The sequence below is a fragment of the Grampus griseus genome (assembly GCF_964374135.1).
Source record: "Grampus griseus genome assembly, chromosome: 19".
NCBI classification, from domain to species: Eukaryota; Metazoa; Chordata; class Mammalia; order Artiodactyla; family Delphinidae; genus Grampus; species Grampus griseus.
The window spans coordinates 281765-350380 of record NC_139013.1 but is presented as its reverse complement, the minus strand read 5'-3'; the positions used below and the strand labels follow the sequence as shown (position 1 = coordinate 350380).

Here is a 68616-nt window from a genome sequence, read left to right as displayed (position 1 = left end):
ATGGCCCCACACTAGGTCACCCTGCCAGGAACTGGTCAAGCTCAGTGGGATCCTTTAGGCAGACCAGAATGCCTGATCCCCAACCTCTTCTCCCACAAGGCCTCTGTGGGACCTAACAGCTATTAGGATTGCTCATCAGGCTGCTCAGGGAGAAACAGGGCGAGTGCATACAGCTCAGTCCCAGCACTCACAGCACCTACAACAGGAAACCTGGGAAGGAAGCAGTGTCCATGGTCCAGCTTTGGGATGAACAGAGCTTTCTGTGGGAGAAGGCAGAAGGCAGATGCTGGCCACCAGGCTGGGCAGGGCATAAGGGCCTTACCAAGTGAGGTCATGAGCTCCAAGTTCTCCAGCATCACACTGTGGTACAGCTGCCTTTGGGCTGCATCAAGGAGCCCCCACTCCTCCTTGGAAAAGTGCACGGCCACATCCTCAAAGGTCACCAGACTCTGCAATGATGAGACAGCTAAGCCAGGGGGCCAATAGGTGGGGTGAATAACAAACAAATAGTCAAATGGGCACATCCAGGCCCTTGACCTGTGACTCAGAGTTCTGCCACATCTACCACTGTCATCTCCTCTTCTCATGACCCCCTCAGTCCATCCTCCCCTCACCTACCTGCAGCTCACCCCCCTCTCCTCAGAGAAGACCCTCACCTCAGAGAAGACAACAGGTGCTGGCACCACTGGTGTCCTTCTCTCCTCGTACTCCCACTGGCCACTGTATCCAGACCAAACCAAACAAGAGGAACAAATGGAAGGTGGATAGATGGATGCTGTTTTAGCTCTAGGTTGGCACACAGCCCACTTCCCCCATTGGACAATTTCCCTTGTGTCCTCCAGGTCACACCTCCCAAATATAAGAAAATTTGGGCTCTGTTTTCTTCCTTAAGCCTCTAGTACCAGGGCTCATTCCCTTACCTTGTACACATAGGACCATACCTTCCTCATATCTCCACTCGCCACAGCCCGCAATACCATCGCCCCTCTCCCTGGCCACACCACAAGCATCTCCCTAGTGTACCCATATACCACTATGTACATAGCTTGCCGACAAAGGCAAGCAAAATCCAATACTAACCTTGGACTGCCCTTGATTGCCAGAACTTCCCACTGACAGAGACAGCCCTCACCCCTCTATTTAATGCCTCCCTTCTTTGCTCTGCTGCTTCAACCTTGCCCCCCAGAACCATGAGTAAGATCTCAAACACCCTTATTCTCTTCCAGCTCTAACCTTGTGCATGCTGTCCCTTCACCAGTCATAGCTGTCCTTGCCCTTCCTAATACACGAATCCCAGACCCGCTGGCCCCCACTCTTGGCTTAGGAACTCTTAGCTTGGGCTGACCCTTTATGTCCCTGCTACTCCAATAGCCTGACAAAAACCCCTGGACCCAAGGATGATAGCCACAAAAACCTGGTGAGCTGTAGAGAGGTAAAACAATGTAACCTCGGGCCCCTCTGTTATCCTACCTCAGTTACTTCCATGCTTCATTTTTCATCCCAAGTCTACACTCTACTCAGAGGCTTGGTCATCATCCTGTACCCAGCTCACAGCTGCACACAGTATCTAAGCACAAGCCTCCACCCCTTAGATGTCTCCAGCCTGGACCCAGCAGAAAGCACACTTGGCACCTCAATTTGGCAGTCTCTGGGACATTGGTTTTTAATATTTATTTATTATTTATTTAGGCTGTGCTGGGTCTTAGTTGCGGCATGCGGGATCTTTAGTCGTGGCATTTGGACTCTTAGTTGTGGCATGCGGACTTCTTAGTTGCAGCATGAGGACTCTTAGTTGCGGCACACATGTGGGATCTAGTTTCCCGACCAGGGATCAAACCTGGGCCCCCTGCATTGGGAGCACAGAGTCTTACCCACTGGACTACAAGGGAAGTCCCTCTGGGCCATTTCAAATACAAAAAGGCCAAAACCCAACTCTTTATCTTCCCTCTGAAATCTACTCCTCGCACCAACTTCCACATCCGGAAAACCTATCAGGGTCAACCATGATACCTCATTGCCACACATCGGGAAATCTAGTCCGTCCTACTTAAAAAGCACATCCAGGAGCCAACCACTTCTCCTACCTCACAGGCACCTCTCTGCTCCAGCCACAAAGAGCACACACCTGGACTACTGCAGTCTCCTCCTCAATGGTCTTCCTGCCTGCAACAGCACCCCACCTGCCAGTCTCTTCTCCACCCAGCATCCAGAGGGAGCTTGTTAAGATCTGAGTCAGAACACCTCCCTCCTCTGCTCTACACTTGCCGTGACTCGCATCACACTGCGAACAGAGGCCCAGCACCTCACTCTGCTATTCCAGGCCTGCTTCCAGTTCCCCTGCTTGTTATTTCCACCTGACGAAATGGAGACCTGTGGTTTCCCTGAACACTTCCACCTTATACTCACCTCCAAGCAACTGGCACATGCTGATCCCTGTGCTAGGGGCACCTTTCCAGACCTTATCCCACGTGATCCGCTCCATTTAACCTCTGGCCTAGGCTCCGGATGCTAGGGGAAAGTGACTCTCAGGGCCCCAGACTCATGTGCAGGTGAAGAACTCGGGACACGACCATTCTCTAACGGGCTCCAGGCACAGGAGGGGGGGATCCCAGCGGGTGAGGACTTGTGCACCCGCCACTCACCTGCGCCGGGTCCATCTGCGACGCTGCAAGCCCGGTCACAACCTGTGGGCTGGGCGGGGCCCTGCCAGGCGGCGACGGGGAAGAGCCCAGCGGGCTCATCCGAACCCCCACACCCACTGGGTGGAGTGACCGCAGGCTGACGGTCGCACTCAAGGCCTTTGTCTTCCCCAGTATGATACAGGAGCTGTCTCCCGGGAATGTGGGACGAAGGCGGGGCGCGGAGACTCTCTGCGTCCGTTCCACTTCCGGGAAAACCGAGGCTCAGGAAGGAAGGGCCGTCAGCCGAGGGTAAAAGTGACTGCCAAGGTGCGATGACGGTTCCAGCACGAGCCCCCCGGCCCCCTTCGCCGCACGTCCCAGCAACTGTTTGCGCACAGCCCAACCCGCCGCAAAACGAAGACTGCAATGGCCGTGCCGGAAGTCCCGCCCCACCCCCTGAGGCCCACGCGAAAACGCCCAAATCCTGACCCTTCACTGGTTCAAGACTCGCGGCTGACTATGACGCTTTTCCCGGAGCCAATCGCGGTGCCGCCTAGTCGTTGCCTAGGTGATCAGGAAGGACGCACGTTGCGTCACGTCTCACGAGACACGAACTACATTACCCAGAAACACCCTCGCCGTGCGACAGCGCACAGTGTTGACCAATGAGAGCCCAGGATAGGGACCAATGATCACCTAAGGGAGGGGGCGTTTCCGAAATGGCCGCGCTGGCGGGGGCGGGACTTCCGGGGTCGGACCATTGCTTCTTTGTCCCGCCTTTATGTCGGCACTTCGTGGAGGGACGTAGCTGCTGAGCTGTGGACAGCATCCAGGAGGCTCCCCGGGCCCGCGGAAACGGGATTAGGGTAGGTACGAGAGCCTTGGTGGTCCACCCGCTGTGCCTTGTACGCCCCATGACCGCAGCGAACGTCCCGCCTCCCCGAGCTCGTGTGTCCTCGGCTGTCGGGGGACCGCCTGGTGCCGGGGTGCCCTGCGGATACCTCCGTCAAGGCCCGTCTGTGTCCGTGGCCGCCCCGGAGTCGTCGCCCTGTGCGTTGTGTCCACTTTACGGAGAAGAAGACCCAGGCTCGAAAACCAGCCATTCCGAGGTCTTGACCCATATGTAGCTGGACTGCGGGCGTGATAAGCGAGCCGATCGACTAGGCACGGATGAGGTAGAGTCTCCTGGCCTCCACCTGGCTGGACTCCGAACCCCAGTGCCCCAAGTCCCTGACTCAGCCTCAGGCCTGGGTGTTCAGGACAGTGGAACGTTCACAGGTCGGGGGGGTCTCCCTTTCAGAATCCAGTATGATAAAATGTGGAGGGTGCAGGCGGAGGAATGTGCATGTGCGAAGACTTGGAGGTGAGACTGACCTGAGCATTCAGGAAAGTTTTCCAGTCTCCGTTGCGGGTAACCGAGAGCGTGAGGATAGGAGTCCTAACTCTGTTGACGGGCTGAGGATGCTGGGAGCCACAGAAATTTTTCATTAGAAGATGGATGGCTATGATCTGAGTTAGGATTTTGAAACTATCCCAGTGGATCCCGCGTAAACACACTGAGCAGCCTTGTGGGAGAGGGGTTGTGGTGGGGCTGAAAGCAGGCAGCTTCATGAGGTTGCTGCTGCAGGTATATGTTGAGTGGCCTGCTCAGAATAGAAGCAGGAGAGGTGGGAGAGATACTCAGATTCTGGATGCGTCTTTCAAAGTGGAGTCGATGGGACCTCCAGTTACACGTGGAGAGCGAACGTAGTGGAGGGTAAAGGACCACCGTAAGTGTTCAGATAAAGAATGAGATGGAGATCGGAGGTTGGCAGGAGGAGTACATTTGGGGGAAGATTAGCAGTTGGATTTTGTACGGGTAGAGACTGAGTTGTCTGGAGGCCTCTAGGTGGAGGTGACACATGTGCCCGTGAACAGATAGGGGATTTTGATTTGGCCTCCTGATGTCCAGACTGCAGTGCACTGGTGGCCTGGACCGGGGAAGATGCTGAGAATGGGATTTTGGAAGGAAACTCTTAGGTTGTTACAGATAGGCCTTGAGGTGAGTGTGGGGTGTCCAGACTAAGGACCAATAGCTGAGTAGATGAGGTGGGTGCAGAAAAAGAGAAGCATTGTCCAAACACCAATGGACATGGGGAGAGTGCATACCCAGGAGGACGGCCCATGCTCTCAGATACGAAAGGGTGGGCAGGTGTGTCAGGGGACAGGGTTTGGGAGACATAAGGGGAAGTGTGTGGCAGGACAGAGACTGGCGTGTCAGGTCCAGTGACCGATGCTTAGAACACATTCATGTGCCCCTTGCCTGCTGTTGCAGGACCCAGTGACCTTTGAGGACAAGGTCGTGTGCCTTTCTTTCGGAAGAAGTGGGTCTCCTTAGTGAGGCCCAGTGGGGCTTCTGCTGTGATATGGTGCTGTCTTCACCAGGTCAGGCTGCCAGTTTCCCCGTGAGAGGTGCTGCTGGCCCTAGTGCTGTCCAATGTTCTGCTACCTCTCCTCCCAGACTACAGTATAAACAACCCCCAACACCTTTTGCCTTGGGACCTTGACAACTGTGGTCCAAGGTCAAAAATATCACAACCGGAGTAGCCGGTTATTTTCTTGGTTATTTTCTTGTTATATTTTATATATATATATATTTCTTGGTTATTTTCTGGTCTGATGAACCAGTCAGGGTCTGTGACTTTTCGGTCCCTCTATCACACCTTCTCCAGTGGAAGTTTCCTGCCAGCTGCCCCTTGTCAGCGCCTTTACTGGCTTTATGGGCACTAACATGGTCATTGATTCAGGGGCCACTGAGCTTTTCTAGTGAGGCCTTCCCGGGGTGTTCATTTTGTGAGGTTCAGTTCTCCCAGATGCATAAGTAATCCTCATCCACCTTGGTCTGTCATGGAGTGAATCACCCCTGACCTGGGGCTGGCTAACCTCGCACAAACGCCTTGATCTCCCTTAAGAATTACTGTCTCCACCCACCCCAGTGCGGTCACCCAACTTGAACATCAAAAGGGGTCCTAGCTGGTAGACAGGGTGGCTCGAATCAGTTCATGACCAGAGAGACCCATGGAAGACCAGTCCTGGTGAGTGCAAGACAGGTGTGGAAGGGCCTGTGGCAGTGGGCTGATCTCTTACCTGGTACCTGACCTGTGTCTTCTGTTGCCCTGGCATCAATGTGAGCACCCATGCCTCTTTTCTATCTTTCTGACACCCCATCCTAATTTACCCTGACTTCCTGTCCCCTGGCTAAACCCTCTTGGTCCTTTGCCTCTCAGCCTCTCTCTTTCTCCCCTCTTATGGCCAGGTCCTCCATCATTGGCCTCCTCTTCACATATCCTTAAATAGTTCTTGAAAACCTGTTCTTCCATGAGCCTGACTTGTCCCTCTGAGGAAGGTGGGCACAGTGTCAGGGGTCCCAGGCCTGGACTCCCCTCACTGCACAGCACCTGTCTGTCACCAGACACTGAGGCCCTGCCAGCTCCACATTCTGCAGAATCCACAGAGAACTGACACTGAAAGAGACACCTGATCAATGCACAGCAAATGGAGAGGTGTTCGAGGAAAGGTGTTCCCTTTTCTACCACCAAAAAAAACTTAAGAATGGGGAAAAAACTCCCAAGTGCATTTTGAAGGCCTTCACCTTTGTCTCCATCCTGAGAAAGCAGGAGTACGGTCACACCTTTGAATGTTACATGAGAAAGCCTCCAGCCAGTCCTCTATTTCCATTGAGCACCAAAATATTTGCCCCATAGAAAGCCCTTATGAGGGCAGGGAGTGTGGCCCAAAATTTTGAGCAAAATTTTGCACTTCCCCCTTACCAAATCATTCACACTGATAAAGGACTCACAGATGTGGAGAACGGGCATCTCCATTCAGAGCTCCACTCTTGTTAGCACTAGAAAATTCACACCAGGCAACAGTTGTGCAAATGCAGTAACTACGTGAAAACTTCCAGGAAAATATGAAACCTGTTTCATGCAGTCCCCATCAGAGAAAGGCATGAGTACAGCTAGTGTTGGAAAGCCTCCTCTCAGAGTTAATCCTGTTTTGCAGCAGCAAGTTACCACGTTGTGAGTGAGGTAAGTAGGAGGGCAAAAAGCTGCAGCTCCTGCCTGTTCCGCGTAGAACGCTTCACACTGGAGAAGGATGCTGTGTGTACAACTGACCTGGGAGAGGTGTCAGCCACACTTCCTTCTTCCCAATGCCAGAAACCTCACTCTGGAGAGAAGCCTTCTGAGGGCAGGGAATACAGTAAAGTCTTCAGCTCTCCACCCCCCTTTTTTAACATTTTATTTTAAAAATCAGCCTCTTTTTTTTAACCTTATCAATATAAGAGAATTAACACTCAAGAAGGAGCCTACATGAGTAGCCTTCAGGCAGAAGCTGGACCTTGTATAGAAGGACCGCCACCAGAGGAGACACTCCAGGACTGCCCTGCACATGGGGAAGCCTGAAGGGGCAGTGTTGTACTTTGTGACTTGTTGGGGGACTTTGGGAGAGTTGTTGCACCACTGGCTCTTAGAGAAGAAGCCCTTCTGTGTTTGATGGTCACCTCACAATTGCTCAGCATAAAGCAGCCTCTGTTCCCTGTTTGCAGTGCCCTGGAGAGTGATGGCCCTGCACCCATTGGCATGACGTCATGCTGCTCTCCCATGACTGAGTAGGGCATGGACTTCACTCCTGCTCTGAGCAAGGGGCCTGATGGGATGGCTTCTGGGGGCCTTCTAGGTAAGGTTCCCATTATTCATGGACATTATGAAGTCTGCATTTGATATCAGTGATGCCTTCATAGAGCTGCTTCAAGTACTCATAACATGATGGTTTTGTGCATTCCTGTCATTCAGCCCTGGTACTGTTTGACAGTGACTACATCACTAATTTACCTTTGATAATGGAGTCCTATTTAGTGGATGGAGTGAATTGAGAACATTGAATTGAGAGGTGCTCCCAAATTAGCCATTGGGCTGAAAAAAGGCACAGCAGCAAGGCATGGAGCATGTGTCCAGCTGTGACTCAATTTGCATTTCTTCCCCATGTCCCTGTGAAATGAAAGGATGGAAGCCTCTGTTCTGAAGCTTCTGACCTGGAGTTCTTCTGGGGAAGACAGTGTTTGGTCTGGAGAAGCAAGATGATGGTCTCTGTTCCAGGGAATACCTCCCTCCAACAATACACCCAGTATAAGTATACAATTTAATGATTTTTAATTAATGTAAAGAGTTCTGCAGCCATTATCTTACCCCATTCCCATTGCCCCAAAAAGCTCCTTATATCATGTATCAGTATTTTATTCCATTTTATTGCTGAATGATATTCTCTTGTGCAGATATACCAAAATGTGTCCATCACCAATTGATGGACTTTTAAATTTTTTTCAGTTCTTGGCAATTAGAAATAATGCTTCTAGGAATATTTGCTTACAAATCTTTGTGTAGACATATGTTTTCGTTTCTGTTGGGTAAATGCCTAGGAGTGGAATTGCTGAGTCATATGATACTTTTATGTTTAACTCTTTAGAAACTCCAAAGCCATTTTCCAAAGTGACTGTGCCATTAACTGTACAGTACAGTGGCATTAAATAAATTCACACAGTTGTGCAACTGTCACTCCTACACATCTTCAGAAATTTTTCATTATCCTAAACTGAAACTCTCTACCCATTAAGCAGTCATCTTACTGGTGTTTTAATCTACATTTTTTTTTGTGAGTAATGATGTTGGGCATCTTTTCATGTACTTATTAACCATCTCTTTATCTTTTGTGATGATAATTGGGTTGTCTTCTTATCATTGAATCGTAAAGTTCTTAATAGATTTTATATTCAGAATCCGTATATATATACACAAGCACTTTCTCTCAGTCTGTGGCTCATCTTTTAATTTTCTTTTCTTTTTATTTATTTATTTACTTGGTTGCACCACGTCTTAGTTGCAGAAGGTGGGCTCCTTAGTCGCGGCTCACGAGCTCCTCAGTTACAGCACGGGGGCTCCTTAGTTGCGGCATGCAAACTCATAGTTGTGGCATGCATGTGGGATCTAGTTCCCAGACCAGGGATCGAACCCGAGCCCCCTGCATTGGGAGCGCAGAGTCTTTAACCATTGTGCCACCAGGGAAGTCCCTTAGTTTTCTTAATGGTGTGTCTTGAAGAGCAAAATTTTACATTTGAAGTATAATTTATTAGTTTTTCCTTTTATGTATTGTCATAATGTCATACCTAAAAAATTCTTTGCCTAACCAAAAGTCAAAAATTTTCTCTGTTTTCTTCTGTAAATTTTATAGTTTTAGCTCATATATTTATGGTCTTTTTCGTGGTAATGTTTACATATGGTGTGAGATAAGGATCTAAATTCATCTTTTTGCATGTGAATATCTAATTTTCCCAGAACCACTTGCTGAAAAGGCATCTTTCCACATTGTACCTTTGTTGGAAATCAATTAAGGGCATTTTGGTACTCTCAAATCTATTCTATTGATCTGTATGTTTGGCCTTATGCCAGTACCACATTGTCTTGATTACCTTAGCTTTATAGAAACTTTTTTTTTTTAATTGGCCTTGCTTTGGCTTGTGAGATCTTAGTTCCCTGACCAGGGATCGAATCTGTGACCCCTGCAGTGGAAGTGGGGAGTACTAACCACTGAACTACCAGGGAATTCCCAGCTTTATAGAAACTTTTGAAATTAGGTAAGGTAAATCCAACTTTGATCCTTGTCAAAATTCTTTTGTCTGTTGTCTTTTGCGTATCTATGAGTTTAGGATGCGCATGTTAGTTTCTACCAAAAATGTCAGCTGTGGTTTTGATAAGGATTGCATGGGATCTATGCATCAATTTGGGAGTATTGTCATTTTAACACATTGAGTCTTTTTTTTGTTTTGTTTTTTGGCTGCGTTGGGTCTTAGTTGCCCCATGTGGGCTTTTTTTCCCTCTAGTTGCGGTGAGTGGGGGCTATTCTTCGTTGTGGTGCACGGGCTTCTCATTGCAGTGGCTTCTCTTGTTGTGGATCATGGGCTTCAGTACTTGTGGTGTGTGGGCTGAGTAGTTGTGGCTCACGGGCTTAGTTGCTCTGCGGCATGTGAGATCTTCCTGGACCAGGGCTCAAACCCGTGTGCCCTGCATTGGCAGGCAGATTCTTAACCACTGTGCCACCAGCGAAGTCCCACACATTGAGTCTTCTAATCCATGAACATGGAATGTCTCTCAGCAGTTTCTCTTAGCACTGTTTTATAGTTTTCAGAGTACAAGTATTGCACTTCTTTTGTTAAATTTATTACCATTTTAATCTTTTTTAAGGTACTGTGAATGGAGTTGTTTCATGAATTTCATTTTCAGATTGTTGCTAATATATTTTGGGTTTTATCCTGCCCCTTGCTAAACTTATTTACTATAGAGGTTTTCTTTTTAAAATGGATTCCTTGGGATTTTTTTACATACAGGATCACGTCATCTGCAAATAAAGACACTTTTACTTCTTCCTTTCCAGTGTGTATCCTACTTTGCATATCTGCTCTCCTGGGAAAGGCTGAAAGATTCTATGTTCCAAATCTTTTGATTTGGCTGCTAAGAGCTCACCCAGGGAAGGGAGAGGGCACTCTGAAAACATACCAGTGATCCAGGAGGCGAGGCTGCTGCCTTCTTGTTCTAGAGGATATTTCACATCACACCTCCAGCCACAATGACAGGAAGCTCTTCTCCTGGGCTAGAAGTCATGTCCTCCGGACACCAGACCCTGAAAGGCAGGGTCACCTTCTTGTATTCCTGTAAGAGCCAGGTGGGTATATTAAGTGGTAAAGGAACACTGGGTATGAGGAAATAGAGAGTGGGGGAGACTGGCAGCCTGGAGTGACTCTGCCCTTTCTGTGAAGCAGTCATGAGTCTGTTTTTGTTTTTGTTTTTGTTTTTTTTGTGGTACGCGGGCCTCTCACTGTTGTGGCCTCTCCAGTTGCGGAGCACAGGCTCCGGACGCGCAGGCTCAGCAGCCATGGCTCACGGGCCCAGCCGCTCTGCGGCATGTGGGATCTTCCTGGACCGGGGCACGAACCCATGTCCCCCGCATCGGCAGGCGGACTCCCAACCACTGCGCCACCAGGGAAGCCCATGAGTCTGCTTTGATGACTGAATCCATGTGGGGTGAGAGTATGCAGACTTTCTGAGGATCTGCAGACCTGCACCTCTGCCAAAGCCATCAATTCAATATAGGGGAATCGGGACTTCCCGAGAAAGCCCGTGCACAGCAACAAAGACACAACACAGCCAATAAATAAATAAATAAATAAATAATCTATTACATAGAGGGGGAACTGAGACTTTGTAATATGTCCAGTGGCACACAGCTAATTATCAGCTGTGATGTGTAGCTCCAGATTTTGTGTCCTTTACCGGCTCAGTATCTCTAGAACGCCTATGGGGGTGCCATGAGCTTTAAATAAATAACACATTTTACAGGGAAGCCATGTGCTTATTTGCCATCCAGATATCTTCTTTGGTGAAGTGAGTGTTCAAGTCACTTTTGCCCATTTTTAAAAATTAGGCTGTGGGAGGTCCCTGGTGGTCTAGTGGTTAGGGTTTGTCGCTTTCACTGCCGTGTCCTGGGTTCAGTCCTGGTTGGGGAACTGAGATCCCACAAGTCCTGTGGTGTGGCCAAAAAAAAACAAAAGTTGTAAGAGTTCTTTATATAGTCGAGATTCAAGTCCTTTGTTAGTGTTTTCTTAACAGATAGTTTTCCCAGTATGGCTTACATTTTCATTTTCTTGAGAGTGACTGTTGAAATACAAAAGTTTAAAATTTTGATGAAGTCCAATTGATTTGTATTTTTCTTGTTATGCTTTTTATGATATATTTAAGAAATTCAGCAAATCCAAGGTGACTATGCTTCCTTCTAGAACTTTTATGGTTATAAGTTTTATAGGTATGTCTATGATCAAGTTTGAGTTAACTTTTGCACATGACTTGAGGTATGGGTGGAAGTTTGTTGTTGTAATATATGGCTGTCCAGTTGTTGATTTGGTTGGTTGAAAAAATTACCTTTTCCTCTGTGAATTGCTTTGGTCAGTTTTGGTACATGGAACCCAAAAGTCCACTTGGCATCTGGCTTCAGGCACTAAGTGGATCTGGGGCTCAAGTAACGCTGCCTTCCTCTGTGGCTCATTCACAGATCAGCCTTCCTGTAGAATCAAGACAGATGTCAGTAGCCCCAGTTCATAGATGCTCAGAGCCATAAGGGCTTTATTTTGGATCTTCTGGCACATGCACATGATCATGTACCCACAGACGCATGTGCGTGCACACACAAACACCCCCCCTCACACACACACACACACACCCGCAGGCCGGCTGCCCTGCACAGAGCCCTGTTGGGGAGACCACAAGGCAGGTTCAGGTCAAGGACACTTCACCAAATCAAGGACTCTTCACCAAAAGTCTTCATTTTACAGGATCTACACATCACAGACCATTTGGGGTACAAATGATTCAGCTCTGGTGACAGGTGTCTGCCCTACCTTGCTTGGAGGCCTGAGTTCCACATGTCTCAGCTGGACTTTAATTCTGATCCCAAGCCACTCTCCCATGTTGGTGGGAGGCAACTGATACACCCAGGAGAGTGGGCCTGAGCAGGCCAAGGGTCCCTGGATATCTTGTGATGCTAGGGATGAATTGGTACTCTGGGGAAATCAAATGCTTAGAACCAGCACACCTTTGTTCAGTATGTTGTGGCATCACCAGGGAAATATTAAGGTTCCAGTAAGTTGGCTGGTGTGACAGAGCCCTGGTGGGGAGAGTAGAAGGTAGGTGAAGGGCTTCATCCATGCACTGGGGGCAGTGTTATGAGGCCTGTCTAACTACAGCTGACAACACGGGTTCAAGGACTTGAGCCATTGATGATGTGTCCACCCTTTGCCAGGAAGCCTGAGGCCCCAAGTTTCAACTGAATGTAACTGTGATCCCAAGCCTCCCAAGTTGGTGGAAGACAATCATTACACCCAGAAGGGATGGTCTGAGTTCAGGGATTCCCTGACACCTTGGGATGCTGGGGAGAGCTCAGGCACATCTGCCACGTGCTCGGCTGACCACAAGCCTGCCAGGAATGCCATCCCTCATATGGTCAGTTTCAGGGAACTGGCGGAGGATTAGGGGTGGGGGGTACAGAGAGTCATCCTGAGTGGAGTAGTAGCAGTGCCCTGTCCCTGCTACGTGCTGTGCAGTAAACACTGGGCCAAAAGCCTTCGTGTCTGGAGACCCCCAGGGACTCTTGGGCTCCCTGAAGCCTGGTTTGCTTATTTTCTAAGAGTCACAAGTGTTGGTCCAGGAACACATATGAAACCCATATATATAGTTTGCATTTGTACCTATAAACTTTGAAGTTTGGGGGAAATAGTTTTCAACCTTTATAAAATCTAAAGGCTCCACATAAAAACATGGATCTCTCACTCCTCTTGGAAAACCAGAAAATGGGGCAACCATATGTTGATTCCACCGTCTCTGACCCCTATACCTGGGGACAGCTGTGCCTCAGTGGCAGCAGAAAACAGGAGATGATAAGGCCAATGGCCACCACACTCACCTGGAATACTGACTGGGCCACTAAAATCCTGGACTGCAGGACCTCCCTTCTCAGTCCCAGGGTTCCTGCCTTTGCAGTGTTGGCCTTGAAGTGAGCAGCTCTGGGAGGCTATAGGAATCCAAACCACCTCAAGATTATTGTCTGGCAGTGAGCACCTCACCCCTGGTTACACCCCTCAAGTGGCATTGCACTTGTTCTGGAGAACAAGGCAAGAACATGCAGGACTCCCCTGTACAGCTGAGTCTCTCTTGTGGCCAAGGTCACTGTCAGCAAGTTTAGCAAACACTACAAATCAGGTTTTCTCAGGTGTGTTATTTTTTCTCCGAGAGCTATTGTTTGCTAATTTCTGTGGTATAAATTCCACCATGGCTATTTCAAGCTGCCCACTTGATGTTGAACACACTCAGCTCTTGTGAGTGGGTATGATGTGCATGGCCCAGGCACAGCATCGGCCACATCTCCGTTTGTCACAGTCTTCCTGAGCTCAAACCCAGTGTGTCCACACCCACTTATGCTTCTACCTGGCCCCTGTAGATCTTAAATCCAGAGATACCTACCTACAGATTCTGGACATCAGGGGCCTTACTGGACCCATGGGCAGGTCCCAGGAGACATCCTCCCCTCAACACTTTTGGGGGATGTGGGACATTCCCAGGAATGCTGTGCAGGAATTGCTGGAGATTCCCACACCAGTACTTAATCCCCAAAGCTCTGGGCCCAACAAATAGTCCTGGCACCCAGGATATAAGATTTGGCCCAGAGACCTTCAGTCTGTCCCAGGAGGCCTTGGGCTACAAGGCAAATTAGATTAAACTAGACTGCACGCTATTCCTTGCCATCCTACTATCAAAGTCTGGGCCCCCACAAAAGCCCTTCCCTCTCTTGGCACCATTAGAGCCCAATTCTGTTCTCCATCTCTCCCCATACACAATGGACGGAGTCTCAGGATTAAAGATGGCTTCAGCAATAAGGTCTTTATTATCACACTCTGCAGGCAGGCAGTTCCAAGGCTGGGTGATATGGAGGCTGGACCAGTTCACTGCAGGCATCATCTGTAGACTCAACAATGCCCATGAAGAAGGAAACTTCCTCTGGACATCGTCAGACTCCAGATCCTCCTGGAGAGAACTACGTCAGGGCAACACCTGAGCCACTGGGGACAGGGGAGAGGTGGAAAATGAGGCCACCCCAATGGGCTCCCAAAGTTTATGGCTCCCTCCAGGGAATGAGAACACAAGCCTGCATTCCCTGAGTAGGTTGAGATGACAGGCACATGGTGTGGGGATCTGCCAAGTGGTAGAGGTGAGAGGGCACCTGGCAGTGACATAATCTGGCAAAGCACGTGGACAGGTTAGAAAGTGCTGCATAGCTCCTGCAAGCTTCCCACTTACCACTGGCACTACAGCCAATCTCCCAGTAGGGGTGTGGGATGCGCAAGTTTCAAATTTTGGCTGATGGCTTCCTCACAAAGGTTCCTTTCATAGGAGTTTCTCAAGAGTGAGTCCTTTTATGGAACAAGGAGAAGGTCCCCACTAGTGCTTATCCACTCTTGCCACATTCCTAAGGCCTTTCTTTGGTGTGACCTTTCTGGGCTGAGGGAGGCTGGAGCTCTGGCTGAAGGTGATCCTATGTCCATACACTCAGACGGCTCTTTTCCAGTGTGACCCTTCTGGTGCTTAGAGAGGTTTGAGCTGTAGCGGAAAGCTTTTCCGCATTTGTTACACGCATAAGGCTTTTCTCCAGTGTGAACTCTCTGGTGCTGACTGAGAATGGAGCTTTCGCTGAAGGCCTTCCCACACTGGCTGCACTTATAAGGCCGTTTTCCGGTGTGAACTTTCTGGTGCTTAACAAGGTTAGAGCTGTAGCTGAAGGCTTTCCCGCATTCAGTGCACTCATAAGGCCTTTCTCTGGTGTGAACTTTCTGATGCTGAATGAGGGCAGAGCTTTGACTGAAGGCTTTTCCACATTCGGAGCACTTGTAAGGCTTTTCTCCAGTGTGAATTCGCTGGTGTGGAACGAGGTTGGAGGGGCAACTGAAGGCTTTCCCACATTGGTTGCACTTATAAGGTCTTTCTCCAGTATGACTCCTTTGATGCAGAATAAGTTTGGAGGTTTGCTGGAAGGCTTTTCCACATTCACTGCACTCAAAAGGCCTTTCTGTGTTGTGAACTTTCTGATGCCGGACAAGATGAGAGGTGTTAACGAAGGCTTTTCCGCATTCGCTGCACTCATAAGGCCTTTCTCCGGTATGTATTTTCTGGTGCTCGACAAAGTTGGAGATACAGCTAAAGACTCGCCGACACTGTCTGCACTCATAAGGCCTCTCTGTGTTGTGAACTTTCTGATGCCGAACAACGTGGAAGCTACGAGTGAAGGCTTTCCCACACTGGTCACACTCATAAGGCCTTTCTCCAGTGTGAACTCTCTGGTGCTGAGTGAGTGAGTGTTTGCGGGTGAAGACTTTACCACATTCACTGCAACTGAGATGCGCTTTTCCAATGTGAACTTTCTGATGCGTCCTCAGGCTAAACAGGTGGCTGAACACCTTCCCACATTCCTTACACACATGGGATGTTTCTCCAGTGTGAGTTTTTCGGTGATTAAACAGGTTTGAGCTCTCCATGGGGGCATTTCCACCTGCTGGGCACCTGAAGGGTCTCTCTTTGGCGTGAGTGATCAGGTGGTTGAGGAGTGCAAAGGCCTTCAGGAAGGCTTGTCCGCAGTCGCTGCACTTGAAGGGCTTCTGTGAGGTGTGGCCTCCCTGCTGTTGCTGCCAAATGGAGCTGGGTGGGAAGGCCTCCTTACACTCGGTGCTTCTGTGTGATGTCCCCTCTCCGTAGGTGGCCTGGGGCTGGAGGCCATGGCTGTCCAGGACAGCCTTAGCACACTCCCTGCATGTGAAGGGTTTCTCTTCACTGTGCTCCTTCTGGTGCTTGTGAGAGTTCGCACTGAGCCAGAAACCTCTCCCACATGTCTCACACGTGTACAGTTTCTGCCTGGGTTGTATTCCCTGGTGCTCAGCCAGGTGTAATATGTCTTTTAACACTGGGTCATGCACATCACAGGTGTTGGCCTTCTGGATGGATGGATCTGCCTTGGGGGTCCTGGACTGAAGCACTGCTACATAAACACTCTGCTCATAAGATGCCTCCTCAGCCTCTGCTCCACACCCATAATCTGAAAGCAGAGAAATGCCAGTTAAATGTATGTAGGCTTTGTTGGGAGAGGGCAGCCCCTTCACAGATGTGTGTTTGACACATTCAGGAATGAGTCTGTAGATCAAGTTGGGGTGAGGTAGAGCCAGTGGTGCAGGACTGGGCCCAGGAAGGCCACAGAAAGCGAGGGCCCATCACCTGTGAGAACATGGGTGAGGTTCAGGCTGGGAGGAGAAGCAGAGATTCCAACTCATTCCTCAGCTTTCATCAGGAGAGGAGAGAGCTCTGCCAGGAAAAGAGGACACAGAGCCATGTGCACGAGCTCAGGAAAATGCAAGGAACCTGGTGCTCTGAGTCTACATGAAGATACACACACATGTCATGACACATGGACTGTAGGCTAACCTGGGACAGCCCTGCAAAAGGAGGAAAGGCGGGGAATGGGGGAGAAATGGAGATCAGAGCAGTGAGGCTGTCCGTCATCAGGGCCTAGGTACAAAAGACAAATGGCAAATAGGTGGTCTGTCCTCAATGAAGAAGGAAGGTGGGGGTCGGGTGGGGCTACTGGCTCCAGCAACAAGCTCCAGTGGACACAGGGTAAGTACCCAGTATAATGTGAGCCCATCACAATGTCGCCTCTGCCCCCAGCTCCCATTCACCAGAGCCAGGCCCCTTCCCAGCCTCTCTTGCTGTGGCTGCAGACATGGGCACCCAGGGTCCTTTGCCCTGTTCCTGTGGTTGGGCAACCACACAGGACGTGGAATATGCAAGTCCTGGCAGAAAGAGCGGATGAGGGGGTGGCCTAGCTCAGGGCAACCTATCCGGTGACAGACCAAAGGGAGTTCGTGTCATCTTTGCAACTGGGAAGAAAACCCAGTGTTACAAAATCAGCTCCTGAGGAGCGGCTCCCAGGAACAGCCCAGTCGTCTCCACAAGCAGTGACCACGTCGGTGTCTGCAGTCCACAGCACAGCCAGGCACAGAGGTGCCACCGATCCGGACCAATTTAGGCAGCCGGATTGAGACTCCGAAGCCTGAGCCCTTCCCCAGATGGCTTTGGAATCAGGTGTTGGGGCTCCTCAGAGAAAGGAGCAGGCAAACATGAGGCAGGTGGTCCAGGGGAGGAAGCAGTGCCCATGCTCAGCTGCGGGAAGACAGAGCTGCTTCTGGGAGAAAAGGAAAGGCAGAGCCTAGGAGGCTGGGAGGGCCTTACCCAGTGAGGCCACAAGTGCCAAGTTCTCCAGCATCACATCACAGTACAGGTGCCTCTGAGCCTCGTCAAGGAGCCCCCACTCCTCCTGAGAGAAGTACACGGCAATGTCCTTAAAGGTCCCCCAGCCCTGCCATGATGAAGACAATTAAGTCAGCTAGACCAAAGGATGGTAGAAAAATGAACAAAAAACAGTGCACAGATGAGCCCATTACAGACCTAGATCTTTCACCCTGCATCATACCACCTCTGTGGTGGGCAGTCTCTGACCCCTAAACCATCCTCCCCAAACACTCCAGGTCACCCACTTCCCCCAGATGCAACGTCATGGGTGCCGCTGTCTCATGTCCCATCGGTCACTGTCCTTCAAAGAGCAGGCAGGTGGACAGATAGATGCCATCTAAACCCTTAGCCTGGCATGTAGGGCCCCACTTCCTCCTGCTAGGTAATTCCCCTGGGTCCCCAGATCCTGCCACCCAGAAACACCAAACCGGAGGCCCCCTTTCTCCCACAGGGCCCCCAGTACCAGATTCCAGTCCACTGACTCATCTCTGCATGCACACGTCAGGCTTTGTATTGCACATCTCCAGACCCCACACCATTCCCTGGCCCACACAGTGGGCATCTCCCAGCCATCCCACATGTCACTGTGCAAATGGTGTCCAGAGCCTGGCTACTTGGTGAGGTCAACCAGTACCCCTTCCTGACCCAGACTTCAAAGAATTCCAACTGCCAGGGGTGGCACCCAGAGTTTCCTTCATTGTTTCTGCAACTGGGCCTATTCCTACCTTTGACTCTCAGCCACCAAGGCCAGACGTGGATCTCTGGCATGTCCTGGCCTCTGACTTTCTGCATGCTGTCACCTCCCCTGCCACTGTATTCTTCTCTCCTAATGTATACTCAAAGTCCAGGCCCACCACCTCCCACCCCAGGCCTGCGACACTCCCAGTTGCCTGCCTGCCACTGAGCTAACCTGCTATCCTAACTGAAACTCACAGGCCCCACAGAGGGCGGCAAGAAAGGCTGGTGAGCCATAGAGAGGTGAATAGCCACCAGCCCCGGTCCTGCTGTCATCTACCTCCACCTACAATATGCCTCAGCCTCCAACCCAGCGACCGGGGGCCCCTTCTGGACCCTCCTCTCCCACACACCCCTTCCTTTGTGGCTGCTCCTCCCTTCACCTGAATTTGTGACACCCACCACCCCTGTCCAGGTACCCGAAGAGCCACCCAGTCCTCAGCTGCCCCCATGGGGCATCCATCACCATGCCCTAAAGACGCTTCCTCCTAAATCTGCACCTGCATTCAGAAGTCTCTGGGACATCTCAGTCTCCACATGCAAAATCCACCTCCTGATCTTCCCTGAAACCACTCCACCCACCAACTTGCCAATCTCAGCCGAAGCACTTCCACCTTCTAATCGCTGAGGCCAAAAACCCACGGGGACATCCCCACCTCCTCTCTCTCTCTCTCTCTCTCTCTCTCTCTCTCTCTCTCTCTCTCTCTCCCCACCTAAAATCAGGCTGGCTTAACTTAAAAGACAGATCCAAGCTCCAACCACTTCTCCCAACTCCACTCACCGCTCTTGCCAAGCCACTGCTATATTAAGGTAGCATCCTTGTGTGCCTCCTTTTCTCTTCCCTCACTCTCACTCTCCTGTCTGTTTTCCACTCTGCAGCCCGAGGAAGCCTGTGAACACCTGAGTCAGATCACCTCCCTCTTCTGCTCCAAACCTTCCGTGGCTCCCGCCACCCTCAGGTGACAGGCCAAGCTCTTGTCCACCAGGCAACAGGGAGACCTTCAGTTCCCTGAACACTCCCAACTGAGCTTCACCGCCAAGCATGTGCACATCCTGGTCCCTGTGCCTGAAACTGCTTTGCACGCCTTGTCCCGCTGGATTCCAGAATGAGAACGTTTCCACAAAAAACCTGGCCAGGACTCGGCACCTTGGGCTTTCAGTGACCCCAGGGTCCCAGTAGCGAAGATGGAGGGGCAGAGTCCGGGAGCAACCCCTCCCCTCTGTCGGGGGTCCCGGGCCACATGGGTAGGGGTCCGAGTGAGTGGGGGCTGTGGGGACCCTCCACTCACCCGCAGCGGGCCCCTCAGCGCCACCGCCATCAGACCCAGGCGGGCTCTGCCGCTCCCTACACCCCCAGCCCCAGGCCGGGGGCCTCCCACCGCCCGTTGCACGCGGGACCTCTGTCCCCACGGTGTAAACGCCGCCTCCAGGGACCGTGCGGACGCAGGACACCACGTTACAGGACACTGCGGCTCGTACGGAGCCTGGAGGCCGGTCCCATCCTCCTCACTGTCCACCTCGGCCGGGTCCCGAGGAGGCGCCTGGAAAACGGCCACGACCCAACACTCGGGTCCCCAAGGGCAGTGGAAAACGACCTGTCAAGAGCAGAAGGAATGCCAACAATGGAGACGCAGGAAGTTCCGCCCCCGCCGACCGAGCAGCAGGAAACAGCCCTTGTTCTGGGCTGTGATTGGTCCAGAACCTGCCGCCCCCGATGCCTTGTGGTCAATGTAGTTTCAGTCCTGCATGTCCACCCCCACCCCCACCCCCACCCCCCCGGCGCGGCGCCCACACATTCTCCATTCTCCATGGCAACGCCAAGCTACCTCTAGAGGGGCGCTGGGAAATGGAGAGCTGAGAAAAAAGACGGGCAGGAGTGTGTCTTTGCTTCCTTTTAAAGGGGCCGCTCCCAGGTTTCCTCCCGCAGAGATTGTTGTCCAGCAAGTGACCCGTGTCCTGGGCCTCGGACAACCAGCCGTGAGGAGGCCCCTGGGGAATCACTTGTTGCCTTTGAGGGTGTCAAGTGAAAATACTATCTTCCTCATGGAGACTTTGTTTAGTAACCTTAAATGTCTCTCTAATTCAGTGGTCCCCAAACTGTGGTCCCTGAATCAGCATCACTGGGGAACTGGCTAGAAATGCAAATTCTTGTCCCCGCCCCCCACAGGGATGAGCCTGACAAGCCCTTCTGGAGATTCTGATGCTCTAAATTCAAAGAATCAGGTCTAATTCAAAGTCCTGTGACAAAATTTGGAAAATACCACAACTTTCCTCATGAGAGGTGACATGAAAAGTGCTTAGCTGGGCTTCCCTGGTGGCGCAGTGGTTGAGAGTCCGCCTGCCAGTGCAGGGGACAGGGGTTCGTGCCCCGGTCCGGGAAGATCCCACATGCCGCGGAGCGGCTGGGCCCGTGAGCCATGGCCGCTGAGCCTGCGCTTCCGGAGCCTGTGCTCCGCAACGGAGAGGCCACAACAGTGAGAGGCCCACGTACGGCAAAAAAAAAAAAAAAAAAAAGTGCTTAGCACAGGGCCAGACACGTGGTGCTACATATATGAGAGAGCTAGTATTGTTATTGTCCTTATCGTCACCAGCAGCAGCATCCCAAGGCTCTTACATACACTGCCAGGGAGAGCAAGTAAGAGATGCCAGGGAGAGCAAGTAAGAGATGCCTGTCTACAGAATGCTTGTTGAGCTTGTTGGCACTGTCGCTGGAAGTAATCAATAAACAATCTCTACTAGGGATAGAAGAGTTTTATTTGAGCCAAACTGAGGACTATAGCCCAGAAGACAGCCTCTCAGATCACTCTGAACTGCTCCACTGAATCATGGCACATTTTTATATCTTGTCAGAACAAAGAACATCAGACAGGTCAAGGATGCATTCCTTCAAGGTTTTAAAAAAAAAACAAAAACAGGTCAGCATGCACACAGTCAATATGGCCTTGAGAAGAAGCTAGTCTTATCATTGAAGGAATACCAGCATTGGCATCCCAGGAAGGGAGGCATTTAAACTTTATTTTATTTATTTTATTATTATTTTTTTTTTTGCGGTACGCGGGCCTCTCACTGTTGTGGCCTCTCCTGTTGCAGAGCACAGGCTCCGGAAGCGCAGGCTCAGCGGCTATGGCTCACGGGCCCAGCCGCTCCGCGGCATGTGGGATCTTCCCGGACCGGGGCACGAACCCATGTCCCCTGCATCGGCAGGGGGACTTTTAACCACTGCGCCACCAGGGAAGCCCTAAACTTTATTTTTAACATGGACATTCTTTACCTCTGGTCAATGCACCCTTTTCTTTAATGATTACAGCAGATGTACCATGTGTTTTTGATAGGCCACAAACAGGTTGTTTTAGCATAAAAAAGTCAAATCATGTATAAGCCAGAATGACTTCCCCATCCCTCAATATGTGAATATGAAATGCACTCATTCTTTTTTTTTTTTTTTTTTGCCAGTTCTTATTATTTTTACTCATTCTCGACTTAACGAGTAGCCAGGTAGGCAATGTTTAATGTTTTTTTTTAAGTATGCTCATGGTAGGCAGACTAATGCCTTCCCCTCCCCTCAAGATGTCCAGGACCTAATCTCTGGAGTATGTAAATATGTTATGTTACAGGGCGAGGGGGAGTTAAAATGATAGATGGAATTATGGTTGATCATCAGCTGACCTTGAAATGTGGAGATCATTCTGGATTATCTGAGGTTGGGAGGGTGAGATGAAACAATGTAATCACAAGGGTCCTTAAAAGTGGAAGAGGGAGGCGGTAGAGATGGAGAGAGATTGAGTCAGGGTGATGCAATGTGAGAAAGAAGTTGCCGTTGCTGGCTTTGAAGACAGAAAGACCCACAAACCAAGGAATGCTGGCAGACTGTGGAGTCTGGAAAGGCAAGGGAACACATTCTTCCCCAGAGTCCCCAGAAGCAACACAGTCCTGCTGATGCCTTGATTTTTGTTTTAATATTTAAATATTTATTTGGCTGCACCGGGTCTTAGTTGCGGCACACAGTATTTTCGTTGCTACATGCGGGATCTTTAGTTGTGGCGTGTGAACTCTTAGTTGTGGCATGTGGGATTTAGTTCCCTGACCAGGGGTCGAACCCGGGCCCCCTGCATTGTGAGCGCAGGGTCTTAGCCACTGGACCACCAGGGAAGTCCCGATTCCTTGATTTTAGAGTAGCTGACACAAGTGTCAGACTTATGACATCCAGAAAATTTTAATAATTTGTGTTATGTTTCTCTGCTTTCAAGGGCTCATGTGATTATACTGGACTCACCCAGACAATCCTGGATATTCTTCCCATCTCAAGATCCTTAAGTTAGTCCATAAAGCGGGCCATGTCAGGTAACATATTAACAGGTTCTGAGGATTAGGATGTGGGCATCTTTGGAGGACCATGATTCTGCCTACCACATTGAACTCACATGGCTATTAGCTATTTTAAAACAGGTGCTGGGACTTGCCTGGGGGTCCAGCGGTTAAGACTCTGCGCTTCCACTGCAGGGCACACGGGTTTGATCCCTGGTCACGGAAGTAAGATCCTGCATGCCGTACAGCGCGGCCAAAACAATAAAATAAAACAGGTGCCAAAATTATAAAAGCAGAAGTTTCCACAAAGAAGCCTGAAGCTCTAGCTCCTCCAGGAAACACACACAATTCAGGTTTCCCGGATGCCCGCCTGCAGGCTTGCCTCCAAGCCTTGGCACATGCTGGTCCCTCTGAAACAGGAGGGAAGGGGGCAGGGCACAACCTTGAAAAAATGACACACATAGGACATGACAGAAACCGCTTAGAACCAACTAGGTCCAAGATGGCAGAAGATTCAACTTCCAGTGGGCCTTGAGACTCATCTTGTGCTCGCTGTAATGCATTAGCTAAATGACACACCCACCAGCGCCAGGACAGTTCTGAGGCCAACCATAAAATGTCAAAAAGTGGGTGGCGGCCCAATTCCTGGAAATCTCCACCCCTTCCCCCGAAATACTTGGACTAATCCTCCCACTCATTAGTCTATGAAATTACCCGGCCCATAAAAACTAACCACCCCATATTTCGGGGCCTCTCACCTTCTGAGATGGCCCACACTCTGTGGAGTGTGTTTCTCCCAAGGCTGTTCTCGCCTTTTGAGACAGACCGCATTCTATCTATGGAATATGTACATGTCTAAATAAATCCATTTCTTACCTATCACTTTGTATCTCGCTGAATTCTTTCTGCGATGAGACATAAAGAACCTGAGCTTCATTAAGTCCTGAGACCAGGTGTGTCATCTCAGTTAAAATACGGTGGGTTGGGGCTTCCCTGGTGGCGCAGTGGTTAAGAATCTGCCTGCCAATGCAGGGAACACGAGTTCGAGCCCTGGTCCGGAGAGATCCCACATGCCGAGAAGCAACTAAGCCCGTGCGCCACAACTACTGAGCCTCCGCTCTAGAGCCCGTGAGCCACAACTACTGAGCCCACGCGCCTAGAGCCCATGCTCCCCAACAAAAGAAGCCACCGCAATGAGACGCCCACGCACCACAACGAAGAGTAGCCCCACTCACCGCAACTAGAGAAAGCCCACGCCCATCAACAGAGACCCAACACAGCCAAAAATAAATAAATACAAGAAATAAATTTTAAAAAAATACTGGGGGTTGGGACTTCCCTGGCGGTCCACTGGTTAAGATTCCACGCTTTCACTACAGGGGGTGTGGCTTTGATCCCATGTTGGGGAACTAGCATCCCCAGGCCGGGCGGCACAGCCGAAAAAAGAGACCGTGGGTTCAAGTCCCAATCTGGGTTTAGGCTGGCTTCTAGTCTCGGCACGTGGGTTCAAGGTGAACCTCACGTGGGATTTGAACATTCTTTTTTTTTTTTTAAATATTTTAAATTATTTATTTATTTGTCTGTGCCGGCCCTTAGTCATTGCTGCATGCAGGATCTTCGTTGTGGCATGCGGGATCTTTAGTTACGGCATGTGGGCTCTTAGCTGCAGCATGTGGGACCTAGTTCCCTGACCAGGGATGAACCCAGGCCCCCTGAATCGGGAGGATGGAGTCTTAACCACTAGACCACCAGGGAGGGACTCAAACATTCTTTGTTTACTGGAATGGCAAGAAACATTCCCTAACCACAAATACATTAGATTTTCTTCATTTATTTCAAAGTGAGCAAAATTTACACACAAATACTCCAAAATTGATGTTATCTCTTGCATTACAAGGACTTACAAAGAGTAGTGATACTGCAGACAGAGCTGATATAGATGTTATAACAATCACTTATAACTTACCTAGGGAGGTAAGCAGGGAGGGAGACAGAGAGAATGAACTCGACACAGATTGGTTCCATATTAACTTACAATAGCCCTATGCGGTGGGTACCATTACTGTCCCATTTTGTGTATGAGGACTAAGAACCCTGAAAAAAAAGACCCTCAGAGTGAAACAACAAAGAGAAAACCTTTTACTCTCTGTCAGCAGTAGTCAGTCTGCATTGAGACTATCCTTCCGTTTGATTTTATGTGTCGTACCCATGTAGGTTGCCCCCTCCCCCCAAAATAAAGGAACAGGGAATCAACACCATGACGTGCGGGGCAAGGTAAGATCTAGACGACCTAGGGACAAGTGAGTCGGGGAAAGTACTTTTTGCGCGGCCCAGTTGAGCCAAGAAAACAGATGGTGGAGGAAGTCTCAGAATGATTTCAGACGCTAGAAAAACTTAGGTTAGGGCCTTGCGACTCGGCGTGGGGACTGTTCCCAACCATAACAGGACGCTGACCCGCGGGGGTCACACCCAGCCCTGGTGCGAGGCCCCAGGAGGCGGGGATGGGATGGGACCCCGGTCGCGCTCCGTCCCCGGTGCTGCGCTGGGCGAGGGTGGGAAGTGGGGGAGGCCCTCCCGGGCCCTCAGCAGTTCACCGTTCACCCGCAGCGCTGACGACCCCGCCAGCACCCCACCCCACGCTCAGCCCGGAAGCCTGGCGCTGCTGCAGACTCCACTTCCCAGCGGCCCCGGCGGCGGCGCTTGGCCGTTGCCGTGGAGACCAGGCGCGCTCCGCCTACCGCGCCGGCAGCCAGAAGGCTCTGCGCGTGCGTCCGCAGCGCGCCACGGGCCAATGAGGGCTCGCGAGATTGGACTTCCGGCGTCCGGGACTGTCACTTGGCTGCCGGCGTCGGGCCACGCCGGTGACGGCCGGAGAGCGGCGGGTCGGGGCCGGTTTTGCGGAAGGGTCTGGAGACCCGAGGTGCGGGCAGCGAGGACGTGCGGGCAGCGAGGACGTGCGGGCGGAGATCCGAGGCACGGACAGCCGAGCCCGGGGGCCCACGGCCAGTCCCCGGCCTCAGTTTCCCGGGGTGCGGCGTGTGCGCCCCCCAAGCCACGTGCTCCGGCCTCCACGCCGTCCCGACGCGGCGCCCTTGACGGATTGGGAGAGAGGCCCGGAGCCTGAGCGCCCGCACCTTTCTGCAGGTTCCGATGGCGGCGGCGCAGACAGACCCGGCGCAGGTGAGTAGCGGGAACCCCAGGCCCCCACTCACCCGGATGCCTCCTTCATGGACCCGAGCCCCGATCGAGGGAGGCACTTTACCTGGACGTCTTGTCTTCCCCTCGCGCTTCGTCCTAGGCCGTGCTGTCCCGGCCGGTTGGTAGTGCACGCGTGGGATCCCCACTTCTGGCAGCTAAGGGGGTGAGGTGTAGAAGGAAGTTCCAAGGGGAGGGTCCCCCGTTTGCAAAAGCTGGGAGGGAAGCCTGAGTGTAGGCGCTTCCGGAACTGAGCTGCTCGGCGGGGAGAAGATATGTATGTCTGAAAGAGCAGGCCGAGGAGTTAAGACTATCCCGAGGGCACCGGGAGACTGGACATGCTTTAAGTTAACGATTTTTTAGGGTATTCCACCTATTGTTGAGTGGAGAACAGAAGCAGAGGGGCGTGGCGGTGTGCAGGGAGGAGGCTACTGTCACAGTCCGGGCAGTGCAGGTGTGAAAAGCCGTTGGATTCTGGATAGATCTGCTGATGCATCAAGTGCGGGGTGTGCGGGAGTGTCCTGCGTGAAGGGCCAGTCTAAGGTTTTCCGCCGGAGCACCCAAAAGAATGGAGCTGCCTAGCACTTTCACAGGTCCTCCCCCAGGCAGTGGGGCCAGGATTTGGTAGCTGGTGCTGAAATTGAAAACCCTTGATTGTATCCTTGCCCTGGGACTGTGCCAGTGGCAACTGTCACTCAATGGGACAGAGAAAAAAGGAACGGAACAGCTGTAGACAAAATTAGGAATTTGAAGGGCAAGTGGATTTCAGCGGGAAATTGGGAAGAGTCTGTGCTGTCTCAGAGTGGAGGTGTCACATGGACCTGGACTTGTAGATGTCCAAGGACAGAGTCCTGATGTTCTGAGTGAGGCGGAGCCTAGGAATCAAACTTAGGAAGAGGACATCTCACAGACTCAGCCAGGGATAGGCATGGGCAGTTAGGGCTCTAGGGAGATGAGGAATGGCTGGCAGTCCCTGGGGCTCTCAGGGGAAGTCTGGCAGGTGGCTGAGGGAAGGGAAGGTGGCAGCCACCTGAGGAGGAAATAGAGGGGGCCTGGCTATGGAGGGAGGAGGGAAATGGCTTCTTGTGTGCCCACCAGATCCTTGGCGCCACCCCTGTGGCAGCTGGAGGGGATCAGCCAGTCCTTCAGGTTCAAAGAGCAGCCTTGAAATGTCAGGCAAGTTCAGCAGGAGAGGGCATCCCTACAGGGATGGGCATGTCCTGGGGGCTCTGCAGCTGGGACTTGTACAGTTACTTATGCAAGAGCAATGAGAGCACCTTTGGGGAGGCTCAGCTTGTGCAAAGGCTGGAGAATGAGTGGACGCCAGGGGCTGACCTTGGTGTGGCAGAAGGCCAGGGGCTTCCTCTGGCTGCCTTGTGTAGAGTGGCCAGGTCGGGTTAAAGAGGCATCTACGGCCTAGATGGGGAAGGGGGAGGGGAGGGGTCCAGACAGGTGAGGGAAGTCCCATCTGCAGAGCCTTGCGGGAGGAGGGTGAGCATCTGAGGGACACGAGCGGAGGTAGCCTTTGGGGCACGGAGCTGGGTCTTGGTTCACACAGCTATAGCTTAGATCATGTCCATCTTCCAACTCTCTTAGGGCCTAATGGCCTTTGAAGACGTGGCTGTGTACTTCTCCCGGGAGGAGTGGGGGCTCCTGGATGCAGCCCAGAGGGCTCTGTACCGCCGTGTGATGCTGGAGAACTTCACCCTCCTGGCCTCGCTGGGTAAGCCCTGGGTCCTCCATGGGGAGCTCATGTGTTGCCAGGCTAGGCTGCCAGCACTAACCTCTTACCGCCCGGCAGCCTGTGAGCAGCCACATGTCCTCTGGCTGAGTGTCCCTGTTAGCTGTGGTGCCTCTGTGCTCAGTCCCCTTCAGGTGCTGCTGACACGGTTCTCCTCACAGGAACCATCGAGCTGCTCTGAGATCCCTGCCCTGTGATGTGACCTTGGGTATCCTTGGTTGCACAGATGATGCCGTCCGTGGCCCACGAAGCCCTGACTCCTGCCATCTGCCGGGGGTGACCCCTCACTTGCTTGTCTTCTCTCACAGGACTCTCTGTCTCCCGACCCCACGTGGTCATCCAGCTTGAGTGTGGCAAGGAGCCCTGGGTTCTCAATGGGACAGATGTGACCCTGGCCAGGAATGCCCAGAGGAGGCCGAGCCCTGGTGAGTGGGGGCTCAGGGGTGTGAGCTTGGGGCCAACCTATGGCCAAGCTTCTGTCCACCTTCCCTCCTGGATGCTCGCCTCTCCAGCTTCCCACCCGACCGACTCCTTTCACCATCAGCCTCTTCTGGAGGCTCCGGCTTTGGCTGCCCTTGAAGGGGAGCTCCAAGGGCCACCCCCAGGCCGTGGTGAGACCTGCTCAGAATCCCACCCTCAGCCAGTCTGTGTGGCCTCAGACCCTGCCCGTCTTCCCTCACCACCTCATCTGTGGGGCCGTTTGTTCACGTGTTCATCGTTGAGCACTTGCAGTGGCCAGTCCCGTTCGCGGCCCTGGGGACACAGCCTTGCCCAGCCCGCTCCTGGTCCTGCCTTTGTGGGGTTGACCCTGCTAGGGGAGAGGCAGTCAGCAAGCAGAGTTGGTGAGTAAAATCTGTTCCCTCAGGTAGCCATCAGTGTAAGGGGCAAAGCCACCTGGGGAGTGCCCTGGGGACGGGCTCCGTGCAGGAAGGGAGTCTGGCCCCAGCTCCTCTCCCCAACCTCCATGGCCGGTCCCGCGGGCCCCCTTGCCTACCCACGCGGCCTGTCTGGGTGACCCAGGCGTCCACCGTTTCTGGTCCTTCAGCTTCCCCTCATCTGGCAGAGGACAGAGATGTTTCTGGAGAAGCAGCATTGCCAGGGCCCTTCCAGGACGACCCCCCTCTGGCACCGACTAGGGTTCTCCCCAGCGCTGGTGCCTCTGAGTGTGGGAAAAGCCTGGAGGGTCGGCGCGGCGTGTCCCCCTCTCGGGAGAGGAAACCCACAGGGGTGTCTGTGATCTACTGGGAAAGCGGTGAGGCCAGCGTCAGCCTGCGGCTGACCTCTTCTCTGCGGGCCCCACCCGGGGAGAAGGCCCTCGCAGACCACCCTGCACCAGGCAAGCAGCCGAGGGCATCGGAGCGGCAGAAGCTGTACGCATGCGACGCCCCGGGGAGAGCCTTCCCGGGCGCCCCAGAGGCTCAGGGGGACCGAGGAATGGGTGAGGCTTGGCGCGAGCCTCAGAGACTGCTCGCTGTCTCAGAGCCCCCGACCTGGGCCGAACTGGGCGAGGCCCTGCACGCTGGCCCCGGCCTCCTCTCTGGGGAGAAGCCCTTCGAGTGCAGGGCGTGCAGCAAGGTGTTCGTGAAGAGCTCGGACCTGCTGAAGCACCTGCGCACCCACACCGGGGAGCGGCCGTACGAGTGCGCGCAGTGCGGCAAGGCCTTCAGCCAGACGTCGCACCTGACGCAGCACCAGCGCATCCACAGCGGAGAGACGCCCTACACGTGCCCGGCCTGCGGCCAGGCCTTCCGGCACAGCTCCTCGCTGGTGCGGCACCAGCGCATCCACACGGCCGAGAAGGCCTTCCGCTGTGCCGAGTGCGGCAAGGCCTTCAGCCACCGCTCCAACCTCAGCCAGCACCGCAAGATCCACGCCGGGGGCCGGCCCTACGCGTGCACGCGCTGTGGCCGCAGCTTCTGCCGCAACTCGCACCTGATCCAGCACGAGCGCACGCACACGGGCGAGAAGCCCTTCGCCTGCGCGCTCTGCGGGGCCGCCTTCAGCCAGGGCTCGTCGCTCTTCAAGCACCGGCGCGTGCACACCGGCGAGAAGCCCTTCGCCTGCGCGCAGTGCGGCCGCGCCTTCAGCCACAGCTCCAACCTCAGGCAGCACCGGCTGCTGCACACGGGAGAGCGGCCTTTCCGTTGCTCGGACTGCGGCAAGGCCTTCGCCAAGGGCGCCGTGCTGCTCAGCCACCGACGCATCCACACGGGCGAGAAGCCCTTCGTGTGCGCACAGTGCGGCCGCGCCTTCCGCGAGCGTCCGGCCCTCTTCCACCACCAGAGGCTCCACACTGGTGAGAAGCCAGCGCGGCGGCCCCGGGCCAGCCCGCTCCCCCAGGCCAGGCCTCCTTCGGGGGCATCGTGTGAAGGCACACTGGGGAGGGAAGCCGGGCCCACTGCTGCCTCAGGCCCAGCCACGGTTCCGAAGACGGCTGAGCCTTGAGGTCGCAGCCCCGACCTTCCCCGGCCTGTTGTGAGTCCCTTCCATGGGTACGGGGCCCCGCCCTCTGCAGAGCCACGCTGTGGAGAAGCTCTGCGCGTGCACTGCCATCCCCCCTGCACGTGGTGACAAGATTTGCCTCTTGTCAGCCACAGCTCACTCCTCCAGGCCCAAGCGGTCACGCTGAACAAAGGCCAGGGGGAGGCCAGCATGGTGCTGCCAGTTCGCCCATATTTTGACTGTGCGCGCGAACGGGAAGCGCTGGGGCAGGGTGGAGGTGGTCCTGAGAACTTTCTGAGGTTTACACCCAACCTGCAGGGTCTGTGTGGAACCTCTCCACCCCTACCCCAGCGTATTCCCCCAGCCCTCAGTTCATCCAGGGCTTCCTGGGAACAGGCCCAGAAGACAGGAAGTCATGGGGGAGGCAGGTACTGGCTTCGGACAAGTGGCTGGGCTCTGAGCCTCAGCTCCCTCCTCTAGGGAAGAGAAAAGATTCAGCCCTGCAGAGGGTATTTGCAGCACCCTGACAGGCAGCATCTTGATAAGGGCCAATACGTGCCAACCGCCAGCCCCCGTTCTGAGCGCTGCACAGTTTCTCCTGACAGCTCTGTGAGGTGGCTGCTGTGGCTAGTATCCCCACTTCTCAGATGAGGAGACTGAGGCACAGAGAGGGGACGTGAGTTGCACAACAGCAGGGCCACAGGCCCAGCATCCAGAGAGCTCCCCACTTTACCCCCACACTTAGCCTGCCAGCCCTGAGGGCTGGGTGAAGGCTGCGTGGCTTGCTGCTCATGGCGGACCCTCAGGAGGTGGAGGAGGGTGGGGGCGGGAAGTCCCCGGGTGAAGGACGGAGATTGAGAGTGATGGTTCCCCAGCTGTGCTGGTGCATTCAGAGTGTGGTCCAAGCCTCAGCTTTGGCCGTGTCCTGTTGTTGCCAAAGTCAGCGATACAGGAGCCTTTCCATCCCCACTGCCTTGACTGGAGGTGACCGTAACAACAGGTGCAGAGGAGACAAGATGGGGCTGCTCGATTCCCTGGGGTCCAGTGGCCACGTGCCTGCCATTACCTAAGGCTGTGTGTGGCGCCCTCCCAAGATCCCCTCCCCCGTGTGACATAACCCACAGGGTGGGGACACTGAGGCAGACAAGTTAGGTGGGGGCCTGGTTGGCTTCTTGTGGCCTTCAACAGACAAGCCCCATCTCCACCTTGGGCCTCACCCGCAGGAAGTTAATGGTGTTTTTACTGGGGGTAAAAAAAGACTAGAACTTACAGCTTGGAATGGATGGACATTGTAAATTCTTGCATGGCACTGTGTAGGTCCACAGCCTCAGCCTCCAGGTCATGGTGCAGAAGGTTTTAACAATACAGAGTCCAGAGAGGCTCTCTAATAAAGGTTTCTTTTTAAAAACGTGAGTGGTAGCAACCTGAAACCGGTTTCATCCCAGCACGATGCAAACGTGTCATCACACAGCTGCAGGGACTTGACTTCAACCCTGGTCCCTTTGAGAGGCCTCAGGGTAGAGGTGCAGCCTGTCTGCGGCCCACCGAAGGTCTGTGTCCCCTTGGCAGCCAAGAGACGTGGACAGGGTGGGGCTGCCCCAAGCAGCAGCTCTGTTGGGACATGAGCCTTTGTGGATCCAGGCCTTGGAATCTGAGGCAGGGGGCACACGTGGAGACCCGAAAGGTTGACCCCAACCCAGGGGGTGCTCCCGTTCAATCACCTCAAAGACCTCGCAGGTATCTGCCATTGCCAAAGAACAGAGACGTGACACCCCCAACTGTCCACCTGCCAGCAGGTTCCGCCCCTGAAACCTCCCAAGTTCCTGCAAGGAAAGGAGACAAGGGGTAGGGAGAAGAGTCACACAGGGCCAGGCTCCCCAAAACTCCTCAAGCGCAGGTCCTCTGAGCATTGTCCACCCCTCTTGGGGCCCATCCTCTCTCTTGAGCTGGTCCGTGCCCTGGCCTCACCCTATTTCATCTTCCCCCAGGCTGGCCCCCATGAGGGATTCTTGAGCAGCTCACTTCAGGGTCAGTGTGGATGGCTGTGAGATGCAGACAAACCCCACAGAGCTTACAGAAGGCTACTGTAGGGAGCCCATGGGATTCAGGAGCAAAGGAGTGTTGAACACCAAGTGGATGCCCAGAGAGTCACTTGCAACCTTTTTCACACCTTGGACAGAAGCTGGGTCCTGGTGCTCTATCCTGTCTCCCCACCAGCCTCCTCCCTGCTTCACTGAGCCTTTCCTGCCTGTGTGCTTGGCCCCTACTATCCCTCCTTTCCTCCACCCTCCTCGAGTCCACCCTCCCAGCACCAGGGGTGGTCAGAGGCTCCAGCCCTGTTCCTGTGGGAACAGCAACCATGAGCACCCACCTTCCCCCATGTCTTGGCCCTAAGTTGTCCTCCCCCAAACCTTTTTGATCATGTTGGGCCACGTCCTGCCAGCCTGACCCTTCCACTCAACCGTGAACGGGTCATGACTATAAAAGGTATCCGTGGGCTTTCTGGGTCAAGACGATGGACTGAACACATGCATCTCACTTGGTCCAGAAGCCCACTGAAACCACAGAGAGCCCTTAAAGCAAACCCTTGAGAATTCCCTGGCGGTCCAGTGGTTAGGACTCTGCGCTTCCACTGCAGGGGGCTCGGGTTCGATCCCTGGTTGGGGAGCTAGGATTCCGCAAGCGGCACGGCCAATAAATTAACTATAACACAAACCTACAAATATGAGGATGGTAAAAGAGGAGGCAGCGGCATTCTGAAGCTAGAAGTAGTTGGGGGTGGGAGAGCTGTCACTGATTTGGGGAAAGCCAAATGCTGAGTTGGCGCTGGCGGAAGGGGAAAGAGATTCCATCAGGCTTACGCTGCAGAATTCCAGAAGACTTGAAAACCAGCAGCCCCCTGGAAGGGGAGACCCAAAACAAAGATGACTGAGTGGGAGCTCCTGGAGAAGCTGTTAGAGCTCCAGCTCTTCCCACAGGGTAGATGGTGGAAGAGTCCTTTCTGGGGAATCCGAACAGTCCCAGAGAAAAAATCAAATCCCTGGCAGCCAGGGATTCCTAGGTATTAGAAGAAACTCAAACAGGCAGGCAGATGCACCTTAGGATCGAAATAATAAGTCATTGTTCACCCATTTGATGTGTGGAAGCAAAACACCCTGACCCACAGTCAGATTTTAAAAACAATAACATCGTCTACTGATATATACTAGTTCTGGTCCCCAAAGTAAATAAAAGGCTGAACACGTCCCATAATTCTGGACAAAAACCTCCAGCCCTCACTTTGCAGTACTGATCTAGCTGAAGGCATGTCTGAGACTCTGAGGGTATAAATCATGGAACAGTTTCTTCATCAGGAGATGGGTGCCTGCTGTCCCCCCCCCCCGCCCCTGCAGGGCGCTCAGCAGTGGTCGAATGAAGGACCCCAGCACCATCCTCGCTGGAGAAATTCCCGGGGATGGCGGAGAAAGCCCGTGGGTTAGGCCAGCCTTCCTGGTAGGTCCCTGCTTCCTCCTAGGACCTCGGGCCGTTGTCTTGGTTGGTTATGCTCCAGGGGTTACCAAGGCGTCCGCCGGGCGACCAGAAAGAAGCCTCAGGTAGGGCTCTGGGGGAGGAGCCTAGGCGTAGCGCCAACCCTGATTGACCGAAAGGTCACGCTCCTCCCCATCCGTCACCTCCTGCCAATAGGCGCCGGGCCTGTTGTGCACATGCGCAGGATTCGAAGGTACCATACGTCTCCGCCGTTGGTAAGTCCTAGGGTGCGATACAAAGGAAGAGCGGCTTCCGGGGAGGGGAGGGAGTCCCCCAAACCCTGCGACTCTGCAGATTCCTCTCGGAGGCATGGGGCGCCTCTCAGTCGTGAGAGGCCTCCTAAAATGATCATCTACTGGCGGAGGCCGCGCCTGTCCCTGTTTTGCTGAGGTTCATGGGAAATGTAGTCCGAAGGGAGGGGGTGGTGCTGCCTTCGGAGCAGACGTGTGATTGGCCAGGGCGGCGTCGCCAGGGCAACGCGCGAGGGGCTGACCGCTGGGTCCGGGGAGAGGCGCGCGGGACCGCGTGGGCCCACTTACCCGAAGTGGCCTCGGGTGGCCGAGGTGAGCACCGGCCGGCTGGGTGGACGTGGCCTTTCCACTACCTCCCGACGTGCCCCACCTCCGAGCCTTCTCCCGGGCCCCTCCTCCCTTCCGCAGCCCCGTTCCTCTCCTTCGGGAAGACCTGCCCCCCTTTCCTCTGTGGAAGGCGGACTCCAGGAGTCAGACCTAGTCCAGCCTATCGGACAGGACCCCCCACCCCCAAAGTGGGCGTGTTTCACTCCAGACCCTCTGCAGGGCCGGGACACAGTTGCCCGTCCACCGCTCCACACAACTCGTGATTCCGTTTTGCTTTGCTTCTGTATTTCACACGCACGGTCCATACCGTGTGAGTCATGCACAGCTCTCCGCGGTCAGCGAGCACGGTGTCTCGGGGTCCACATCAGCCCTTGCCTCGAGCCGTGGCGCAAGCCAGCCCCTCAGGGTGCCCCACTTGGGTCAGCGTGTCCCAGAGATGGTGGGGACAGGCAGCCTGGCCCCAGTTCTCACCCTGGATCACGGCCCCACCGCCTCCCTGGCTACCCCCTTTCTCCGCCGCGGGGGCACCTGCCGGGGCTCCTCAGCCTGACCCTGGAAGCCTGTGCTAACTCCTCTTGCCTGCGCTCCAGCATCATCTCCCGACAGACAGTTCCCTGCAGTTTCCTGGAAGCTCCACTGGCAACTTGCCTCCAAGTGTCAGTTCCTTCTGCTCTCAGTTCCAGCTCCTGTGACCCCTCCCTCCGTGAAGCTTTCCCCAATTCAGCCGCAAGCATCCTCACACCACGGTCCTCTCTGTCACAGCCTCAGCCCCCTGGGCTGGGCCTCTCTGCACAGTGCCTTACCCTGGCTGTGGCCTTGTGGCTAGCACCCTGACCCCTCCTTTCCTGCAGGTCCCCTTTGGTGGCTCCAAGAAGACTCCCGGCACAACAATGCCATCCCCACTGGGCCCCCCGAGTCTGCCCTCTGTGGACCCCGAGGCCACCCAGGAGGATCCTGAGGCAGCACGCCAGCGCTTCCGGGGCTTCTGCTACCAGGAGGTGGCCGGTCCCCGCGAGGCCTTGGCCCAGCTCCGGGAGCTCTGCCGCCAGTGGCTGCGGCCCGAGGTGCACTCCAAGGAGCAGATGCTGGAGCTGCTGGTGCTGGAGCAGTTCCTGGGCGCACTGCCCCCTGAGATCCAGGCCTGGGTGCGGGGACAGCAACCAGGCAGCCCTGAGGAGGCCACTGTCCTGGTCGAGGGCCTGCAGCATGACCCTGGGCAGCTTCTGGGCTGGGTGAGTGTGGTGGTGTTGGCTTCTTGGAGGGACAGAGAGACCAGCGCCCCAATGACTTACCTCTCCCCCTCAGATTACAGCACATGTCCTGAAACAAGCAGTGCTCCCAGCCGCACAGAACACAGATGAGTCTGTGGGGAGCTCCCACCCTTCAGGGACAGTGGAGCCCCAAAAGGCAGCCTCTTGGGAGGGGTCCAAGGATGCCCAGTTGGAGGAGAATGCCCAGCTCAGCTGCAGCGTGAAGGAGGAGCCTGATGGCTACGGGCAGGAGACAGGTGAGAGCGGGGGTGCGCGAGGGCTGGGGCCTCCTTGAGAGAGTGCGAACGTCCCCAGCTAGGGCGGGGAACCCAGATGAGGTTGTGCTGGAGCTGGGGGCTCCTGGAGGGAGTGCGGGTGTCCCCCCCTGGGAGCGGGACCCGCAGGGACTGCAGACTGCAGAGTGGGGTCCCCGGGAGGCCGGAGGGAAGGGCTGGCTGGCTGCCTGCTTGCTATGTGCCTGGTACACACAGAGGACTCCTCCCTGCTGCCGAGGAGGGCCCAGGCTGCGACGCCAGCGCCAGCTCCTCGCCTGCTCTGGCTCACGTGGGAGCCCCTGACCCCTGTCTGCCTTGCTTCCTAGCACCGTCCAGCCCCCCACATCCAGCCCGGTCCCATGAGGGGCCCGCTGAACAACAGGAACCGACCTCCGTGCCCTTTCAGCCACCCAGGATTCAGGTGAGCAGCCCCTGGTGACAGGTGCAGGCCCACAGTGGGAGGAGAGTGTCCTGCCAGTTGTCCAGGCTCCTTGGCCAGCACTTCTTGTGCTCTTTGCTCCCCCAAAGTGGAGTTGGTATCAGGGTACCCCCTGCAGGTCCTGGGGGGCAGGGGGACAGACCAGTGCTTGGAAAGGATTTTGGCCTCAGGTAACTGGGATTCTGGTTTAGAGTGATTGGAACTGGCAGGGGTTGGCTTCCCACTTACAGAGAAGCCAGTTAGGGTGTTGACAGCTCCCAGCAGTTCTGAGCTGGCACCTGGGGAGGGGACAGGATGACCAGGAAAGCCTGAGTGCCACCCAGCAGTCTGGCCTCCCCTGCACACCTGAGATCAGAGTGGAGACAATCTTCCCAGGAAATGCCCGCAGCTCCCCCTCTGCCCGGGCTTTTCTCCAAGGCCAACCAGCCCTCAGCTGCGACCAGCTGGGCATGGAAGCCCCTGCCACCCAGCGGGCTTGGTTCCTGAGTGTGGGCAGCAGGGGTCTTGTCCTCTCCCAGCGACACTTCCTAATCCACTCCACACTGAGAAGTCGCCCAGGACCCAGCCGCAGCCTGAAGGCCATGGTTGCTTCCACCCCCGGCACCCAGGAGCCAGCCCAGCCATGTCCTGAGTGGGAGGCTGTGCCTGGCCTCCCTGCAGCCCGGTCCCCACAGCCAGGGATGCTGAGGCCCGTGACACTTCCCCAAGGAGGATCTCCATTACTCTTGAAACCAGAGGCCTGGGAGACGTGCTTGGGGTCTCTGCATTCCCCTGGCCTTTTGCTTTCGGTGCAGCACACACTGTTCAAGGCCCATCCTTGATGGGTCCTCAGCTTCCACCTGTGCGTCCAGAACATGGGGTGGGGCAGCTGAGGGGGACTGGTGCATCCCCCAGGTGAGCCAGAAGGCAGCTCCCTTCCCGGCCCTGCATCCCCAGTGCTCACATGTTCCCATCTCAGCTTCCTCTTTAGCCCCACCCCCAGGCAGGTGAGGGTGGTTTACCTGCCGCTCCCCAGGTGATTAACAAGGCTGGGCCCATGGGATGGGCCGGGTGGGGTGCGGGGTAGACGGGCCTTCTGTGGGTGATGGGCCGCGTCACTGCAGGAGGAGTGGGGGCTCCTGGACCGGTCACAGAAGGAGGTGTACTGGGACGCGATGCTGCAGAAGTACGGCACGGTGGTCTCCCTGGGTGAGGACCCCTCTCCTCCGGGTCCTTGCGCGCACCTTGCCTCCCGGCGCTTCCCAATCCGCACCCTGGCCACCCGCCGGGGCCCCCACCCCTGTCCCTCATTTGTGCGAACACCTCACGCCCCCGTGCCAGGGCTGGCGCCTGACGGGCCCCCGACCCCAGCAGGGTTGCCGTGTCCCCTGCCGGAGGCGCGCACTGAGCCGGAGCCGGAGGCGCTGAGCACCGGATCCGAGGGAGCGAGAAGCCTCCTCCCGGGTGAGTGGCCTCCCGCTCCCCGGTGGCGACGGGGGCGGGGGGGCGGGGAGCCCAGGCCGCCCCGCGCCTGGGGGGCTGTGGGCGGAGTCACCAGGCGACCTGGCTCTGCCACCTCTGGCCCCCTACCAGGAGGAGAGAGCGAGAGCTCCCGAGAGGGCCGGCCCGGCTGCCCGGAGGCCCCGCCGCCCGCGCGGAGCAAGCCCTACACGTGCGCGCAGTGCGGCCGCACCTTCGACTGGAAGTCGGTGTTCGTCATCCACCGCCGCGCGCACGCGGGCGGCCCGGGCGCCGAGAAGCAGCCGGTGGGGCCGCCCCGGCGCGCGCTCCCGGGCCCACGCAGCTACGCCTGCGAGGAGTGCGGCCGCAGCTTCAGCTGGAAGTCGCAGCTGGTCATCCACCGCAAGGGCCACGCCGGCCAGCGGCGCCACTTCTGCGGCGACTGCGGCCACAGCTTCGACTGGAAGTCCCAGCTGGTCATCCACCGCAAGAGCCACCGGCCCGAGGCCCCGTGAGCGCAGGAGGGGCGCCTCGCCGGGGCCCCGGGCCCAGCCCGCCCCTGCTACTCCACTCCGCCGCAGCCTGGAGAGCTGGAGGCCGCCCAGGCCAGAAGTCAGAGTCCCAGGAGGGTCCCCCACCCCCGATCAGTCTCCCCCCCAAAGCCGCGGCTCCCTCCTCTCCTGTCTCACCCACCCCGCCTTTCAGAGAGAGAGGCCTGGGCTCCAGTGCACCGACCCACCGGACCCGCGGCGGCCAGGTGGCTTCCAAACCCCTTCCTGTGACATGGTGCAGGCCGGTGCAGGAAGCCCAGGAGAGCACAGCCTACTTCTGTTTGCAGGCAGGTGGAAGGCTAAAGTCTGGCCACTGTGCGTTTTAGATTTTTAACAAATTCCAGTTTTCTCCTGGAGAAGCTTCTGCGTAAGAATCCTCATCTCTGGTCTCTGCTGGTCGGATCAGCAGCCCCTGCCCTTCCTGCCCGGCAGTTGGAGCTTCAGAGCTGCCTGCCCACGAGCAGGTCGGTGTCCGGCTTACCTGTTCCTCGGCCACACACATCACTCCCTGGCCTTGTCCTTCCAGCTGTCGAGTCCCAGCCTGAACGGACATTAAGGGAACTTCTTTCCAAGTCTGGATGGACAAGCATGGCGTCTGAGAACAGATGTGACTTAGGCCACGCAGGCTGGCAGGTGAGTGAGTCACAGAGCAGGAGGGCGGAGGATCAGCCGCCTGCTGCCCATGGCAGTCCGTCTGTGGGCATTCAGGACTTTGGCCAGTGTACTGTACTGCTTTCCTACTGTTGCTCTAACGAGCTCGGTGGCTTGAAACAACACAAAACGTACTCTCTTAGGACTCTGAACTGGGTCTCACTGGGCCCAATCAAGGTGTCAGCACGGCTGGTTCCTCCTGAAGGCTCTAAGGGGGGAATCCACTTTAAGGCTTTTTCTAGCTTGTAGAGGCTGCCACGTTCCTCGGTGGTGCCCCTTCCTCCATCTTAAAAGCCAGCAGTGGATGGTTAAGTCTCATGCTGCCTCCCCCTTGTAAGGACCCTCAGGGTTACATCTACGGCTCCCCTGGTAACCCGTGATGATCTCCCCATCTCGGGGTCACATCTCATCCATGCCCCACCTACACACCTGATCTCATCTGCAAAATCCCTTCTGCACGTGAGACAGCATTCACAGGTTCCAGGGATTAGGACATGGGTGTCTTTGGGGACTGTTATTCCACACCCTTCTCTGTCACCTTTCTGCTCTGAAAACAAGGGACATTTTTGTGGGACGTGGTTTCAGGGAAACAGGTGCACCCACAGAAGGAGCCCTCCGCAGCCTCAGGCTCGTGCAGGGGTGGCAGGTGGGTGTTGAGTGTGGCTGTGACCATGGTTACTAGCAGAGGTGGGGTGGACACCTGGGCTGCGTGGGGAGGACCTTGCTGCAGCCTGAAACTGGGAGGGAGAGGCCTCCATCTGGAGGACCCGTCTCCTCCATGCCCAGTCTTCTGAGGACCTTTGACCTGTTGACCACACTCAGGCCTGGGGAAGCAGAGCCAGGCTGGAGATGGAACCGGGCACTGGTGATCTTGTTACCGAGTCCCAGCTTGTACTGCTGGCCGCACCACAGGCCAATAAATTGAGAGCCGAGTTGTTGAGGCAAGGAATAGTGACTTTATTCGGAAAGTCAGCGGACTCGGGACTTCCCTGGCGGTGTAGTGGTAAGAATCCGCCTGCCAACCTAGGGGACACGGGTTCGATCCCTGGTCTGGGAAGATCCCACATGCCGCAGAGCAACTAAACCCGTGCGCCACAACTACTGAGCCTGCGCTCTGGAGCCCGAGAGCCACAACTACTGAGCCCGCATACCTAGAGCCTGTGCTCCACAACGAGAAGCCACCGCAATGAAAAGCCCACCGCAACTGGAGAGAAAGCCCGCGTGCGGCAACGAAGACCCAACGCAGCCAAAAATTCATTGAAAAAGAAAGTGCTGGGCTTCCCTGGTGACGCAGTGGTTGAGAGTCCGCCTGACGATGCAGGGGACACGGGTTCGTGCCCCGGTCTGGGAAGATCCCACATGCCACGGAGCGGCTGGGCCCGTGAACCATGGCCGCTGAGCCTGTGCGTCCGGAGCCTGTGCTCCGCAATGGGAGAGGCCACAACAGTGAGAGGCCCGCGTACCGCAAAAAAAAAAAAAAAAAAAGTGCTTTTAAAAACAATAGAAAGCCAGCAGACCAAGAAAGTGGTGCACTCATGCCCCAAAGAACCATCTTGCGTGAGTTAAAATTCAGGTTTCTTTCATACTGAAAGGGGAGGGAGTAAAGTGAAACATTTCCTGGCTCAGATCAGCTCCGGGAGAGGATGTGTTCGTTTCTTCTCCCTGCAGTCATTCACAGGGGGGCCTGGTCAGGAGGTTTCCTGGGAGCTGAACAAAGGTATTTTAGCTTAACGCCCATTATACCTGGGAGGCAGGGCTCCCAGGAATGGGCCATTGTGTATATTGAAGCTTATAGGCAATATCCCTCCGGTTACTAACTTGTAACACAATACAAAGGTGCTTCCCTGTTACAATCTGGTTGGCAAGCAGGAAGCTTCATCCATGCCGGGGACACGGCGGAAGAGGACAGAGCAGGGCCCGAGCACTCAGGCCAGGCTGAGGGCCCAACGTCAGGACCGCCAGGTGCTGAGGGAGAGCGATGGGCTATCTTCTAATGCAATTTTGCATATTTAAAAGTAGTTTATGTTCACTTAGAGAAATCTGAAATATACAAGAGGGCAAAGGAGATCGCAAAAATGATTCCTAATGCTGCTGTCTTATTCTCAGTGTTCATCCACGGGGGTTTGTGTCACACAGCTTGTGAAGCTACTGTACGTTGTGAATCGTGCTCTTACCACGCAGCTCCCTGTGTTATTAAAAATGCCGGGGTGGAAATCCCGTTTTCTGGCCGGCAGTGTTGTTCCCACCAAGCCCAGATAGTTCCTTGTTTCCCGCCCCCCTTAGCACCCAGTGCTGTGGTGGCCGCACCTGAGCAGACACCCCAGATGCAACCTAGCTGTTTCCTCAGAACAGACACACCCCAAAGTGGGAGCGGTGAGTTTCCGGGAGCATGGGATTTCTGTTCTTGTTTTTTCCTTTTTCTTTTGTCTTAAAACATTATTTTATAGTTCTGGAGGTCAGGGGTCAGGCACAGTCTCACTAAGCTAAGCTCCAGGTGCGGCAGGGTTGAGTGCCTTCTGTCTCTGGGAGAACCCATCCCGTGTGCTCGACTTTTCCACCCTAGAGATGGCCTGCGAGCCAGTCTCACGGCCCTTCCCCACCTTCTGAGCCAGCGGTGGCCAGTCGGCTTTCTCCCACAGGGCGTCACCCTGCCACTGTCCTCTGCCTCCCCTTCCACCTCTGAGGGTCCTCGTGGTGACGTTGGGCCCACCCGGATCATTCAGAACGCCTTTTTTTTTTTTGGCTGCATTGGGTCTTCGTTGCTGCGCGCAGGCTTCCTCTAGTTGCGGTGAGCGGGGCCTGCTTTTCGTTGCGGTGCGCGGGCTTCCCACTGCGGTGGCTTCTCTCGTTGCGGAGCACGGGCTGTAGGCACACGGGCTTCAGTAGTTGCGGCACGCAGGCTCAGTAGTTGTGGTGCACGGGCTTAGTTGCTCCACGGCATATGGGATCTTCCCAGACCAGGGATTGAACCCGTATTCCCCTGCATTGGCAGGCGGATTCTCAACCACTGCGCCACCAGGGAAGCCCTGGACCATGGGATTTTTAAATTCTCATGGATACGTCAGTGTCTTCCGGAAACGTGGGGCCCGCCTGTCTGCCTTCCCTCCAGAAGGGCTCCCTGGCAGCTAGAACACCCTGGTCTCCCGTTCTCTACCGTCTTCTCCATCCTGCAGGCAGAACCCAAGTGCACTGTTTCTCCATGGGTGCCAGGCGGGCTGCACCCTCCTCCCCACAGCCGCTCACGTGGGTTTCCTCTCCCGTGAATGCACGGTGTGGGCCACACCGCTGGTCACATCTTCATGCATCTGATCTGACTTTGGAATTTTCACGTAGTCAGAGCCATCACCGTCCTCATCTTCCGTCGCTTTTTTGTTGTTGTTGTTAAATATTTCTTTCTTTGGCTGTGCCGGGTCTTTTTTTTTTTTTTCATTTATTTATTTATTTGGTTGCCCCAGGTCTTAGTTGCATCAGGTGGGCTCCTTAGTTGCGGCATGTGAACTCTTAGTTGCAGCATGCATGTGGGATCTAGTTCTCTGACCAGGGATCGAACCCGGGCCCCCTGCACTGGGAGCGCAGTCTTAACCACTGTGCCACCAGGGAAGTCCCTTCCCTTGCTTTTCTTAGACCGCTTGCCCCAGCCAGCTCAGCAGCATGGTCAGCCTGCAGGGCAGCTTCCAGAATCTACCTCTTCACGTTAGAAACCGGGCCAGGCCACCCCTCCCGTGGCAGCCCCTTACCCCTGCCATCCCCTGGGCTGAGGCTGCAGGAGGTGTCTTCCTGCCCAGTTCCAGCTGCTCGCCCCCCGCCCCCAGTCTCCTGTGATCCTCACGACCACCCCAAGCGCCTCTCCTCCTCACCTGGGTCTCCCTCCAGCCCCTTCTCCTTCCTCTGCCGCTGCTCCTGAGGTCAGCCTACTTGAGGTGACCCAGTGATTGGCAGAGCCAAAATCTGACACGGGTCCGTCTGACTGTGGAAGCATCTGCGGATGTGGGGAAAGGCTAAAAGCAGAGCCCGATTCTAGGTGCCTCCCTAACTCCTGAAACCAGGAGCGCCCCAAGGGCAGGTAGCAAGTCCCCCTCCCTCCCTCCACTACTCCTGCAGTAACAGCCCCAAGTCACACAGCCCTCCCCATCAAATGGCTGATCCTGCCAAGCCTGCAGAATTATTCCAGAAAGCCAGTCACACATCCTGCAGCAGGGGCCAGGGGCCACCCAAGAGCACGTGACCCTGTGGTGTGAGGTGCTCTCCTCCGCAGGCTGTGAGCTCATCTACACGTGTTGTGCGTGCAGCCACTCCCCATAGCCCTAGGGCTGGTTGAAGAGAAGATGATTAAAACAGTGGGCCCCCACGCACTTATGGTCAGTAATCTATGACAAAGGAAGCAAGGATATACAATGGAGAAAAGACAGCCTCTTCAGTAAGTGGTGCTGGGAAAACTGGGCAGCTACATGTAAAAGAATGAAATTAGAACACTCCATAACACGATACACAAAAACAAACTCAAAATGGATTAGAGACCTAAATGTAAGACCGGACACTATAAAACTCTTAGAGGAAAACATAGGAAGAACACTCTTTGACATAAATCACAGCAAGATCTTTTTTGATCCACCTCCTAGAGAAATGGAAATAAAAACAAAAATAAACAAATGGGACCTAATGAAACTTAAAACCTTTTGCACAGCAAAGGAAACTACACACAAGACAAAAAGAGAACCCTCAGAATGGGAGAAAATATTTACAAATGAATCCACGGACAAAGGATTAATCTCCAAAATATATAAACAGCTCATGCAGCTCAATATTAAAAAACAAACAACCCAATCAAAAAAATGGGCAGAAGCCTTAAATAGACATTTCTCCAAAGAAGCCATACAGATGGCCAAGAAGCACATGAAAAGCTGCTCAACATCACTAATTATAAGAGAAATGCAAATCAAAACTACAATGAGGTATCACCTCACACCAGTTAGAATGGCCATCATCAGAAAATCTACAAACAACAAATGCTGGAGAGGGTGTGGAGAAAAGGAAACCCTCTTGCACTGTTGGTGGGAATGTAAATTGATACAGCCACTATGGAGAACAGTATGGAGATTCCTTAAAAAACTAAAAATAGAACTACCATATGAGCCAGCAATCCCACTACTGGGCATTTACCCTGAGAAAACCATAATTCAAAAAGACACATGCACCCCAATGTCCACTGCAGCACTATTTACAATAGCCAGGTCATGGAAGCAACCTAAATGCCCATCAACAGATGAATGGATAAAGAAGATGTGGTACATATATACAATGGAATATTACTCAGCCATAAAAAGGAACAAAATTGGGTCATTTGCAGAGACGTGGATGGATCTAGAGACTGTCATACAGAGTGAAGTAAGTAAGAAAGAGAAAAACAAATATCATATATTAATGCATGTATGTGGAACCTAGAAAAATGGTACAGATGAACTGGTTTGCAGGGCAGAAATAGAGACACAGATGTAGAAAAAAAAAGTATGGACACCAAGCGGGGAAAGTGGCGGGGGTGGTGGTTGTGGGATGAACTGGGCGATTGGGATTGACATGTATACACTAATATGTATAAAATAGGTAACTAATAAGAACCTGCTGTCTAAAAAAAATAATAAAATTCAAAAACAAATTTTAAAAAGGAAAAAGAAAACCAGTGGGCCCCCTCGGGTGCCCACTGCCCACTGTGGGAGCCATGGTACTAGATTAAGACGCTCCAGAGTTGGGTGGAGCACCGCACCCCAGAGCTGCTGAGCAAGGCTGAAGCAGGGCGAGGAGAGCAGGGCTTTGAAGGGAGGCCACAGGCTCACCGTCAAGACAGGTAATAGCTTCATATTCTACAAAATAAAAATGAATGCAAACATCATAAAATGCTACATTTCAGTGTAGAGATTTTTCACAGCTTTATGGAGATATTCACATACCATGCAATTCACCCCTTGAAGGTATACAATTCAGTGGTTTTTAGTCTATCCACAGAGCTGTGCTTCCATCACCACACATTTAAACATTTTCTCACATTATCCAAAAAACGCACACCTGTTAGCAGTCATCCCCAACTCCTCCTCCCCGGCCCCTGACGATCACCAGTCTCCTTTCTGTCTCTGCGGATCTATCAGGGCTTCTTCTTTTTGCTGCCGAATAATATCCCATTGCATGCATGTAGCACATTGTGTTTATCCATTCCTAAGTTGTTTGGACAGTTTGGGTTGTTTGCACGTTTTGGTACTGTGAATAATGCTGCTATGAACATTCATGTGCGAGGGTTTGTGTGGACATATGTTTTTATCTGTCTTGGGTATAAGATTATGTTAGGAGACTTCCCTGGTGGTGCAGTGGTTAAGAATCTGCCTGCCAACGCAGGGGATACAGGTTCGAGCCCTGGTCCGGGAATATCCCACATGCCACAGAGCAACTAAGCCCGTGCGCCACTAGTACTGAGCCTGCGCTCTAGAGCCCGCGAGCCACAACTACTGAAGCCCGTGCGCCTAGAGCCCATGCTCCGCAACGAGAGACGCCACCGCAGTGAGAAGCCCGTGCACCGCAACGAAGAGTAGCCCCCGCTCGCCGCAGCTAGAGAAAGCCCACGCAGCAACGAAGACCCATCGCAGCCAAAAATAAATAAATTTATAGGGGAAAAAAAAGAGTATGTTAGCACTGGAATTACTGATCATACAGTAACTCTACATTTAACCTTGAGATGACTGTTTTCTAAAGCAGCTGCACTGTTCTGCATTCTCACTAGCAGCGTACAAGGCTTCCAGTTTCTCCACACCTTCCCCAACACTTGTTATTGTCTTTTTTTTTTTTTTTTTTTTTGCAGTACGCGGGCCTCTCACTGTTGTGGCCTCTCCCATTGCGGAGCACAGGCTCCGGACGCGCAGGCGCAGCGGCCATGGCTCACGGGCCCAGCCGCTCCGCAGCATGTGGGATCTTCCCAGACCGGGGCACGAACCCGTGTCCCCTGCATCGGCAGGCGGACTCTCAACCCCTGCGCCACCAGGGAAGCCCGTTATTGTCTTTTTTTATAACCACGCTAAAGGGTGTGAAGTGTGATAAAGAGGTGTTATAGGATCTACCTTTTTAATCGTAATCAAACACATTTAGAAATAAGACCAAAAAAGCAAACTATTGACAATTCTTCCGAAAAGACCCCTGGATCAGAGAAGAAATCGCTGTTTCATAGTAAATTGACTCTTGTCCACTGAATTTGCCAGGCCAAGAAGGGACTCCCAAATCAGACTGTGTCTTGCTGTATGATCTATTTGCTGACATCCAAAAGGGAAAGAGTCTTTCGCGGGGGCTATCGAACTTGCTTTTCTTCTGTTGCAAAATGTATATTAGGGCCCTGAGGCCCAAGTCAGCGTGAGGGAGACATGGTTCGGGGTAAAGGCCTGAAGTCACAAAACAACGGCAGAGTGAAGCTAGATGCGGCTCACAGACTCTGCTCACAGGGTAGGCTTACAGGGATCTTGTTTTCAGGGTGAAGCGAGGACAGCCTGGCCCAGCGGAGAGGACCGCTTGTGCCGGCTCTCCCGGCCGTGCCCGCTCGTCACCCCAGAAGTTTACACAGGCAGGGACAGTACACAAACTTAAAAGACCAATCCAGAAGAGTAGAGCAAATAAATCCCAAATAGAGCTCTCTGCACAGAACAATAAATAAAATAGATGACGCCACTGAACCTGAGCAAAGAAATGAGACAGGCCACTGAAGCATGTAAGTCTAGTCATGAAAAAAGAGTGAAATGTACCCACCAAATAGACTTGTATCAGAGATATAAGGAAATATACATTTATGTATATTATGAGCAACCCCATGGCAACACAGTTAAAAATCCATTAGTAATGGATTTTCTACAACGGAAGCCCAGGGATACAGAAATCTATCCAGTTATTTTACGGAACTGGCTTAATCTTATGTGACTACATAAAAGTCTAATTTCTGTACAGCAAAGAGATACAGAAACAAGATTAAGAGAGTCTGCTCCAAATCTGTGCCACCCAGTACAGATAAAAGGCTAATATCCTGAAAAGACAAATTTAAAGGACTCCTTTAAATTGTTAAGAACAAGGCAAACCTCCAAAGGAAAGTCAGCAAAACACACAAATGGAGAAGTCGCGAGGAGGAACAGCCAATGTCCCTGTCACTTGAAGACACGGGATTTAAAGTGGCTCCAAGCTGTGACTCTACCTGACAAGGCAGCAGAAAACAACAACAGGCGCAAACCTCCTTGCTGGCGTTAACATGAGCAGCCTTTGGGAGAGAAAGCTGGGGCCACCAGCCACATTTTTTTTTTTTAATTTTAAGCTGCATCGGGTCTTGGTTGCTGCACGTGGCCTTTCTCTAGTTGCGGTGAGCGGGGGCTACTCTTCGTTGCGGTGCGTGGGCTTCTCATTACGGTGGCTTCTCTTGTTGCAGAGCACGGGCTCTAGGCGCACGGGCTTCAGTAGTTGTGGCTCGCGGGCTTCAGTAGTTGTGGTTTGCGGGCTCTAGAGCACAGGCTCAGTAGCTGTGGCTCATGGGCTTAGTTGCTCCACGGCATGTGGGATCTTCCCGGACCAGGACTCGAACCCGTGTCCCCTGCATTGGCAGGAGGATTCTTAACCACTGAGCCACCAGGGGAGCCCCAACAATTATGTTTTAATCCTTGCAAAGGTAATAGCAAAAACTGTGAATGTCCGAAGCAGACTGGGGCTTGCAGGGGCAGGAATTTGTTTAAAGTGCTGGTGAACCTGTAAGCCTTCAGATCCATAGTGAGATCTTTTTATAACATCCATGCGATGACGGAGGGACTTGACGCCTGCCCTGATGGTGCTGGCTAAATAACTCATGGCTGAAGCACCCCCTCAGCCGGGGCTTCCTTGACGGTAAAGTGGGAATAACGCTACACCCACCCTGTGAGATGGGATGAGGGTGACACAGACTGTTGACTGAGACGTACCCGCATTAGCCCGGCTACAAGGGCAATCTTGAGGGTTCTTAGGTACAGTTTGATCCTGTTGTTGCTGACAATGATCCCTCCCAGTGACGCTGCTGATGAAGAAACAGGCCCGCAGTGAGAGCCGAGCCAGGATGCCCATGTCAGGGCCGACAGGTAGCCCTTGTGGGGAACTTTCCCTGCACTTCTATCTTGTTTAATCCCCATAAACATCTGTTGAGGTGGACACGATCACCAGTCCCATTTTACAATGAAGAAAGACCGTGCTCGGGAGGTAAGGGGTTCTAGGCATTGCCCCAGGCCATCCAGGCTGTAAGCGGCCCGCTCTCAATCCACACTGAAACCTCCGGGATCCACAGACCCAGGTTCGCGTCCAGCACACGTCCCCCCGCGCCACTCTCCAGGCATCCCAGCACATGTTCTTCTGTTGACCGGGTGGGTCTCTTTGGCTCACATCCCAGACGCTAGCCTCTTCTGTCAAGAGGAAATGCAGTCACACGGCCTCACCAGTCAGGGCCCCTTGACCTGGGTGCAGGAACGCAGTGTTCCTCATTGGGGGTGATGGCCACAACTTCACCCCACTCGCAGCATGGTATATGCAAGAGAAGCGGACGTATCGGCTCATGCTGGCACAGGCGGTGGGCAGCTTTTCCTTCTCCAGGGAAGCCTGGAGAACCTGTAGAGCAGTGCCCAGCAGATCTTAAGGGACAGTGACCAGTCATGGCAGGAGCACTTGGTCGCAGTGGGGTGGCCAGTGGCAGCCTCTACTGCTTCATCCATACACTCCAAGCTCTCTTCCAAGCTGGTTTCTGGTCCCGGAGGGTACAAGGGCCTTAAGGGCAGGACACTGCGCCTCAACCTGGACCAGCCCAGTCTCTGCTGCTATGTGCCAGCTATCAAACGATACTGGACCTACTGTGTGCTCCAGGAGGAAGTAGGCCTGGGCCAAAGCAGGGGTGGCCAGCCGGGGCCTCTGCTGCTATGTTCACACAGCCCCAGCTCCCTTCCTAGCCAGGGTCTCTCATGGAGGGAACAGGCATGTGAACAAACCTGATGACCTCGTGTGTGCAGGGAGGCGGGCTGGACCACAGTGGGCCCAGATTGAGTCCAGCTGTGTGCACCGGTGCCAAGAAGGGGCTGTGGTTCTGTGGGGGACAGACGGGGCTCCCTTGGCCCCAAGGGCAGAGAAACAGTCAATGACAACAGGAATTGCCACATCCCGGAAGATAACCACAGGGGTGGCCCGCAGGGCCTGGTCTGCTTGCTCAGGCCGCACACAGCGCCCGGCCGCCGCCACTGACCAGAAGATCCTCATAGCAAACCCACCTTAAAGTGCCCAGGGGCCCGTGGGACCATGATACTGCCTCGGGGACGTCACCCAGCAACAACTGCTCCTGCTAACATCCCCCTGCCCACTGCTCCCACAATGGACCCTAAGACACTGTGTACTCTGTTCTCCAGAAGCCTCTGCCTCTGCTTCCCCCAGAGGGACTTGCCACAGGGCCTTTGCACATGCACTCTGCCAGACACACTCCTCCCCCAGTCACACCCTTCTTGCCTCAGTCCAACGCCCTCTGGCCTTTGTCAGACTGCCCATCATGGCACTTCTCCCCACATCCTCCAGACCACGCCCACATCCACTGGCCTAGCCAAGCCTCAGCTGCATCAGAGGCCACAAATGACCCACAGATAGAATTGTCTCTCCACCTGGGGTGGCTGTGGGGCTGTGGGCTCCTCCCACACCCCTGGCCTTGACCACTCCTCAAGTGGGAGGGGGGGACCCTGAGGTAAGTGAGGGCACCGGCCCCTGCACTCCTTGCTTGTTTCCCCATCCACACAGACATCTGTGTACACATCCAAGTTTATTCTCGCTCTGCTGCGGGGCCAGGGTCATCCCACACTGTGCAGCTGGGGATAAGGAGAGGCTGGGATTCCTGACGACGCCGTGCAGGTCTGGGGTGTGGGTGACAATACAAGAGGGGGTGGTGATCAGCGTTGGGCCTAGTGCCTTCGGACGTCCTGTGGGCTGACCCGATGGTTAGAGTCTCCAGGCTCCCTCACATACTGCCCGGTATATGTCTGGAGTCAGGGGCCGGAAGGCTCGGGCCTGGTTGTCCAGCAGGTACAGGGGGTCAGCAACAATGCCCACGTTGAAGCCCTCGCGCACCAACCGCGACTTCACCAGTTTGAACGTGCTTGTGATCTCCAAGGCGTCCTGCAAGGGCAGGGACTGTAACCCCGACTGTGACTGTCCCGCCGAGACCTCCCACCCACCTACTCCAGCCACGGTGAGCTCACCTGAATACGAATGAAATGAGGGGCAGCGTAGGCGGGGAGCCAAGTGCGCACGTGCTGGTACAGCCTCTGCCCATCAAACGCCTGGCCGGGGGCCAGCTGCACGGCAGCCATGCCCACCTTGCCCTCACATCCTGTGGAGCACATGCATCCTCGGCGGACCCACCTCACAGTGCCCGCGACTGGCTCTCTCCCCTGGGTCCCAGCAGCCCCCCACCTGTAACAAAGCTCCGGCACCACCCACAAAGCAGTTGGGGGTTAGAATGAGGTGAACCCTCCGCACCTGGCACAGGCACACCGTAGACGTTCACCTCCTGCAGGAAGTCCACGAGTGACAGCACGCCCTCCACTTCCCGCGTGGACACGTTCTCACCCTTCCACCTGCGGGGTTGGAGGGGGTGCTGGGACCAGGGCCCAGGAAAGGAGGCCCCGCCCCGACCAAGCCCCGCCTCCTGGCGACTAGGCCCCATCCCCTCTGGAATTCAGAAGTCCCGCCCCTGGAAAGGAGAGGCTCCGCCTCCTGCCCACGAAGCTCCGCCCCCTCCAGAATCCAGAAGCCCCGCCCTGAGAAACCCCGCGGGACCGGAAGGTGTCCCCGAGGCGGTCGCGGAAGTAGAGGAAGCCTTCGCCGTCCAGGGCCAGCACGTCCCCGGTGTTGTAGTAAAGGTCGTTCGGGCGCCGCACGTTCTTCACCAACTTCCTTTCTGTGTGCTCCCGGGGCCCACGGTAGCCCAGGAAAGGTTGGTGACGCAGCACCTGGGTCAGCAGGAGCCCTGCCTCCCCTGGGGGGTAGGAGTGGGAGTCCAGCATTAGCCGTGGACGAGGACATCAGGAGCCCACCAGGCCGCGGCCGGGACTCTGCCAGAGAAGAGACAGAGAGAGACCCAGAAACAGATCCAGAGACAGAAAATAAGAGGCAGAAGGAGAGGGAAGGTGGCGTCAGGGAGTCCATTCGAAATAGGGGGACCACCGCCGCGGAAAGGAGCCCGGAGGAGTCTCTGCAGGGAGTGTCGGGAAGGGAGACGCTAGGGGGACGGATGAGTCTTCAGATGCTGCGAAGTCGACCTTGCGGAAGGACAGTTAAGGCTCGTACTGTGTGGCCCCACAGGGGCAGAAATAGAATCAGAGGGTGGAAATTGCAGGGAGGCAGCTGGGGTCAGTATAAAGAAGATCCTTCCAATCACCAGTTATCTGTCAGTGTGATGGGCTGTTCCAGGGGGTAGTCAGCAACTTTGCACGTGTGCACATAGGGGCTGGGTTCATTCACTCAACAAACTGACCGCTGGCCGTGGGCCAGACAATATGCTGGGGGTAGATATTAAATAATTGTACGTATAGCACAATACCTGCCACACAGTAAATGTTATCTAAGTGTTTAAAAAAAGAAAAGAAAAGAAATAGGGAAAGGCTAACAAGGATGGACGAGGGAGAGAGGCAAATGGTGGTGGGAAGAGAGAGATTCCGCCAGGACCTTGCAACGCCCCCTGAGAGAAGATCCTAGGAGAAGGTTCAGGACAAGAGACTGATGCCTGGGAGGATGTGACTTCCACAGAAAGCTCAAGAGAACAACTCAAATGGACAAGAGGTTGAGGCAGAAGAGCTGGGCAGAGCTGACAAGCTGAGAGGGAGAGGGCCCCGGACCGCTGTCAGACAGGCCTGGGACTCAGGGTCCAGGTGAGGACTGCAGACACCACCACTGGACATCAACCTCAAGGCTTTGGGTGGCTTGTTCCAGCCACGGAGGAGACCTAGGGTCTCCACCCTCCCCACACCCAGGGAAGGTCCCCCAGGCCCCATACCTGGCCTCGCAGGGATGCAGAGGCCCCAGTTGTCCCTCACAGGCTCCTCTGTCTCCATGTTGTACTGTACAAGCTCGAAGGGGGACAGCATCTGAGTGGAGGGTGGGGAGGTGTCAGCAGAGGTCCTGTGGGCTCAGCCTCAATCAGGGCCACTGTCACGCCCAACACACTCACTCGAAGGAAGCAGCTTGTCTTGCCCTGGGCCCCACAGCGCCCTGGATAGTTGACAAAGCCACCGTTGCCTTCCGTGGAGCCGTAGACTTCCCAGATCCGAATGGGGCCAAAGCGCTGCTGGAAGGTCTCCCACACTTCTGCCCGGAGTCCACTGCCAATCGCCAGGCGGACTTTATGTGTTCGGTCCTCTGGCCGCTGCAGGGACATCCCAAGAAGGGTGAGGAGGTGCCCTCGGGTGTGCCCAGGAACCCTTACCCGGGAGGGCTATCTTGGGTCCTGACCTGAGCAGCTACCTGGGAGGTGATGGGGGGTCTTTACCTAGGTGATCTACCTGAGTTCTTACTTGAGCAGTTACCTGGAGAGTTACTTGCAGGGGTTACCTGCAGAGGTTACCTGGGAACCTTACCTGGAGAGATATCTAGGGGCGATGGGAGGCCTCATCTGGGGTCTTACCTAGGGGAAGCATCTGGGGTCTTACATAGGGGTAGTTACCTGAAGATTTTACCTGGGGGGGTGGGGTTAACTGGAGGCCTTACCAGGAGGGGTTACTTGGGGGCCTTTACCTGAAGGTAACCTGGGGAGTGACTTGAAGCTTTATCTTGGGGAGTTATCTGGGAGCCTTACTTGGGGGTAGTTACCAGGAACCTTTCCCTGAGGGGTGACCTAGAGACTATATTTGGAAGGATACCTGGAGATCTTGCTTAGAGACAGTTACCCAGGGTCCATACATCATCGATACACAGCATGAGGCCAGCTCGCATCTAGTGAGTTTATCCTGAGCCACGCCCTGTTCTAGGCACTTTACGTGTTTAATTCTCACAATACCCCCTTGAGGTATTATTCCTGATTTCCCAAAGAGGACACTGAGGCTGAGAGACGTGAAGTCACCTGCCCGAGATAGCACCGCTGTTCATCAGAGCAGCCATGATTGGAAACCTTGTGTGGGACTCACTGTCCGTGCCTCTTGTCTGGGGTGTTTTATTGATACCTGAGGGACCTTGCTTGAGTCCTGGACTGAATCTACCTGAGATCTTTACCTGGGGTGATTTCTGGGGTGTTCACCTTGGAGCCCTAATCTTAGCACCTCACCTGGGGAGTGTTGCACAGGTACCGCAGGACCTCGCCCACATACTGGATCACAGTCACGCCGTGCTGCCGACAGTCGTCCCAGAAGCAGGAGGCAGAGAACTTGGGAGCCAGGACACAGGTCACTCCTTGGAGGGAGGAGAGGAAAGGGTTTCAGATCATGCTTCCAAACCACTGTGAGAAGCTGCTTTGATCACCTGGCTGTGGCCCCTGAAACCCAAGATGACATCAGGCTCATCTCTGTGTTGCTGGCCCAGCCAGAACTATTCCCATGAGAAGAGCACAGCCGAGCCTGAGTTTGAATCCCGTCTCCAGTATGTGTGGAAAGCTCGGTGCCTGGTACAAAGTGAGCACTGCCGAATAAGGGCTGTGAGTAGGAATCACTCTTGATTGTGATAACTGTCTTAGGAATGTCTAGCTCGGCAAATGGATAGATGGATGAATGGGTAGGTGGATGGAAAGGTGGGTGGAAGGGTGGATGGGTGATGGGTGGGTGGGTTGGTGGATGGATATATGGATGTTCTGAAGGATGGACACATGGATTAATACATCTTAGGGGCCACTACATGCACTCCAGGAAATTGCTCCCTCCTTTTCTGATCCCCTCCTCTGCAGCTGGCTCTGTGGATGGTACTCTCCTTACCTCAACCCTAATCCTCAACAAAACCCCGAAAGCTAAATATCATCCCTGCACCCAAAGGGACGATGGCTCGTGTGCTTGGTGAGGTAGCAAGCATGTGTCTTCTTCGAGGCTGTATCTTGACAGAGGTGAAATAGAATGCCCTCTCTGTGAAAATGGATGCTGGGTCCTTGAAACCGATAGCTTTGTTAGCAACCCCTAGTGAAATGCCTGGATTCTGGAAAGGTCTTCAAGAGCTGCTAAAGCCAGGGGGGAGGTTGATAAGGATTTTTCCAATGAAAGCTTCCCAATTCTTCTTAGCCTAAGGTAGGATCCCAGTTTTGAGCAGCCTCCAACGTGACAAATTAGGAGGCACTTTGCACCCCACCAAGGTTCTTGACAAGAATAATTGGACTGAATCTGAAAACATCTCTAGAGGGAACATCTAGTCTACCAGGAAGTGTGGGAGGGAGAGGAGCAGAGACCAAGCAAGCAAGTACAATGAGAACAGTTTAACTGCAAAAAGGCAGTAAGACAATTGGGGAAATTTTTAACATGAAGTGCACATCAGATAATATCAAAGAGTTACTGTTAATTTTTTCAGGAGTGATGATCACTCTGGTTACAGTTTTTTAAGGCCTTACCTGTTAGAGATACATACTGCAATATTTACCAACAAAAAGATAGTGTCTAGGATTTGCTCCAAAATAATCCAGAAAGAAGGAAGGGAGTACATATGAAATAAAATTGGCAACATGTTAACAATTGTTGAGGCTGGGTGAGGATATGGGAAGCATCATCAAACTGACTGCTCTGCTTTAGTGTATGTTTGAAATTGTCCATGATTTTAAATATTTTTAAATAAAATATGAGTAAAAAGACAAGTGGGAATAAGGGGGAGGCGATAAACGAAACACAGAAGAGCAGAATGCTGATGGTGGCTGAAGCTGGGTGGTGAGTACTTGACGATACATGTAGAGAATTTTAGAAATTTTTATATTTCAAAATTTTCCATGTTAAAATTTCAGGGAAAAAACAACAACAACAACAAAAAAAACAGACCAGCGCAGTCTGTTGACAGAATTCATGGTCAGGTGTCTAGGGAGACGACAACCGGATGGAATGTTTGGTGAGTGTTCCCTCACTGGCTCCGCCTGTGACGATGATAGATATGAGTGACCAACACTCACATCAGCTCTTTCACCTCCCGACTACAGCACAGCCATTAAGGACTGTCTGGGTGTCCAGCCCTCTGTCCAGGTAGCCCTGGGGCTCACTGTCCCTTGTCGAAGGTAAGAACCTGGGGTGCTGGGTAACCTATGGGGCCTTGACATCAAGTCTGGCAGTCCTGTGGATTGGGGGGTGGTCCTCAGCGAAGGGCTTACCAAGCTCCAGGCAGCTAAGGACCCCAAGGACCAGCCCCATCGTGTGGTACAGAGGCAAGACCGTGTAGACCACGTCATCAGCTCTGACCCCACACAGGGTCAGCATCCCACTTATCTGCAGCGCCCGCTCGTACGTGAGGATGGCTGGCTTCGGGAGCCCTGGGGGAAGAAGCAATGGGAAGAGTGGGGTGGTGCACAGACAGCACTAGAGGGACCCGCACACAGGAGTGGGTCTCCAGGATCAGGTCTGCACAGTCAGGGGTCTGAGGCTCTCGAAAGGTGGTCAAGTATGGGACCTGTGGGCGGGTTTAGGGAGGACACGTTGGACTGGAGTTCAGAGGCTGAATTCCAAAGTTCAGGGTTTCAGTGGCTCTTTACTGGGCAGAGGCAGGATTCTGGCACTGACCATTCAAATAACACTGGGGGTCAGATTTCGGCCAGGTGTCAAAATCAAAGGGCAGGGTGGGTTTCAGAGGTCAGGTTTGAGGCACAGGTCAGGCTTGGAGCCATGTCAGCAGAAGGGTTCAGAGGCTGGGCTAGGACTGCTGGGCGCCCTCACCGGTGGTCCCCGAGGTGTAGACGAACAGGGCTGGGCTTCTCAGCTCGATCTCAGCTCGAAGGTCAGCGGGCACGGGGTCTGAGGGCGCCGCATCAAGGGCAGCCCCCAGAGCCCTCACCCCCGGCGTGGGGGAGCAGTGGCTGAGGTAGAAGCAGCGGACGCTCTCCGCCTGCAGCTCGGGAAGGACCGCCTCCAGGTTCTCGCGGAGGCCTGTGGGAATGGGTCAGAGGAGGCCCACCTTTGAGGTGGGGGGGCCCGAGATGTGGGAGAGGAGCCCACTGCCAGCCATGGAGGAAGCAGCCAGCAGAGAAGAGCATCTGCCTTAACTGTAAAGAACCCCGTAATTGTATTGGGGGCAAAAAAAGTTGAAATAGCCATGTTGAAGAAAACACAAAGCAAAGCCCTGGTGCCCTCAGAATTACTTCCCAGCAACTAAGTTTTGGCCCTAATTGCCTGGGGGTGGGTGAGGGGCGCGGACCTCTTGCCCAGCCCCCACCAGGACCCTCTGAACAGCAATCCTCCACGTCTGTCTCCTGCCCCTGTCCCCACCACATCCGACCTCCGCTGGTCTCTGAGGTCCTCACCTGGGTCCACCACCAGCACCCGAGCCCCAGAGCTCAGCACCGAGTGCACCAGGGGCGCCCCCCGGCCGTGTGGATTAATCCAGGCCACCGGACAGCCCAGCTTGGCCAGCCCGAGCCACAGGCCCAGGGCAGGAATGGTCTGCGAGGGCAGCACGAGGAGGGCGGTGGGCTCCTGAGCGCGGGGTCCCGTGGCGTCGCCCAGCTCGGCCTTCATGACCCACGCCGCCCGGCAGGCCCTGGCGTCCAGCTCCCCGAAGGTGACCGAGCGGCTCCCCGGCCCCGTCCACACCAAGATCGCTCTCCCTGGCTGCGCTCGCACCCGCCGCTCGAAGGAATCTACGAAGGTGTCAGGTGGCTGCCGGCTCAAGCGCGCCCGGATGTTCAGGCCCAGGCGAAGAACCTTGAAGATGTAGGCCAGGTCTGCAGGCAGCCAGCGCAGCCCTGGGGGCGGGTGCGTGGGCAGCAGAGCCAGCGTGAGGGCCGCGGCCGCCAGGCTCAGCCAGTGGGGCATCCAGGGCCCGAGCCAGGGCCACGCCAGCACAGCCAGGACCAGCAGCCCACAGCAGGCAGAGTCTCCCAGGAGCCAGCGCAGAGCCAGGGCCACTGCTGCAGGCCACGAGGACTGCCCCAGGCCTCGCAGCAGCAACAGCAGCAACAGCAAGAAGGCCAGTCGTCCCCAGATGCCCATCGTACCTGCTCCTGCCTCAGGGACACGTCCAGGAATGCCCACCTCTTGCCCGGGCTGATAACCCGTCAGCCCCACCCCCTGGCGGTGACCCAGAGGCTGCTGGCCATGGCGGTGGTTCCAGGACTCTGCCTCCAGCCCTTCTTAACCCCAACTGTTTGTTTCACTCTGCCTGGTCTTCCGCGTGCCTCTGTCCCCCACGCTGTGCCCCAGGCACTTGGGAAATAGGCAGAAATCCCTCTCTCAGGAAACTGAACTTCCAGCCATGCCAAATGCAAATTCAGCAGGATAGCAGGGCAGCTCTGGTTGTAAGCACTGCCTTCCCATCTGCAAACCTCACCAGGAAGTTCTCCTGTGGCAACTACTTAATCTGAATCTTCCGGGAGATGGGGCCTGGCTGGAATGAGCCCCCAGCCTCCTGCCAGGTACACAGCAGGTGCTCAGTAAGCCCTTGAACACCTGCAGTGCCCGAATTCAAACCCAGCTCTGACCCCCAACCCATGCGGTCCACTCTGACTCTCTGCCTTACCCTTGTCATCAGTGGGGACCATGCTCAGGGTTCAGGAGGCTGAACTCTGCCTGGAATGTGGGTCTGGCAGTCTATGCACGGTTGGACCAGGAAAGCCTTAGCCCCCCTCCTCCGGGAGGCAGTCACAGGGGGTAGCGCAGAGAAGCGTTGCCATTGGCCTAGGATCACAGCAAGCTGGGCTACTGGAGCGCCCTACAGGCCACACCCCCCTCACCGGCTCCAGATACTTTGGACCGGGGTGCCCAGGCCACGTGCCGACAGTGTGATGGGGCACGCGGACACTAGCCTCGAACTGACACTGGTTGGCCATCTTCCGCAGCCCAGTGGGCAGCCCAAGGGTCCCGGCTGCCGCTTTCTGCCCTGCCCCCACCCCAGCCCTGCCTGGCACTTCCGGCCTTGCCGGCCAGGACAGCTATCCTGGGGCTCGGACCCCCTAGTGGCAGCCTGGCCCCAAAGGCCCCCTGGACCCCCAAAAGTGCGGTGCTCAACCGGAGGAGAAGTCTGAAGGCTAGCGATTCTGTCTGGAAGATATGGGGGGAGGGGCCTCGAAATCTTTATCTTGGGCGGCAGCAGCTGGGATTGTGGCTGCGAATTTCCCACACGTGGCCTCCCTCTCCGAGACCCGCCTGTACCCCTCCCCACAGGACCGAGGGCTCTGGGAGAGTCAAGCGCCAGTCATACGTGCACCCCACTCCCACCCAGAGAACAGAGACACGAGATGGCAAAGCGGATCATCCGCTCGCAGCCCAAAGGAGCCCAGGGAGCAGCAGGGATGCTGCCAGGGACAGGGGCACTGAGGCCCAACACCCACAGTCGGTCTGTGAGGAAGAGGAACACACGGGTCCGGGAGCACATGCTTCCAGCTTTCGGCCCCACGGCCCACAGTCCTTTATTACAGAGCAGGGGTCCCAAGACCAGGCCTCAGTCCATGATGGGCCCACCTGAGACGCCCCAGGCGCCAGATGAGGGAGGATTAGCTCGGGTCGGGGAGCTGGGGACATTTCCCGGCTTGACACAGGGGCAGGGGAGCAGACCCCACCCCACTCATGGGAGGGGAGAGGCGTGAACCAGAGTCGGAGCCATGAATCCTGGGCCCTGCACCATGGTTGAGCCCTAGTTCAGGTTGGAGATGATCCAGTTCTCAGAGGTGGTCGGGTCCCTGACCATCCCCAGCCAGCCCCCACCCGGAGGGCCGAGTACGTAGGAGGAGACGAATAAGGCGGGCTGGGCTGGAGAGAAGGGTGGAAGCAGGAGAAGGGCCTGATCTCAGGAGAAAGCGTGGGCTGGTGGCGGGAACGTGGTCAAGTGGCCGCGGCAGGCGTGACAGCGGGTGGGGCTTGACCGATCCCTCGGTGGGCGTGGCCAGGCCCCATGCCCGGATCAGGGCGCAGGGTGCGCGGCCAGGTGGCGCTCCAGCAGCGCGCGGTGCGAGAAGACCTTGCCGCAGGCGGGGCACGGCGCGCGCTCCGGCCGGTGGGTGCGCATGTGCACGTTGAGCGAGCTCTTCTGCGTGAAGCGCTTGGCGCAGACGGCGCACTGGAAGGCGCGCACGCCCGTGTGCGTGACCATGTGCTTGAGCAGGTAGTCGCGCAGCGAGAAGGATCGCCAGCACACGGCGCACTGGTGGGGCTTCTCGCCTGCGGGCGACAGGGCGGGCAGCAAACTCAGGTCAGGTGGGGAAGGGCCCCGGGGCGCCTTTGCCGGCAGGGACTCCCCTCCCCAACCGGACCAGCCATCCATCCGGAATCCCCCCGCCCGGCAGCGACGCCCCTCTCCCCGACCCTTAGGGTCATACCGGGATGTCACTGCCTGTCTGTGACCCACAACTCCCACAGGTAGCCTCCCAGCGGGGAACCCCGCAGGTCTGGGACATCGTTGCCCACCGAGGCTGACCACTCAGGTCTACCCCCACCTCCAGGGACCTTCCCGCCCCCAAACCGCACCGTGCCTGGCACAGGGCCGCGGGCTACCCCTCCCCCATCCCTGCCACGCTCACAGAGCGTTCTGGACTGTCTGGTCGCTGGCCACCATTCTGGGGACAGTCTAGCAAGGCCCAGCACCCTTACACTGGGAAAGACCCCGGCATACCTACCCCCTCCCTTCTGGCTGCTATCATGTTCCAGGGGTGACAGAGTAGGCTGCCCCCCTCCCCCTGAATCAGACAGGGGGAGACAGGCTGTGTTTGACCCCTAGGGTCATCAAGTATTAACAAAAAGCCTATCTCCAACGATCAAGGGGCTCAGAGACCCAGCCCGGCTCACCCGAGTGGATGAACATGTGCTTGGTGTAGTTCTTCCGGGAGCTGAACGTCTTGTGGCAGTGACTGCACTCATAGGCGGGCGGCTCAGCACCCGGGGCGCGCGCAGGGGTGGTCGACGGGGCTGCGCTGGGAGCGGCCGGTGGGGCCGGGGCCTCCCCTAGAGGCGCGCTGGGAGCTGCGTCCGGCTGGAGCGCTGGGTAGAAGGCGGGTGGGGGCGCAGGGGCCGGCCCCGAGGGCGCGGGAGGGGGTTGCGCTGGCGGCCCGGGAGCGCCCAGATGAAAGGGGAAAAGCGCGACGGGCGGCCCGGGGGTCTTCACGCCAGGTGGGCGGGGTCCGGATAGGACACAGTCGGGCGGGGCAGGGGTCTCGGCGGGACAGCCTTCAGGGGCGGTTTGATCTCCGTCTTGCCAAGCGGAGACGTAGCTGTCGGGGAACACGTCCTCGGCAGCCGAAGTCCCCCGGAGGAAGTCCCGCCCGGCGCCGCCGTAATCGGAGAGGCCGGCGGGCGCAGGCGGCTCCTCGCGCGCGCCGTCCGCGGCCGCAGGTAGGAAGCCGGCGGCGCAGTCGGGGAAAGAAGGGGGCGCCTGGCCCTCACCCGGGCCGCCGCCTTCGCCATCCTCGCCGTCGGTCTCCTCATCGGTCTCGTCGTCGTCGTCGTCCGCGCCGTCGTCTGGCGCAGCGGTCAGGGCAGGGTCGGCATCCGATCCCTCCGCCTTGGCAGGCGCGGGGGGCGCGGGCAGCTGCAGGCGCGCGGGCTGGCGCTGCTTGCGTGTGTGCGCGGCACCGGGGTGGCCCGGGGGGCGCGCGGCCAGCAAGTGGCGCAGGCGGTGGCGCAGCTGCGCGGGCGCGAGCGGCGGGGGCACGGGCGTGGGCAGGGGCGCGGGCGCGGGGGGGCCCGGGGCAGGGGCGCGGGCGCGGGCTATGATTTGCGTGCATTCGTCTATGACCGTCTGGATGCGCAGCACCGACGCGGCCGTGAGCACCTGCAGCGCTTCACCCTGCGCCACCACGAGCGAGCCGCTGTAGAGGAACTCGACGAGCTGGCGCACCGTCTGCGCGGGCACCACAGGCGGCACGCGGATCTCAGAGTGGCCGAGCAGCAATTTGTCCTGGAAGAAGGGCGAGCCGGCGGCCAACACGCAGCGGTGTGCACGCAGTGAAGCCTCGCGGATGCGCACAGTCACGTCACAGAAGTGCCCACCCAGCCGCTGCCCGTTGAGGGTCTCAAGCAGGGATCGGGAGAAGTTCTGCAGGTGAATGTGGTGCACCGCCTCCGCTGCCGCCATCTGCACCGGACCAGCGGGTGTGGGCAAGAGGAAGTCAGCCAGGGACCCACCTCTGCCCCAGCGTTCCCATCCCTTCAGCGGGACAGGGCCCAAGGGTGAACCACACCCCCAGGCTTCAGGAACCCCAACCTTCTCCAATGCCCCTGGCCCCTCGAAGTCCTGGTTCCCAACACAGCAGGACTCCCTGCCCCCACCCCAGGACTTCTGCAGCCCCCTCTACCTCTGAAGCCCCCAGCACACCGCTGTGAGAGGGCTGGGGATACCAAAGGTTTGCTGCCCTCCGGTCTTGCTTACTGCCAGCGTGGGGAGCTCCAGGGCTCGCTTCCCCTATTTTGCCCCACCCACCCTTCCCGGAACTCTGGTATCCATAGCCTTCCCCACATCCTCCTCTGACAGGACACCCTGTGGAGGAGAGGGCGGGGACCCCTATCTAGAACAGGCTTCCACGTCTCACCCACTCCCCACCCTGCTGGCTGCGACTCCCACCATGAGTGGCTTCTTTTTGATCTCCCTCGATACAGCCCCCAACCTTGGAACATCCAAGGCCCTGTGCAGACCGAGGTCTGCTGCCTCAGAACCTGGCTACTTTAACTAGTGTATATGGAAGTCTTCGCAGGGGTGTGGCTGGCATGAACTGCCTCCGGGGCTAAGCGATTCGGGGTGTGCATAGTCACACAGAGTTGAGACTAGATTGGGCATTAGCCTAGCAGGTGCCCTGCGGGAGGAAAATACATGGTCTCTGGCCCGCTCCAGCACAGCGAGCGGGAGACGCCTCCTGCAGCCTCACGCTTCCTGGAATATTGATTGGGCCTGTGGGGCGCAGGGTGTGGGTAAGGCATAGAGAGGGGGCTTGTGGACTGTGCAGGGGTGTGTGATTGCTTGGGTGCAGGTGGAGCGGCAGAGGCCTCAAGATCAGCATGGCTGAGCAATATGGACACTTCTCGTTAAACTGTGGCCTCGAAATCCCAGCACTGCCCAGCCTCAGGCACTGGAAAGGGAAAGGGGTACCACCCCCCTGGGAACAATGGGAATCTGAGAAGCTCAGCTACTTCACCAACAAACAGGCAACATGCTTGCTTGGCCTCAGTTTCCCCTCTATCTTAGATACCTGGCTCACCCCACACCCAGGCCACACACACCTCCAGTCTAGGGGAGAAGCATCAGTCAGGACAAAAGACACACCCTGAGACCCACCCACTCTGCACCAGCCTGGCTCAGGTGAGGCCTCTCTTAACTCCTCGGGGTCTACTTCGGTCTCAGACTCACCCCCTCGGGCGCCTTAAGCCCAAACAGCCTTTCCTTTGCTGGGGCCATTCACGATCCATATCTGACCCCTCAGACCACTCTGCACACCTCCACTGCCCCAGTAACCTCCTCGCGTCCCCCCACCTCCCGGTCTATTCCCGACGCGACAGCCAGAGGGAGCCTGTTCAGACCTAACAGTTCGGGACCCTCCTTAGCTCAGAGCTCTCCAGTCAATTCCTCAAACAGGCCAACTCCGCACGTACCGTTACCTCTGCCACAAGCACCCTTCACCGTCTTTTTTCACCCAGCACCTAAAGGATTTCAACTCCGTGCCCGGGCAACGGGGGCAGAAACCTGCGCCTCAATCCGTAGGGACTGAACCCTTCCTCTTCCGATCCACCCCCGCCGTGCTCCCCAGCAGGCTCCAACTATAGTGCAGGTGCAGCAGAGCCTCTGGGCGCCTCGGAACAAAGGCCCACCTTGAGACGCCGCACCCAGGCGTCCTCGCCACCACGCTTTTGCCCCCGCCATGCACTTTGCTCCGAGCACCCTCTCCCGTTCTCTGCGCCGTTGCCCGCGCCTCACCCTGAGTCCAGCACCCCCTTCTCTGATCTGCCCCGGCTGCGCCCGCCCCAGCCCTAGCCGACTAGGTTTCCCGCCTCCGCGCTCTTGCCCGCGAAGTGCCCCCGTCCTGCAGCGCCCCCTCACGTCTGCGGCGCGCGCTCCAAGCCTAGCGCGGGCGCCCCTCCCCTGGCACGCCCCGGCCTCCCCGCCGGCCCTGCGGCAGGGGGATGCCCGCCTGACCCCACCTCCGGCTCCTCCTCAGGCACCAGGCCGGGCGGTGGCCGCCTCCAGCTCACCACTTTCAAGGCCGCACTTCCGGGCCGCGACGCCGGCGGAACCAAAGTCCGCCGCTGCAGCGGCGCGGCGAACTACTAGGTCAGAGCAAGTTTCCGGTGTCTCCATGGAGACTAGTCGCCGCTGCAAGGTCGCACTTCCGACCAAAGTCACAGGGGCTGGGACAACCAGGCAGTGTCGCCCTAGAGACGGGGCGGGGGCGGAACCTGTGCCGTCAATCTGTGGGCCGCACCCACTCGCCTGTGCTGCGGGGCGGAAGAAGGTGAGAGGGAAAGAGGGTGGGAGGGCGGTCGGCTCCGAAGACCCCGGCGGGTCCCGGCAGGTTTAAACCCCACTGCACCCCAGCCTTCCACCCATATGGATGGAGCAGCAGTAGGGCTCGCCCCTGGTGCGGGACTCCAGCCCGAGTGGGGCCTGGGGGCTGCAAGTGGGATGTGGGAGCGGACGCCAACTCGGGCCGGCCCTGAGCCTGGATCCCAGGTAGAAGATGGAGGCAGCCAGACTCGATGCCCCTACACCAGGCCCACCTGCCCCAGGGCGAGTAGTGTTCACTTAGTGCCCGCTGCATGCCACACTCTGGGCCGAAGCTGAGAAAAGAAGGGGAGTGGGGGTGTGTGTGTGTGTGTGTGTGTGTGTGTGTGTGTGAGCTGGGTCCTACGTCTGCCAGGAGGGTGGTGAACAGCCAGACTTCAAAGCCCAGAAGACACTTTAGGGGACAGAATCTGTGGGAAGAGCTGTCTGGGCAGAGGAACAGCCGTGATCCGCAAGGGCCTTGAGGTGGGGCTGGTTGTCCAGGACATCCGTGAACCAGGCCCACTAGATGGTGAGGCTGCAGTGGTGGGCTGGCTGGGCCTTGTTCCCTACTCATGGGGGCTGAAGGAAGGCGGGGAGTCGGGGGGGAGCGGTGCCTAGACCTCAGTGGACCCCATGCTTTCTGCAGCAGGTGTGGATTCCAGAGTGGAGGGGCTGACTTCTCTGCTGCCAGTATGAGGACAAGGTCAGCATGCCAGCCTCCTGCCTCAGGCAGCTGCTGAGCGAGCAGCTGTGTTGTAGACGTGTTCTAGATGTGTTGTAGACATGTTCCAGGCAGGGAAGGGAGGGGATGTGCCAGGTGGGAAGCATTCCATGGCCCATGCCCCGAGGAACATTAAATCCCAGTCCCGTGGCCTCGTTGTCCTCACTGTCGCTGTTCAGAATCTAAGTCCTTCACGATGGCCTGCCCGGCTCACTGGGTCTTCTTCCATCGAACCTCCTCTACCCAGTTCCTATCACTGTTCATTCCTCTCTGGCTTCACAGGCCCCTTGCTGCGCCCACCTCGACCTGTGAGGCTAGGGGTTCATCTGTGCCCTTCACCTTGACAGACAACTATTGCCACTACGACCCAAACGGGAGGACAGTGGACCTAGTGGGGCAGCACACATAAGAGGTCCCGAAGGCAGCAGTGGCGGCTCAGACCTCAGCAGGGGAGGCCAGGTGCGGGCAGAGTCAGGGTAGGAAGGAGAGGACACGGGCGGCTTCAGAAACGTTCTCAGCAGATGAGGGTGCGATGGAGGACCTGGCCCTGAAGGAGTGTGAGAGACAAGAGGAAACACCCAAGCCTCGACCCCCCTCAGGCTGCAAAGGAGATGGGAGCAGTGGCCTCCAGCGATACAAGCCTTCAGAAAATGTCTTTTTTTTTTTTTTTTTTTTGCGGTACGCGGGCCTCTCACTGTCGCGGCCTCTCCCGTCGCGGAGCACAGGCTCTGGATGCGCAGGCTCAGCGGCCACAGCTCACGGGCCCAGCCGCTCTGTGGCACGCGGGACCCTCCCAGACCGGGGCACGAAACCGCACCCCCTGCATCGGCAGGCGGACTCCCAACCACTGCACCACCAGGGAGGCCCAGAAAATGTCTATTTTGCTTTTCTCTCCAAAGACCTTGGCCTGTGATTGTGGGAGCATCTCGAAGAATAAATAGTGTGGCTGAGGACGCAGGTTTAAGATGCCAGGGGTGGGCCCATGTGGCCTGCCAATATGGCAAGCTCCCGACCAGGTCTGAGAGTCTTGGAGGCGGTGGGGATGAGAAGGCCACACTGAAGGGAAGAAGCCGAGAGCTCAGGGCAATCACAGACACATGAAAGGAGCAGAGGAAATTGAGCTCCCACATGACTGGGCCTCCTGAGCGGGGAGGCAGGCCCCCACCCCCAGCCACCCAACACACACACACACACAGAGATTTCGTTTTATTTATTTGCTTATTTTTTGGCCGCACTGCACAGCTTGAGGGATCCCAGTTCCCCGACCTGGGATCAAACACGTGCCCCACCCCCCGCAACTGAGAGCATGGAATCCTCACCACAGGACGGCCAGGGAAGCCCCTACAGTTTATATCAGCAGTCAGGAGGCTCAGCCCCTCCTCCCAGCTCAACCAGGGTCCCCAGCCTCTCTCCAACCTCCTGCCGTGCCAGCCACTGTCCACGGAGGAAGCCCAGTGTTCAGGTCTCCAAGCCCAGCCCTATCCTAGTGGGTCTGGACTGTGCCAGGTGTGGGATGCAGGGCCCAAGACTCAGGCACACACCTCAGTCTGCCAGGAGCTTCCCTCGGCCAGCCCGGGGTTAGACACCAAGGGCGTCCCCAGGAAACAGGGTGGAGACCGAGGGAGGTCCCTGGCAAGGCAGGTACCAGCAGTGGAGGGTTTAGCCCTCCAGACGTGCTGAGAGGAAATGGAGAGCCCTTTGGTCTGGGGGAGGGGCAGTGGCAGGATCCCTAATACACCAGAAAGGCCCTAGAAGGAAAGAAACATCCAGATAGACATCAAGGACTGTCACTGAGGGGGTAGAGGTGGCGGGGGGAATAATTGCTACTTCAATTTGCTTTTATATTTGAAAGACAACGAACCTCCTACTAGCCCTGTGGCCTGAGGAAACTGTGGGGAGGAGGAGACCTAAACTGAAATAACAATCTTAACTGCACAACTACTGATGTTGCTTCTCCAGGGTCCCTGCACCTAGGTCAAGTACCGGGCCCTTGGATTAATTTTCAAAAGTTAAAAAACCCAAATATGTGGAACCTAGAAAAGTGGTACAGATGAACCGGTTTGCAGGGCAGAAATAGAGACACAGATGTAGAGAACAAACGTATGGACACCAAGGGGGGAAAGTGGCGGGGGGGGGGGGTGGTGGGATGAACTGGGAGATTGGGATTGACATATATACACTAATATGTATAAAATAGATAACTAATAAGAACGTGCTGTCTAAAAAATAAATAAAATAAAATTCAGAAATTCAAAAACAAAACCAAACCAAAAAAACCCCCCAAGAAACAGAAAACAGTAGAGCACACACCGGAGCACTCACACTCTCAAATTAGCAAATATTCTTGTTTTGTCCTTTTTTTTCCTCCTGTTTTTAGTACACTAAAAATATTTTTTTCAAGTAAAAACCTTTTTTTTTTTTAAAGTAAAGCTTGTAGGTGAAGGGGAAAGCCCCTGGAGGTGGCACACCTAGGTAATTCTGTCCTTATGGCCTCTTGTTCCATCCCGGTTTAATGCATCCCCTGAGGCCAGATTAAAATGTTTGTTTTAATCAATGTTCTAATCCCTTCCCCTCCCATCCCTCATTGCTCCTCGGTGCCCTGGGGCTGGGAGTTCCTGGCACCCTGGCACAGGGGCCCAGTACAGCCTTTCCTACTTCTTTTTTTTTTTTTTTTCTTAAACTACTTTTTAAAAAAATTTACTTATTTTTGGCTGTGTTGGGTCTTCGTTGCTGTGCGCGGGCTTTTCTCTAGTTGCCTCGAGAAGGGGCTGCTCTTCATTGCAGTCTGCGGGCTTCTCATTGCGGTGGCTTCTCTTTGTTGTGCACAGGCTCTAGGTGTGCGGGCTTCAGTAGCTGTGGCACACAGGCTCAGTAGTTGTGGCTCGCAGGCTCAGTAGTTGTGGCGCATGGGCTTAGTTGCTCCGTGGCATGTGGGATCTTCCCGGACCAGGGCTCAAACCCGTGTCCCCTGCATTGGCAGGCGGATTCTTATCCACTGCGCCACCAGGGAAGTCCACCTTTCCTACTTCTGAACACCAAACTCTCTGATAGAATTCTTCCATCTCAAGTGCACATATGATCCAGTCATTTTTAGTAAATTTACCATTTTCTGTAACACTTAGCATCCTCCTGTTTTAGAACATTTCTGTCATTCCCAATGAAATACTCTGCCCATCTACTGCCAGTCTCTGTTCCCACCCTGTCTCAGGCAGCTGCAGATCTAATGTCTCTATAGATTTGCCTGTGCTGGACATTTCATAGCAATGAAACGGCACAATATGAGGTCTCCATCACTTTGCCTCAGGCTGGTGTGCCAGCCACCCAGATGTGAATTTCGTCTGGTTGGATTGTTCCTTGTTTTCCGTTCAGGAGCTGTGCCCTTGGCTTCAGGTCTGAAAAGCACTTCCCAGCCGAGGTGGGTGACTAATGCAGAACCCTCCCAGGCCTGCTCTTCCAGGCTGTGTTCCTGCTGGGTCCATGGTGGCTGAGGCCCACCCAGACCTGGTTCCCTCCACTCTGCCCTCTTTGTGTTTAAGACACTGATTAATTCTTCTGGTTTTTCTTTTTTCTTTTAATTTATATATTGTGGCTGCACCAGGTCTTAGTTGCAGCATGCGGATTTCTTAGTTGTGGCATGCGTGCAGGATCTAGTGCCTCGACCAGGGATCAAACCCCAGCCCCCTGCAGTGGGAGCGTGGAGTCCTACCCACTGGATGACCTGGGAAGTCCTAACTCTTTTTATTTTATTTTATTTTATTTTTCTCGAAGTATAGTTGATTTACAATGTTGTGTTAATTTCTGCTGTTCAGCACAGTGATTCAGTTATACATATATATATATATGTATATACAATTGTTTTTCATATTCTTTTCCATTACCGTTTACCACAGGACATTGAATATAGTTCCCTGTGCTATACAGTAGGACCTTGTTTCTTATCCATCCAATATATACTAGTGTGCATCTGCTAATCCCAAACTCCCAATCCATTCCTCCCCCACCCCCACTTCCCCTTGGCAACTGCAAGTCTGTTCTCTATGTCTGTGAGTCTGTTTCTGTTCCGTAGATAGGTTCATTTGTGTCATATTTTAGATTCCACATATAAGTGAAATCATACGGTATTTGTCTTTCTCTGTCTGGCTTAGTTCAATTAGTATGATAATCTCTAGGTCCATACCTGTTGCTGCAAATGACATTATTTCATTATTTTTTAGGACTGAGTATTATTCCATTGTATATATGTACCACATCTTTTTAATTTTATTTTTACTTTAGTTTTTTTAAATTTTATTTATTTATTTATTTTGACTGTGCTGGGTCTTAGTTGCGTCATGTGGACTTCTTAGTTGTGGCATGCATGTGGGATCTAGTTCCCTGACCAGGGATCAAACCTGGGACGGCTGCATTGGGAGAGTAGAGTCTTGCCCACCGGACCGCCAGGGAAGTCCCTGTACCACATCTTCTTTATCCATTCATCTGTTGATGGACATTTAGGTTGTTTCCATGTCTTGGCTATTGTAAATAGTGCTGCTGTGAACACTGGGATGCATGTAT

General features: G+C 55.2%; 4 protein-coding genes across 7 annotated transcripts; 1 reads left to right on the top strand and 3 right to left on the bottom strand.

Moving 5' to 3' along the window:
* Window positions 1-14133: 14133 nt before the first annotated feature.
* Window positions 14134-19925, bottom strand: LOC309836882 (uncharacterized protein). The gene is made up of 3 exons (XM_082677084.1): window positions 19618-19925; window positions 17534-17660; window positions 14134-16343 (listed from the first exon to the last, which is right to left on the bottom strand). The coding sequence occupies exons 1-3, from the start codon at window positions 19645-19647 to the stop codon at window positions 14674-14676; spliced, it is 1827 nt and encodes a 608-aa protein (XP_082533210.1). The 5' UTR covers window positions 19648-19925; the 3' UTR covers window positions 14134-14673.
* A 14083-nt stretch (window positions 19926-34008) lies between these two features.
* Window positions 34009-38036, top strand: ZNF446 (zinc finger protein 446; the record flags this gene model as incomplete). Its single annotated transcript, XM_082677088.1, has 6 exons — window positions 34009-34102; window positions 34969-35349; window positions 35423-35624; window positions 35969-36063; window positions 37185-37269; window positions 37432-38036. The coding sequence occupies exons 2-6, from the start codon at window positions 35008-35010 to the stop codon at window positions 38034-38036; spliced, it is 1329 nt and encodes a 442-aa protein (XP_082533214.1). The 5' UTR covers window positions 34009-34102; window positions 34969-35007.
* An 11502-nt stretch (window positions 38037-49538) lies between these two features.
* On the bottom strand, window positions 49539-57020 carry SLC27A5 (solute carrier family 27 member 5). 2 transcript variants are annotated; one of them, XM_082677082.1, is made up of 10 exons: window positions 56185-57020; window positions 55601-55810; window positions 55042-55200; window positions 53041-53165; window positions 51952-52146; window positions 51778-51868; window positions 50562-50760; window positions 50262-50359; window positions 49982-50112; window positions 49539-49898 (listed from the first exon to the last, which is right to left on the bottom strand). In XM_082677082.1, the coding sequence occupies exons 1-10, from the start codon at window positions 56870-56872 to the stop codon at window positions 49722-49724; spliced, it is 2073 nt and encodes a 690-aa protein (XP_082533208.1). In that variant the 5' UTR covers window positions 56873-57020; the 3' UTR covers window positions 49539-49721. The 2 variants fall into 2 exon arrangements, with proteins under 2 accessions (XP_082533208.1, XP_082533209.1); XM_082677083.1 differs by lacking the exons at window positions 55042-55200; window positions 55601-55810 and having other exon boundaries at window positions 56185-57013.
* Window positions 57021-58272: 1252 nt separating this feature from the next.
* Window positions 58273-63085, bottom strand: ZBTB45 (zinc finger and BTB domain containing 45). 3 transcript variants are annotated; one of them, XM_082677086.1, is made up of 3 exons: window positions 62999-63085; window positions 59660-60944; window positions 58273-59035 (listed from the first exon to the last, which is right to left on the bottom strand). In XM_082677086.1, the coding sequence occupies exons 2-3, from the start codon at window positions 60942-60944 to the stop codon at window positions 58779-58781; spliced, it is 1542 nt and encodes a 513-aa protein (XP_082533212.1). In that variant the 5' UTR covers window positions 62999-63085; the 3' UTR covers window positions 58273-58778. The 3 variants fall into 3 exon arrangements, with proteins under 3 accessions (XP_082533212.1, XP_082533211.1, XP_082533213.1); XM_082677085.1 differs by lacking the exon at window positions 62999-63085 and adding an exon at window positions 62669-62793; XM_082677087.1 differs by lacking the exon at window positions 62999-63085 and adding an exon at window positions 62278-62301.
* Between the last annotated feature and the right edge of the window lie 5531 nt (window positions 63086-68616).

Excerpts from the sequence above, each read along its gene's own strand:
- LOC309836882 (XM_082677084.1), bottom strand. The coding sequence starts at position 19,647 with ATGGCGGTGGCGCTGAGGGGCCCGCTGCGG. Across the intron at positions 17,661-19,617 it reads CGCTGAGGGGCCCGCTGCGG|GGCTGGGGGACCTTTAAGGA; the intron begins GTGAGTGGAGGG and ends TCATCATGGCAG. Across the intron at positions 16,344-17,533 it reads GGCACTTGTGGCCTCACTGG|ATTATGGGTGTGGAGCAGAG; the intron begins GTAAGGCCCTCC and ends CTCTGCTTTCAG.
- SLC27A5 (XM_082677082.1), bottom strand. The coding sequence starts at position 56,872 with ATGGGCATCTGGGGACGACTGGCCTTCTTGCTGTTGCTGCTGTTGCTG. Across the intron at positions 55,811-56,184 it reads GGTGCTGGTGGTGGACCCAG|GCCTCCGCGAGAACCTGGAG; the intron begins GTGAGGACCTCA and ends CCATTCCCACAG. Across the intron at positions 51,869-51,951 it reads AGACAAGCTGCTTCCTTCGA|ATGCTGTCCCCCTTCGAGCT; the intron begins GTGAGTGTGTTG and ends CCCTCCACTCAG.
- ZBTB45 (XM_082677086.1), bottom strand. The coding sequence starts at position 60,944 with ATGGCGGCAGCGGAGGCGGTGCACCACATTCACCTGCAGAACTTCTCC. Across the intron at positions 59,036-59,659 it reads GCACATGTTCATCCACTCGG|GCGAGAAGCCCCACCAGTGC; the intron begins GTGAGCCGGGCT and ends TGTCGCCCGCAG.